The 72,089-nt window shown below is 46.7% G+C and overlaps 2 protein-coding genes and 1 non-coding gene across 3 annotated transcripts in view; 1 reads left to right on the forward strand and 2 right to left on the reverse strand.

Moving 5' to 3' along the window:
• The first annotated feature begins 47,885 nt into the window (after window positions 1–47,885).
• LOC119460027 (G-protein coupled receptor 83) lies at window positions 47,886–50,643 on the forward strand. Its single transcript, XM_037721392.2, has 2 exons — window positions 47,886–48,196; window positions 49,230–50,643. Exon 2 carries the CDS (start codon window positions 49,301–49,303, stop codon window positions 50,462–50,464), a length of 1,164 nt encoding a protein of 387 aa, XP_037577320.1. The 5' UTR covers window positions 47,886–48,196; window positions 49,230–49,300; the 3' UTR covers window positions 50,465–50,643.
• Window positions 50,644–58,242: 7,599 nt separating this feature from the next.
• Window positions 58,243–72,089, reverse strand: part of LOC125945002 (uncharacterized) — a 16,676-nt gene continuing 2,829 nt past the window's right edge. Inside the window, exons 2-3 of the mRNA XM_049666524.1 lie at window positions 59,914–60,153; window positions 58,243–58,713 (exon numbers count right to left, since the gene is read on the reverse strand). Coding sequence (XP_049522481.1) covers window positions 58,381–58,713; window positions 59,914–60,153 — 573 coding nt within the window. The 3' untranslated portion in view covers window positions 58,243–58,380. The remainder of the gene's footprint in view (window positions 58,714–59,913; window positions 60,154–72,089) is intronic.
• Window positions 63,603–63,675, reverse strand: Trnap-cgg (transfer RNA proline (anticodon CGG)). Its single transcript has one exon. It is a non-coding gene; the product is annotated as a tRNA-Pro (tRNA).

Here is a 72,089-nt window from a genome sequence, read left to right on the forward strand (position 1 = left end):
TAGATATGTTCGCAGGCGGTCAACCGCTCGCCGGAAGCGGCGAATGAAGCCTATCAGCGCGGACCAATCAGGGCGCGGTCGCGTCCGACATCCTGCCGCCGCATTTGACTCGGCTAGCCAGCCAAAGAACCTAGAGAGAACATGGCGACAAAAGGTGCGCGCATCGCGTATACAATGATCGATTAATCACAGCGGCCCAGGCACGACCAATATGGTTCATTTGCAGAATAATGGGTCAGGTGCAGATAAAAAAATGTCACAGTTTCGCCCTAAGGGCGAAGCAATGAATGCGATAGCAACACAGCAATGTCATACGAAGTAAGGTGAGTGGCTTTGGTAGCAATATGAATTGTAGTAAACATGAGCTGATTAAGTAAGCAGGTGTGCTGCGGCGTAAGTAGACCGACATAAAGAGAGACTCGATGACCACGAGAAGGCGCGTGTGAAACGGTGGTGTTGATGAGAAGCGCTGCCCGTGGGCAGCGCGTGCGAAGGGACACACCTGTAGTGCTGCACTGCCGATCCGGGCAGCATTGCATGTGTAGCGTGCGTTGGAAAATGTGGCCCGAGTATTACTAACTGAATGAATAAGCGTGGTGTCAGCGCGCACAAACAAACACGAACAGATCACACTGAATGACTGCAGACAACGACTGTCAAAACGCTGGCAGCAAGCGCATATACGCCGCAGCGGGCGAAGGTACGTGCGGTCTATCGCTTCAACGGAAACTGAGCGGCGAATGCACAGCGCATAAAGGTCAGAGCCGTGTGGAGATAAGAGACGGTGCGGGGCGAGCGACGAACGCGGTTGTTGGCAGAGTAAAAATGCGCCCCCCCCCCCCCCCCCAGCTTCCTCCGGCGCTCGCTTCCCGCTTCCTTGCTTGCGCGTGGGAGATTGAGTGCGTGGTGAAATTTCATCCACGACAAAGTACAAAATATGTTAATTGTCATGGCTAGGCGGCGTATGCCACCGCCCGATTTAAAGGATTCAGCCTCATCCATCCATCGATCCATTCATCCATCCATCCGATAAAGTCAGTCATGACAATGATTTGTCCATTCCCTGTCTATATAGGGGAATGGCAACGCAGCGCTGCGGCATGGCTGTTTACCGCAGGTGCTTCACGGAGGCGGCTATTAAGGCCGCCGCTTTACCAACTGAAACGACACTCTAGCCATAGAGACAGGAGCAACGGCTGTCGCTGCAAAATGGTTGTGTGGTATTCTAGGGTCCGTAGTGACGCAGCACAGTGAAAATGCACCAGTTTATCTGCGTGCGCGAAGCCTCCGCGACGCATTGCGAAGAACAGCGTGCTGCCCAGCGACACAATTAATAGCTTGTCATCGCTTGCCCAGTGAAGGTGCCTCCGTGCGCAACGTACGCAGTATTTGAGCGTGTTGTGCCTATCAATGTGCTTGCAGATTGCCTCTGCCGCTGAGCTAACAGCGATCGCAGATGGATATCGTAACGACAGCGCAGCAGTCGCCTTTTGGCGGGTGAGGGCTCTTGTGTGCAGTTAGGGAATTAGACTTCGAACGCAGGAAGGTGTTGCAACTGTTTAGTGTACCGTGCTTGTGATGAAGAAATGACATCGCACTTGGTCTAGAAAAGTGAGCGTTTCTCGACGCTGACCGTGTCTGCGACACTGCGGCTCCGATACACCACCGATGACAGAGCAGCTATCTCAAACGACAGCTGTGATACGTTGTCGTTGGAAAACACTACGCACTACTCAGAATCGTCGTCCACCACGGCGCATTGACGTCTTGCAAGTAGCCACAGTGGCGTGCCGATAATTATTTGCTGTGCGCTACGTCGCCACAATGCAGACAATGAACCTTGTTGTGGGTAAAGCCCCTATATATAAAAAGTAGCGCCATCCACTTCCCTTCTCCTCCGTTCCACTATCGCGCCGCGATATCGACAGTGGCGCCGCCTGCGTCTGGCCTGCCGTGGCAGACGACAGCTAACGCGCTACCAGAGGAAATCCGAGGAAAACTTCGATCGCGCCCTGCGGAAAAGTTTTTGAGGCGCGATTTTGCTTCGCCAGTCAGTAACTGGTCTTAATAATGCCGTTTTGGAAGTAGCAACGCGACGATGCGACACGGCGCAAATATCAAGTGTGCAGCAAGCGTTTGCGCACGCCGGATGGTAAAAAAAAAAAAAAAAAAAAAAAAAGCCTTTTGCCCTCGCCTTGTCGGTTGCGGCAATTTAAGGCGCAGCAGCATGCTATCACAACGAAGTTCTTGTCCCTAACACGTTTGATCCGTTTGTGCGTACAGCAGTTTCGTCGCACAGGCCCGAGAATGGCAGTCGGAGCGCGCTGGAAAGAAAAAAATATACAAAAGCGCTACGCGTGCTTCCACGTGACATGGATTGGCCAATGGGGGAGCGGAGGAGGCTGGGGCGACCGGAGGCGGCGAGGAGGAAACGCCGGGGTGAGCGCGGTGGCGGCAAGATCTAAGAATGGCGCTACTTTTTATATATAGGGGCTTTAGTTGTGGGGCCATCAGAGCTTAAGCAGATATAAGCCAGCGAAAGTCGTCGCTCTTTTTTTTTTTTTTAATAGTGGTGCTCAGTACATCTCCGATGACAGTGCGTTATGCGTGTTTTATTTCGGCGGTTAAGGTTGTTGATGGCCTCTCAGTTCCGGACCACGTCGCTGTTCCCGAAAAATAAGTTGGGCATGGCCCAATCGTGGTGGGCGCGCGCACAAGAGTTACATATGCCTCGCGTGGGGCGTGACCTATGGTTTTGATTGACAGGCGAACTCGTGCCAAACTCGTACATCGCGAAACCCTCCTCGAGTTGAACTTGCGAACATGACGGCGGCAGCAGCAGCCTGCGTCATCACGTCCAGCGGTAGCAAGCGTCAATATGACCGTCTGGACCCGTTCACCTACATGACCAACATAGAGTTTCAGCGTCGTTTTTGCCTTTCTAAAACGTCAGTGCTGGCTGTGTGACGAGTTAGGCGAAGGCCCTCGTCTGCGGAGACAGCATGGCGGCAAATTATGCTTTCCGAGCACAGACTGGTGTGACTAGGCTGCGGAGGAAAAGTTCGTGCGATCGCTTCGGCTCTCTCCGGTCGGAGCACGCCATCGCCGACTGGCGGAACTACCCCCGTGAGGTCACGAGGAACGAGCTGCGTGCGCGACCTCCTCTCGGTGGCCACGGTAAGATAGCACAAATTGACGAGTGCCTTCTTCGCGGCGAGCAATATACAATCGTGGCCGCCTAATGACGGGCGACAACGTTCCGCCGAGCCGCCAAAATTACGGCGGTGTTAAAGATGGTGGCCCATGGGTCTTCGACATGGTCTGCGCGACCAGAGGGGTGCTGCGACTTTTCAGGGTCGACCGACGAAAGGGGGCGACGCTAGGCGCCATAATTGCAGCTAATGTTCAACCGTGGACCATTATTCATGGTGACGAATTGGCCGCATACAACTGTATCCCAAATTTAGTGGATGCTAGCGGGGCTATGCCTCAATCTGCATTGGGCGACAGTCAACAACAGCGTGAACTTTGTGGACCCCATCACGGGAGTTCACACGCAAAAAAATAGAAAGTTATTGTCAAAAAGTGAAGCGCCACCTCGTCAGCGGTGTGTACATTGTAACTGCATTGATGCTGGAGTCCCACCTGGGATGAATGTGGTGGCAGTCAACGGCCACGTGCGCTGCAAAGACCCATTCTTGCGTTTGTTAGAAGCCACGGATCGCTCGGGCTGCGCAGTATAAAGGCTCTTTCCTGCGGTTGTTAGAAGCCATCGCTCGGCGCTAGCCAGTATGAAGGTGCATCACAAAGTAAAAGAAAATAAAGCGTAGTTTTCTGACCCTTGCATGAGGGTTTTCCGGCATTCCTGAGTGCTTACACGGTAAGCGCGCGGCAAACCATTTCTGCGCTAGCCGACGCTCACTTCGTCTCGCAGCCTTACTTTAGCGCGAGAAACGAGCGATCTGTTGAAAGCCCAGTGCGAAAACCAATCGCACACCAATCTGTGCTCGGAAATGCTTGCGCAAGCACGTAGCAAGTCGCGCCAATCCAATCCAGAGGAAAAAAGAGGAGGGCGAGCGTCCCCTCGTGGTTTAACGCTAAACGTATTAAACTACAAATTAGTCGAATACACAGTCAGTGTCCATCTTTCAAACTTTAAAATGCTTATAACCCACGTTAATGTGACTAATATTATTGTACTAAATGTATTTAATTTATAACTTGGTGGTGTCGGTGGATTGACAAACAAGTGAAAGAAGGCACGACCATGTATGATCAAGTGAGCCCCAGTTTGTCGACTGCCCATATGGCAACGCCCAAGGGATGATACCCACCCACAGTGAAACTAGATAAACCAATGAAACTGGATGCGTGCCGACGGACAAACTTTGTCTTCTTACCATTAGTTCTTTCATCTTGGGGCGTCGCCATAGCTAGTGAAGATCCCGAGTTTCGCCAAAATCGGCGCATCCTGCATAGTACCCCTGAACTCATTAAGACGTTCAGCGTCCGTACTTGCGAAAGGCTGATCTTCTAAAATGTTCACTTCATGCTGCGACCAACAGCATCTCATACTTCTAGCAGGCATATTTTAATGAAGACATTCTTCGTAAACAGTTTGGAAGATCTAGCTACGAGCTGGAAATAGCTAAACTTGTTCTCACTATGTCGTCGCTCATCTGGGATGCTATCTGGAAGAACCGTTGCTGTTTTTCAAGGGTTGATTTGAAGCCCTGCTGAGCTTTGCACACAGCAGGGCTCCGCGGGCCGCGTGTTGGAGACCCCTAATCTAGTGGGTGGTTTGATGATTTTTATCAATCCCCAGAATCTTCGGGGCACAGAGGGTTTGGTCAACTACCATGGCGGAAAATTTAAGTCCGGGCGTGGTGACTGACATAGAGGGGATATAGTGGATTGATGATGAGAGCGCACATTGAGTCGCCCTGCATTATTTCTGTTTGATCAGAAAGGTCTAAACGCAATGTTGTACCTTGTTTTGTACGACAAATATGCCGTAGTTTTTTTTTTTTTTTTGCAAAGCTGTGAGAGACAGTGTACATAATTTATCAAAGAAAAATTTACATTGGACCTTTCTTTAGTCTTTACAAAAATGTATTTACGCTATGCAGGACAGAGGGAGACATTTAAAGAAAGAAATGCTGATAAGTTGGCCGGATGATATGAGTCTCTATCCTCCTATACCACACACAAGTACAAGTAGGACGGAGCTAAACAGTGAAACAAAGGCATGAAGATTTCGGTTATATGTACAGATAGCCTGCGTTAGATGTGTGCCGAGATGTGCAGGTGACTGTATGTAGAGAAAACCTATGTCAATGTAAATATGTACAGTTGGTCGCTATCCAAGGCAATGCATGGATGATGGAAGCGCTATGCTGTGACCTCCACCCTCCCCACCCCCTTCCCCTTGAATTTCTTTTATTAACTTGATTTCAGCGGCGATTTTCAATTCGCCTGCATCTATAAACACAAACAAGCTGTATGCCGCACTAATATTGAATCGCGAAACATTGCAGGCTGATGTACAATCGCCGATTTATGTACTTATTTCGACTCAACAGTAAGTTGGTGCTAGTTAAATTGACGGATATCAGTCAAAGGGCATTGCTTAAACCTTACGAGGGACCTGCTTTTTCTTAAATAAAAAAAGCGCAACAAGATTATCAAAAATTATACCTTATAAAAATCACAGAATTCAAATAAAGAGCAGAACATTGACTGTGGCAATAAACAACACAGTACTCCGCATCAAAACGGAAAGAGCATACACGAACAGGGCATACACCGTTGAGCCTTAGTGCCTCTCGTGTTGCTGCTAATTCAGCTGAAGCTGAACATGTGCTGCGTACAATCCTGAAGCGTTGGCTTAAGTCACATATGCTTAGTCACTTATATGCACTTATTTTTCTAGCAAAAAAGCTAGGTGTGCAGGAGCCACAATTGTTGAGCCATTTATAAAGGCAGGTCATATGGGACCAAATTTCTCACATATAAAATAACATTAGTTGTTTGAGGCCTTCATCTGGTGTGCTTGCCTTGTTCCCCATTCTTTGAATAGATTACATCATGTGTGAGGAAGGCGCCGGAGTATTCAGAAGGACTAGATTTGTGCATATTGCAGAAAAATAGTTCCCATTTACAATTGCAATTATTTCTTTCAAAAATGTAATTACAGCCAGACGAAAGTAATTGGATAATTACCAGAAAGTAATTGATTGCTTTGATGTTGCTTTCCACCCTACTTAACATGGCACAAATACAGTAAATAGAACGAGCTGGACTGGTGTTTTCAATGCATGTTCTGCAGACCTTTGAGCGTTGTTTATTTTCACTAATAATCGGGTTTCAAAATTTTTCTTCGGTAGTTTCTTGTTTTATTGTGAAGAAATCTACAGCGACACTGAATAACTGCTTGACGTGCACGCTGGAGAGGAGGGCTGTGTTGTATAGTAGAAACACTCTGCTCAGAAGACAGGATCTGCAAATACAGCAGAATGGTGATTTGAGACGAAATGTATCGATTCTCATAACTCTACTACATGCAAAGAGACATGATATATTGAACACCATTTTGTGGTCACACCCAAAATGCCCAGATGAAAGGGACGCTGTCCTCGAGAACCTGCATAAGGAAGACCTCCGCATGCGTGCCTGCAACACCTTGTGTTTCCAGAAAGGCCAGTTATAGCCCGCAAAGAAGCTTCAAGTCTTCTTGCATTCCTAAGAGAGGCTGGTTTGATGGGCATGTGGTAAACATACTGCAGTAACATCATAGGAGACGCTCAGGTGGAGCAAGTTCCAGTCTCGATGGCCAGGCTTAACCCGTCTGTTGATACAACCTACTACGTGCACCACAAGAGCGCGGTTACTTAATGCCGCAACGTTCGTGGTATGGGTTCGCTATGGAGCGCAGCCCTTTGTTGTATAGTTGGGGCTAGGGGAAGGCGCTCCCGATAGGGCCATCGAAATACTGAAAAGTCGTCCACAGGTTAATCCTTGGCATCAACGTTCCGAAGTGGCCATCGCTATCGAGCCATAGAAGCACCGTTTCAATTTGTCGGCCAACATCTGGTGGACGTCTTCCTGGCACCCTTCACTCGTTAGTAATTTAGTCTTAAACGACTAACTGTAACGGATGCCAGCAAACATTCCCATTCCTTGAAAAGGTGCTGAAATCTAATGTAATTTAATATGAAGCGGTATATTATTCGGCCCCAAAAATATAGTTCGTGTATTACAACAGCAGAAATAGGTGCATATGAGTAACGTGTATATGAAACAGAAAGAAACGTAACTTTAACGGCGAAGAACTTCTGTCGATACCAGAGAAGTCATAGACTGCAGTAAGCGAAGAAGAATTCAGCAGCAGTTCTTGCCGCCTATATGAAGGCCTCTTAAAAGCGCTTCCATGAAAAAGAAGAGAAAGAGAGATATAAAAATATTACAGGAAAAAGCACAGAGAGCCTTCCAAGAGAGTTTACAGTAGCGCGATTAAAAGAGAGGACAGAAGTTCACCAGCCCTTCCCCTGTCGAGAAAATGGAGGTGAGCGAAGCTTGTCGTGTGTGTATTTGACCTTCGTGGTGCTTTTCTTTCTTCCTTTCTTTCTCTACTTCTCTCTCTCTCTCCCTCTCTCTTTCTTTTTTGTCCCTGGTATGTGGCATTGAGACTCGACCCTTTCTGCACTATCGCCAGGATCGGCCCACTTTTCATCGTGACACCACCACCACCACCACCACCACCACCACCACCACCACCACCACCCCCGCTGAAACTTGTGAGCCTACTAAGCTTCGCTTAAAGAAGACACACAGGGACACACACACATAGCGCCGTGTGTGTCCCTGCGTGTCTTCTTTTGTCCTGTCTTTTAATCGCACTTCCGTAAACCATCCACGATGAGTTACCAACAAGCCCACATTGCAACCCTGGTGAACTTCTAAGAGAGGTGTGCAAATATGCAAGCCTGCCATGTTCAGGTGACCGAGACGTAGCTGCAGGACGCTGAGTGTGAGAATGAGGTGACCCATGTACTGCATGTTTTCATCCCTTAAGATTCTGTAGTTCTCGCAAAATTGAAATACTCAAAGCTGAAAAATGTAACTGGCTACATGTAATTGGTGACTGAAAAAAGCAATTACATTACAGTGAGCGTTACTCATGAAAAGGGTAAACGTTAAATTACAAAATTACGAAAAAATGTAATTCATTACAAGTAATTAATTACTTGTGATTCGTTACGCACAAGTCTGAGTAGGATCGCAACCAGGACGTTATTACTTGCAGGTCGTGCCTCTGTAATTTCTGAGGAGTTAGGTAACTTATGTTCAGCCCCTATAGACAGTTTCATGATAGCGATAGCAGCAGCGAGCGTGCCGCCCCCAAGAAACTTCCGGTCACGTGCCTTATCAGTCTGCTCTGTTTTCACGCATGGTTGCTTCTTTGCCTGTTACATTTAGCAGCTACGTCAGTGAGCAAAACCGGAAGCCGTGCAGGGCCTATGTTTGTAATCAGTGAAAAGGTCTACATTTAGTGCGATGTATCAATGAAATCTTGTTTGCACAAGTTCTTCCAAATTTTTTCCTATTTCTAAGCTTCGTCATTATTCGACTGTCTGGCTGTACGTGCAGCAGACTACATAACTATATAAGCGAGGCAATAAGCGTAACAACCACGAGAAAAGAGTATACGAGCGCTTTTGGATATTTCCAAGACGTAAGTCGCCGAGGGGATCTTTTGCATAAAAGTGAAACACGGCAGTTTTTGTTCTCTTACTTTTCCTCGAGAAATTGCTAGTGCGGTATTCCGTCTTTGCGGCTGAGTCTCATGTATCATGATGTGAGCGCGACCTTTTCGAAAAACTGGAGCAATCAGCTAACAAATTAAGAAAATGTCACTACCCATTATTACGTGTATACTAGATGACAGTATAGCCGATCATTTTCTAAGGTCATTCCTTTTTGTAAAGTTCTTACGATGAAAATATCATCATCATCATCATCAGCAGCAGCAGCAGCAGCAGCAGCAGCAGCAGCAGCAGCAGCAGCAGCAGCAGCAGCAGCAGCAGCAGCAGCAGCAGCAGCAGCATCCTCATCGCATATCGCACCAAAATGTCCGTCCTCAAACGTAGCGCCTTGCCTTGCCTTCCGCGAGAAATCACTTAATGCGTTTTGGCGAACAAGCATTTGGCTCCATTCTTGGTGCGTTTCTGTCGCTCGTCAGTCTGAGGTTTACGATCCCAAGGTCCTCCGCGTATATATGCCTAGGCCTGCCATCAACGCTTGTCCGCAGTCAGGCTGGCTGTAGTGTCGACGTCGTGTTGGTCTTACGCGTCTAATCGAACATGGCACGAAGGAAATTACGAGTGCGCTTGACATGAACGAGAACTGACACGCAAGTAATTACTCCTTTGGGTTGCTGCCCCTTTTGCGTTAACTTGGTAGACAGTATATATAAAAGGTACGAGATGGCAGACACGTGAAACGACATCGCCCGGCGGAGGAAGACAAGCACTCTAATCAATGCTTTCAGAGCGATTTGAGTGTGTCGTAGCGTAAACGGAAAGCTTCGACTATACGTCGCCCTACCTGCAAATCGGAACACCGGCAGCAAGCGGTTATACCGTGTTCTGATACGTACTGCGCTTATTAATAAGCATTTCTCTGTGCGCGTCCATACGAATCCAGCGCAATATTATGTCTAGAAGTACATAAATAAAATTTAACTGCATTATTGAACTGTAGAATTAATAGTATAGTCGAGAGATAAATTTCCGATAAGTTAATGTTCTTTAGAAAAAGGTAAATGAAAGGGTAAGAAAACTCAACTTTCCCGCCGGAGGGAGCTGAGTGGTGATTTTGATTAAAGTCCCTATATAAGAAAAGTACCGCCATCCTTTGATAAACGCCGCTTCTCTCTCTCCTGTATCTCCGATTGGACGATGATAGCGCGCGATTTTCACTTCTTTATGTTTTCTTTTCTTCCGCCTCAGAGCCATGTTGAAAGTCCTCTGCGCAGCCGCAGTCGCCGGCGGCGGCGGCGGCGGCGCGCGCCCGGCCTGAAAGCTTCAACGTAGACTTTCTAGGTGCGCCACCGTCGACTTGGCTTTCGCAAGCAAAAAGTAAAGAAAAAAGCAAGCGCTTTAGGAGAGGAGGCGGTGGAGGAAAGAGTAGATGGCGATACTTTTCTTATGTACGGACTTTAATTTTGTATGCCGATGCTACCTGCTCGATTCTATGTCACTCTTATCATCCACCGTTCACGGTCAGCTGATTCCATTGATAACGCCGGCTGAGCGTCGCTCCGACTACTGACGAAGCGCGGAAAGCGCGAGAAGAAATAACATCAGAAAAGGTATCCCTACAAAATCGAGGCCCTTCGCATGACGCGTTGCGAGGCTCTACCAATTAATTGAACGGGGGACGGAGAAACAGCTGCCGCTACACGGCTGCCGCCGTAGCTCAACTGAGCCACGGCGACAGCTGTTTTCCCATTCAATTTATGAGTTATTTATGAGCGCGATGGATAACCTAGCCCTAAGTCATCTATGGAGAGGGCAACTCGCCAATAAACCCTCGTATGCTACTTCAGGGCCTCAACGCTGACAGATTCTGGACCATCGGCATAATGTAATGAACGAGAATGATCGACAAGAATTAAGGGATTACTGTGTGTGAATGTGTGATATAAAGTGAGTGACGGCATGTTTTCGAAAGACAGAAATATGCATACCATTAGGCGTGCCTATTCAACGACGCGTAGCGTTCCTTCATGATCGGTGAGGAACGCTAACACATTGGACTTCACTATGTAGGCTCTTGCCGCAGGTTGTGTGTATATGAGAGCAGTTCACCGCCGTTTATCGAGTAGATGCAGACCCAAGCTAATGAAGGGTAAAAATATGACACCATTCGCATGAACGTAGGACGAAGCTACAAATGGTTTCTAGCTTCGTCCTTGGATTGCAGCTTCAGCTACTCTCAGATGACGGACAATTCTTTTCTTTCATGAATCTTTCTCCATCTTGCGAATTTCCGTCGAGTTTATTTGCCTTATTCAGTGCTAAGATCCGTGGTTACAATTCCTGTGAACCATGTGGCTTGAAGTACGTTAAGAATAAGTCACCGCAGATGACAAGCTCTAAGATTTCTGGCCATACGAGAGCGAAATGGACACATACATTCATTCACGTCACTTTCCATGAGCCAGGTGATGCATGTATACCCGCGCCACGAACAGTCCCGCGTGGTCCACCTACCAGGGTAAAAATGTCAAGACTTACCCTAGGTAATAGTGAGTGGACCGTTCCCCGAGGCAGTGATGCCGGAGGTTGACTCGATCGCGAAATGACAGAATAAAATGAAATAGAATAGAATAGAATAGAATAGAATAGAATTTATTTTATAGTGGCTGCCAACACTTATAGCGGCCTACGCGACAGCACACTGCGTCGAACGCATACAATTTCGTGCACGTCAGAAAAAACAAGGCAAAAGCAAGGAAGCAATCTTATTGCACTGATTAGCGTCACGTTCGACGATGCACTTTTCTGCTTGCTGTTGATGCACCTATAACTGGGTGTCGCGCGAAAAAAATAAAGCACAGCTGACTTATTTCAACCGAGACAGGCGTCGGCCCCCAGCTGCGTAGTTTAGCCAAGGGGCACGTTTGCTGCCAGCTCTGGAATAAGAAAATTTCTGCGACACGGAAAATTGATGTTGTGTTTGCATAAGCACGACACCCAAGCCTTTTCAGGAAGCAAAGATTGACTCGATCACCTAGAAACAAACTCTCTCATACAAGAGAAGAAAGCTTGTTATCCCCGAGTAGAAACAAAAATAAAATCAAACTGAGAAGAACCCACCCGATGCAGCAGCATTGGAGGTAATTTAGAGAGCATGTAAACATTGACATATTCCTAGAAAGGTAATTCGCGATCAAAGGAAACAGGCCGAACTGACTGGCATATTTCCCATGGAGCGCAAGAATTTCCAAGAAAACTTGTTTAAACAACCCCGCTAACTTTGTTTTCTTTTTTTTCTGACCTTAATAACATTTGAAAAACGACAGAAAAGGGAGGGAAAAAAGCTGAAAAAGGAGCATGAGATTTTTTGTCGATGTAGTGCCAAAGTCCTTGTCCATATTGCCGGAGAATTTCTGTGCTTGCGCCATGCACCGCGTATACAAAGTTTACCCTCGTATTTAGGTCACGTAGTGAAATGAAGACCCTTTGTAACTGCCATCAAGTTCGCAGCCCATACCTTGGCTAACAACAGCATCAGCAAAAAAGTAATAAAAATAAAGTAAAATAAAATTTCTTCTAGCACAGCTCCGCAACGTGGAATTGCTTCAATACACTGCGTTGGTCGAACACGCGCACGTAGCCTTGCCACTTCATTTCAAACGGCATGCCAAAGTTTCGAAGCACCATTGGTCTCCAAACATTTGCTCTTGATGGTAATTCGGAAAAGTTTTTTGAAGGCGGGCCCAGGTTTAATCATAAAATGCTCGGCGTCTGTATCATTGCCCGCACGCGTACCCTTTCTCATGTATGTCATATATGGGTGATTCTACGCCAACTGTACCAACCTTGGCGCTCGGACATGTGCGATTTCTGTGCGACATGTGCGATTGCTCGCGTATACGACGAAAAGTAATCTCATTAAATATTTTTATTGCGATAGCAATTATATGGACACTCAAAAGCAGATTTCTGCCGTCGGCGTCGCCGTCGCCGTCGCCGTGAGGTTCCGTATGACGTCATTTGGAGAAGAAATCGTCGCCGCGCGCCGAACGCTGTATGTGCGAGTGAAAGGGCGCGAGGGGCGCGTCTTTCACGGGGAGTGAACGCACGGCGGAGAACAAACGCGCGTTCTGCGCCGTGCTCACTTAAGGGCTGCAGAAGTAGGCGTCTCTGTTCTCCTTCACAATCACCATGTATGTAGAGCAAACGCGCCTTCTTCCGACGAGCGAGAGGCCGTGGGCGAGGGGGAGGGAAGGGAGGCGACGTTTAGCTGCGGCACGCAGTGCCTATTTATATCAGCAACAGTCACCAACGCCGCACGCATTTTGAGCGAACGCGGGCAAAACGCCGATGGCGTCGACAACAGTTCTGCGTGTTGCCGATGCTGCTGCATGTCCAAGTTTATACAGCTGATAAAGCTCATATCATTACTCCGTATAGCTCTCTACAAGTTTGCTATCGCAATTGATGCTTCGCCTTTCAGGCGAAACTGCGACAACTTTTTTTTTTTTTTCGAAAAACGTATTTCACCGGCTCATGCACCAGTGGAACATTCTTGTAAGGCACGTAAGTATGCACCGTAATAGGCGGTGCCAAAAACTGTGTTCCATTATTGCTAAATCAAGACTTACTTTTTTGAGGAGGCTGAAGACGTAGGCGTCACACATAAAATTGCATCCGTCGATTATTAGCCATTCCTCTATTTTTTATAAACCGCAAGAATTTTCAGATTGGTCCATATTTGGGGATATATATTTTTAATGGCTTCGTACAAAAACAAACATTTATGCGAAAATTTTTTTTCAAGCGGATGTAGTGCGCAATAGTGTGCACAGGCGACGATAAATATACGAAAAACTGACTTTTGGCCTATGTGTTGCCACCAGCTGAACACTCAGGTTGGCTTGGTATAATTACGCTAAATAAAGCTTCTGGTGGCGAATTGTATTACTTCTAAACTGAGAAAGTGTTAACAAATTACTTTTCGTTCGATGGAAAAAAAAAGTTTGCATTTGTCTCCACCACTCTCGAAATCTGCGTCTGTTTCGTCCTCGCCGCAAAGCATCTTGGCGGTAAATATAAAATGTATGGACGCGAGCCTTCATGTGGCAATAAAGGGGTGCATATAAGAAGCCTGCATTGATTCTAAGTTGTTTTCTTCACCACTGGGTGAAAAAAGGTGTTTTATTCTCCACTGGGTCCACGCCAAATGTCCCAGACGAGTTGGTCGACTATCTCAGAGTTTCTTGTAAAAAATAATGGCTGCTAACTACCTTTGTCAGAGTCACTTACTTGCTTATTTTCCCTAAAATTACGTTGTCACGTGATTTTTGTTTCTTGAGTCATGATTTTTTATTGATGAAATGGCCGTTTTTTGGTAACACCTTTTATGGCTCATACCTTCATGCCTTACAAGAAAGTTTCCAGCGAATCTTTTCTTTTTCGGGCAAAAAATTTCATGAAATTACTTTTCGTGTTATCTGCAAGCGCCTAAAATTTTAGAAAGAAATCGCAGATTGTCGATCGCCAAGGTTGGTACAGTTGGCGTGGAGTAACCTATGTACGAACATTGTCCCTTGCGCACGCTTAATCCCACTGCCACGTACGCTTGCACTGAGATACTAGCGGTGGCATGAACACATGAACACAGTTTACTTTCCCCCACCGTGCCTTCTCTGCAGCCGAGAGTCCTGCGTGTCGCCTCCTGCCATACCCGCGAACTCTCCCGAATTTCTCGTAATGTTTACGAATTTGGGCTCGATCTACGATTCTGCAAGTGCTGCGTCAAGTTTTACGAAAAATAAGGTGTCGAAAAATGGGGAAGCAGGAAGTGACGAGCGCAGCAAAGCATGCCGCGAGGTGTCCGCAGCGTCAATGACAGCCACGATCGCACTTCAATAAGCGGCGTCTAAATGCGGCATTCGGGGTTCGAATGCCGAAGAACGAAAAGGTTCCCTTTCGTATAGAAACGGTCAATAATTTGTATTTTTCTGCCATCTCGGGGCCGCATTTCGTAACGACGCATTTCTTTTTTTTTTTTTTTTTTTTTTTTTTGCATTCGGCCACTAGCTCGCATAAAGCAGCGCCCCGGTTATCGCCGGGATCGGCCAGTCAACGGGGTCTATTATAATCGGATGTATGGTGGGACTATAGTTGGTATTTCGATATTGGAATAAACTAGTGCGCAGAAACCATGAGACACGAAGGTGTATGCCTGTAAAGGATGCATGATACTAAAGGAGTAGAATCAAAGGAAAAGAATCCGTAGAAAACGTGGCCCTGGTTCGTTGCCACAATTCGCTGAGGCGTGTCATTGCGACTCGTTATATTATGCTGCTACCACCTTTACTCATACCCGCCGCGGTCGCTCAGTCAGATAATGCGTAGCGCTGCTGAGTACGAGATGGCGGGATCGAATTCTGGCCGCGGCGGCCGCATTTCGATGGAGGCGAAATGCAAGAACGCCCGTGTGCTTGCGTTGCAGAGCACGTTAAAGAACCCCAGGTGGTCAAAATTAATCCGGAGCACTTCACTACGGCGTACCTCATAATCAGAACTGGCTTTGGCACGCAAAACCCCAGAAAGAAGAAGAACCTTTACTCATAATCCAGGCTCTTGATCACAAAAGCGCTGTGCAGGACGAAGTCCGTATTAACGGAGCCATCATTGGTGTGGCTCTCGTTAAAAACTACGCAAACTACTGGTAATAGTCCTTAAAATACCAATACTGTGCTTCAATAACGAAACACATTTCCGTCATCGGATGAAGAAAAAAAAGCATGCTGCTGAACACCCGTTTGCCGTCAGCGGTGCATTTTGCTCAGTCAGGTGACTAAAAACAGCAGAGTACGGAGTTCCGGACCGTGCCCATTGAGCCATTGCCGGCTGCAGTGTTGAAGAAGCACTCACTCAGCATTGAAGCGTGCAGGGCAGCGACGAATGTGCTCGACTGGACCTGCGCTGCTGAAACGAAGATCTCCCCGACATCTTGATGAAGAATTCCGAGCTGTCTTGCCCTCCTTTGGAGCCAATTGTCACAATGCATTTCGTGTTCCGCTCTGTGCCTTCCTCAGACTTCTTGCCTGTCTGTGCGTGTGCAGACAACTGCTAGCGCACCTATAGGACTTTCTGCGGTTCTTTATTTCTTTTACTCGCATTGGCCCCTTTTTATATCTTAATTTTCGGACGCGACATTACTTCTTTCTCAGTGTTCTCGTACTTTATTCTTCACGTCTCTCGCTTTTTTTTTTTTTTTCTGGTAGAAGCAATATTGTCGTCATCTGTCGTCAAGCTAAAGTTCATTTCTCCTGACTTGAGTGGGAAGTTCATTGGACGTTCGCTTCCTTTCATTGTAGTGACGGTGAACAACCACTGTGGCACAACGCAAGTCGCGAAACTAACTGTTCATTGGGCGAACCTGTACCTTGCAAAACAAGTAGCACAATGATAGCGGCGAGCACACTCGTCGATCGTCGAAATCTGCGAGTCAAGCGCGTCGGTTTTTCTACATGACTCGTCAAAGGTTCCCGTGTTCTCACTGGCGCTCGCATACCTTCCAGAAAGTACAACACTATTCGCGCCACCCATACAATCTGATTACACAAGGTTCGGCGAAAACATGGACAACAGATACAATCAACGATAAGATTCGAGTAAATTCTCAATCATGCAAGCGTGTCTTGCGCTGAGCGATAATCTTAGGTTGTTAGAGGGTGAAATGCGGTCAAGCAAAACTTAATTTAATTATGGGGTTTTACGTGCCAAAACCACGATCTGATTATGAGGCACGCCGTAGTGGGGACTCCGGAAATTTTGACCACCTGGGGTTCTTTAACGTGCACCGAAATCTAAGTACACGGGTGTTTTCGCATTTCGCCCCCATCTAAATGCCGACACACACACACACACACACACACACACACACACACACACACACACACACACACACACACACACACACACACACACACACACACACACACACACACACACACACACACACCACACACACACACACACACCACACACACACACACACACACCACACACACACACACACACACACACACACACACACACACACACACACACACACACACACACACGCACACACACACGCACACACACACACACACCACACGCACACGCACACCACACACACACACACACACGCACACGCACACACACACACACACAGTTCTTAGGGTAAAGAGCCGGTGCCTGCCAATGATGATGCCGGGCATATTACTAGCTAAGGCGGCAGGCCAATCGCAACCAGCTTTTACGAACGAAAAGCTTTGTGAATTTGGCCCTAGATATGTGAGGCTCATTACAATTATAAATTGGTTGCAGTTGCAATAAAAAATGAAGTGGAGTGAATGGTTTAGTTCTCTCGGTCATGGCTAAATGGAGCCAAAGCGAATGTCCGCCTTTAGTAAATGCGTAAGCGCTTAGTTGTTGTGCAGTCAACACGTCACTACACGACGCAATATTTTAAGAGCATTCACCAAATTACACGACCTGTGCGCACACATGACTATAAAAGCACTTGAGAATCCGGCAACTGTGAGAGAGCTTGGAGTATCTCGCGCGCTAAGCGTGCATCCTGAAATCGATACTTGCATCATTTTGCACTTGAGTGTGGAGATTATTAAGCGCGCCTCTTACCTTCAAGCTGAGCACTCGGAACACTTCAGCTTTTTCGGAGATTTCCCGCTATCAAAACTTTTGTGAGCAGACGTAGCACCGTTTCACGCGCGCCGCACTGCGGCACTATACGCGGCACTATATGCGGAAGCATTATATGGCTCATGAGGCTGAAAATCCGGCGTTGTCGGCGTTGGCGTGACCATTGATGGTCCAAAAAGTCAAGTGAGCCCAAGTAAGCCAATCAAGGCAGTTGATGACGTCAATTAATGCAAAGGTAATTAAGGCAGGTTTAATTAATGGTTCATTACGACACTCGAACCCACGATCATTCGTGGGAGTCGAACCGACGATCCTTGTGTTAATTAAGGCGAAGTTAATTAAGACGCAGTTAATTAAGGCACTCTAGATCAAACAGCTTCATCGGCAGGTTCGTTGCCCATTACACCACAGTGGCTAGGGAGCCAATGAAAGACGGCGTGCAGGAACCAATCCCGCTGTCAAGAACAGATGCAGCTTCGAGTGTTTGCAAACGATGCCACACAATCGTTGTGGAACACACCTAGCTCGCAGTACACACGTCTGCATTGACTGAACCCCTGTATTCGACTTCGACCTCTACCTGGACTATCCTGACCCGAAACAACGGTACTTTGCCGGTCCAGGCTTGGTGTCACATTTACGAAGTGGTTTGCTTTCCGCATCGGATGGGAGGATAGTGCTGCGTGTGACCACTGCGGCGACGAGGAAACTATTGAACACGTACTTTGTCATTGTCCCCGATACATGCGCACACAGGCAGTCACTCTCCACCGCGCAGGCGCGTCTTGACGACCGGCGGCTTTCGGAGTAGACAGTCCTGGAACGCCGGCCTATACAGTCGTCACACAAGTCAGTCAAGGCACTCTTGAAGTTTTTGCGTTTGACCGGACTGTCTGACAGACTATAGTTCTCACGCACGTTTCCAACCTCCTCTACTTGAAAAAAAATTTTTTTTTCGTGACTGCTTTTTCTCTTTGCTGTTCTTTCCATCTTTTATTTCCCCTTCCCCTGCCCCCGGTGCAGGGTAGCAAACCAGAATCTTTTCGGTTTATCCTCTCTGCCTTTCCCACCCCGTTTCTCTCTTTCTCTCTCTCAATGAGCTCTAACCCACGACCTTTGGTGTTAATTAAGGCACAGTTAATTGTGGTAGAGTTAATTAAGGAACGTATTTACTCAAGATAGAGTTCATTACGGCATTCCAACCTACGACCGTTGGTGTTAAGTTGAAGTTAATTAGGGCACAGTTAATTAAAATATAGTTAATTAAGGCTGTCGAACCCACGACCTTTGGTTGGAGTCGAACCTTCGACCTTTGGATGGATGGTAAACGTTTATTCCATGAAGGGGATTGAAGGGTGCGTGGGTGGGGCCCTCAGTCCAGGGCTCCACTGGCCTTAGCGGCTCGCCGGGCTTGGTGGTCGCAATACTTTCGCATTCATTCACGTAGAGATAACTAAGTGCCCCTTGAATTTTTTATTATAGTTAGTCTACACCGATAATAAATGCAAAAAAGAAGAAACGCACCGATAACAAACCGAAAACAATTTGGCTGAAAAAAAAATAAGAAAAAGCCAAAAAATTGGAAAAGCCCTCGATGCACAGCCGTGTGAACTCGCTGTCGAGGAGCACCAATGATGGTTCGTTTCCTTCTTTCGGGTGACAGGCACAAACCAAGCGCTAGCCTCCAGCCGAGATCGCCTCCCGTAGATAAGCTGGCATGAGCTGGCGCTGCGGCAGGCGCACCATGGTATGTCACATGTCCCGCACGTTCCCACGTGAGATAACATTGAAGGAGTACTGATTTGATATTTTTTGACTATTCATTTCTTGCGTTAAATGAAACTTATAGACCTCTAAAACCTAGCAAAATTAACGGCAAGCCTCAGAGCGCTGTTAATCATTTATTATATAATAGCTTTTCTGCGGGCAGTTCCGATTTCGTTTCCCAGGAGGACACTGTGTCCTGAGGTCGCGACGTAGTATGTGGGAGCAGGACAGAGGACAGTGCGACGTTTTGGCACTCGTTCTGCTCGCCCCGGCTCGCTCGGTCGTCCGCTATGCTGCTACATCGGCCCTCGCAATGAGTAGCAGCATACGAGGCGACCAAGCGAGCCAGAGCGACTGTCAAAACGTCGCAATGTGCTGCTCCCACGTGACCACTTACTGTGTCCTGACGTCACGACACATTATCTTCATGAGAAACGAAACCGAAACTGCTTGTAGAAACGCTGTTATACCGTGTGTCCGAGCTAACGTTAGTCAAGCTGTTGAACGATAAAAAAGGTTTAGGAAAAGCGGTGCGCAGGCGGTTTATAGTGCGATTATAAACCCTACAGTGTTCGTACATCAGAGATGTGACGACCGAACAACCTAGGCCTTACGATCGTATCTTGCACCATTTTCTTATTTTAATTTTTTCGCTGAACAGCTTGATTAACGTTAGCGTTAGATGGGACACCCTATATTAAGATATTTACGGCGCTCCCAGCCTTGTCACTATTTTACTAGGGTTTAGAGCTCTAGGACCTTCATTTAGAACAAAAAAACATTATAGTCGAAAATATCTTGTCAGTACCCATTCAAAGGAGTGGTTATGCGCACTCCCGACACTCTAGCTTTCGGTTTCGCGCTGACTATGAGCTCGTTCATGAGGTTGTTCAAGCTCGCCATTGACTACAAACCTCCATTGGTGGAATAACGCTGACAAATAAAAAGTTCGTTAGCGAATCTTAGTTAATTGGGCTGCTATACGATCCGACAAGGAGCTTTCTTTTGTCCGCCCTTGTTGCGAATCTTGTCCTGCAAAATGTATTGCTGTTTTTGCAATACCCTATTTTTAATAATTAGACACAGTCGTCGTTGAAACACCCGGTATACATAGTATACATGCAAAGTAAGAAACACATAACGTTTTGCTTGCTTGGTTCAAATCATGGGCACACCGCAAGAGAGCCACTCAGGAAAGCCGCTCTCAGCCGCTCGCTGGCTTAGGCACGCGCCAGGTAACAGTGCGAGTCCACACAGTTTAAGAACACGGCACTACGTGCTGCCGCGTTTTGTGCGCGGATTTGAGAGATCAGCGCGACCGTCCAGGGGCTACGAGTGGCGCCCCCTGTGATAGCCTCAAACTATTTGGGACGTGACGCGCACAAAGTGGGACAGCCGTCGCTCGCCGTCGATCAACGACGGAACTGTGTTCAAGCTGCAAGTACGACACCGGGTTGCACGCCTCGCCCTTGCAGAGCAGTGTGCGATGTGCTGAGACAGCACGCGTCTTACCGTATGAACGTCCTCCTCCCTCCGGATTCGTCATAGGAGCAGCACTGTTGACAATCCAACATCTCAAAAGGTGGCCGTGAGTGTAATTACCAAAGGTGACAGGCTTCGCGCGCTTAGTGCGCAGTCTTGGGATGACACTTGAGGCTCACCGATGAGGCTGCTCAGTGGATACGATGCGCTGTGGCGTGGATGCGAGTATGGCTTAGAAAGCTGTGCATTTTGAGGGTGGTTGGTGTATGCAGATCTCTTTGGCATTGAGGGCGCAACTACATAATATGTTGCGTCGCGAACTTTTTTTTTTTTTTTTTTTGGGGGGGGGGGGGGGAAGAAATTTAGTGTTTGGCCCGAAGGCGAAGCATTGAAAGCGAAAGCAAGGTTAGCGTTGCACACGAACTTGTCGCATGGTGTTTTAACGATACTGGGAGGGCGACATGGCGTGATGCAGCACGCGAGACAACTGCTGCTGTACGCAGGATGAACATCGCCCTGACAGATACCAGGTGTCTCACAACGCTTTCTGTGTGTGGATTTTTTTTCTTTTCTTTTCGTAATCTTTTTCTATAATCTATCGCATCCATTTCCCCCTCCCTCGCTATAGGGTAGCCAACCGGAGATATTCTCTGGCTAACCTCCCTGTCTTCCCTTTGCCTTTCTCTCTCTCTCTATGTCTCAGTGTATCGGACGCGTGTAGTGATTATATCAGCGTGGATGCGCATCTGTGATGCGCAGTATGTACAGCGCTCTGAATCATGTCTCTATAAGCCATGCTCTCAATAAACCTATGTTCATTTCCTGCACTGGCTATGCTGCTGTAAGCGTCGTCTCCCTTGGCACGTTACACTCACAACGCTGGGGCGATGAGGAACGCCGGCAGTGGAGTTATAGACGTCGCATCACGACGATGCACGAGATGAGACCGAAGGAAAATCGTCGGCGTTTGCCAGCGCCCAATGAAAGGATTAGGTAGACTTAGCTTGTCGTTTACTACCCGCTCCACTCAGACCAGTGTATCGACCACGGTGTGGTATGTACTACACAGCTCCTTAACAGGGACACTAATGTGTGCGCGCAAAACGTTCATGCCAGCAGCGGAAGCCACAACGCTGTCCTGGCTCCGGCAGAGCCGATTGAGTGGATCGAGGTGGTGCATATTTTCGCAGTCAAACGCACGCGTCTCTGGAGGCCTTCTACATACTCTACGCGCGTGCCGCGCATGCGCCGTCGATACAAGGACAGCACGACGGCGCGAACGCGCCTCGAGTGTCCGGATATAATGCTTATGGCAATAAAATTCAAGCACATTCGTCGACCAAAGTTGTGCGCTCCGGCAAGCGTCAGCGCATTTCCCCGTAGGCGTCGAGGTCTCGAGACAGCTTTATGTTCATGCGCTGCCAAACGTGCCAGCTCTGCCGCAGCGGTGAGTTGTAGGACACGCGTAGTAGAACAGTAAGATTTCCAAAATCAAACCCAAAGAAGGCCTCGCCTTCCAGTCAACTGGATCTATGAGCCTGGCGTCACTGGGTGAGAAACACATTGAGGGCAAAGAACCATAACAGCCGCTTACTACAGGGAAACAATTCACTGAGGACCGAACAAGCACCTGCCTTCGAGAAAAAAAAAAAAAGACAAAAGCACTGAGCGCGGTGCGCCGCTACCTAACGACGCAGTAAGGCTAAGCAGAGAAATGCACCTGCGCGAATGGACTACAGACTCAAGCCCCGGGTACAACGAGCTAGGAGAAAGAGCACAACCTAACGCGATAGCAAAATTTGCGCCCGGAAAATGGACTGACTCGGAAACAAGGTTCGCGCAGCTGTGAGCAGCTCAAACACCGGATACCGCTGCCTTCTTTGAGCCTCGTATGCGCCTAGAAGAACGATGCTGCACCACGGTTCAAGCTCTCGCGGATAGATGTTCGGCGTTCATGCCGGAAAAGGCCCCAGCTGCCCCCTCACAGCGCGTGATTGACCCATCGAGCAAAACCACCCTGCGCATGCTCCCGCCGCTCAATGTTCGCAGGGAGCCCGATGAGGATGCGGGGCTTTCATTGCATTCCAGGAGCTCCTGATCTCAACCACCAATATAGTGCATGGGAGCGGAAAACACAGACCGCGCAGCACCGTGCCCGCGCCGGCTGAGCACTCAAGGCAGCAATCAGTAAAGCGGTAAAGAATATTTGGAGACACGTGGTCGTCTGTTCTCTTGATAAAAACTTGTGCAATACCAACGCACATGTCGGAATATATCTGAAGCGAAGTTTTAGGGAAGAAATTAATCTAATGTTACACAACTAACGGTGGTGCGTACAACTGCGTTTACTTTCATCCTATGCAGCGTGTAAAGTAATAATAATAATAATAATAATAATAATAATAATAATAATAATAATAATAATAATAATAATAATAATAATCAATCAATCAACGCGAGCGGACCGTCGCTCTGACCAGCGACAAGAAGCGATAAGCGCGAAAAGGCATTAGCACCGGAAAGGCATCGCTACAAAATACCGGCCCTGGCTCCGGCAGAGCCGATGGAGTGGATCGAGGCGGTGCATATACTTGGCTTCGTCGTCTTTGCAGTCTCTGGAGGCCTTCTATATACTCCACGCGCGGGCCGCACATGCACCGTCGATACAAGGATAGCACGACGGCGCGAACGCGCCTCGAGTGTCCGTATATAATGCTTATCGCAATAAAATTCAAGCGCATTCGTCGACCACAGTTGTGCGCTCCGGCGTTTACTGCGTTTACTTTCATCCTATGCAGCGTGTAAAGTAATAATAATAATAATAATAATAATAATAATAATAATAATAATAATAATAATAATAATAATAATAATAATAATAATAATAATAATAATAATAATAATCAATTTTATTAACGTTCCCAGGAAGATCGAACCTGGTGGTCTTGGTACTGGCGTACATGAGAAATGGTATAACACGCATACACAGATATATGTACATCAGCAAACAGGAACAAAACTCACACATATATACCATACAAATGCGGTTTACAATATGTAACATATATAACATAACACAACACAACACAGCACAGCACAACACAACACAACACAACATAGCACAACAGAGCATTACACAATAAAATATAACGCATAACACAGAGAAAAATAACATTGGCTGAGATTTCTGGAAGTCTGTACTCCAAGCACACGGTACCCGTGGCACATGGAACAAGGCGGACACATACAAACCAACAAACAAGAACAAAGAGCATACACATGCCATGTGTACACCGACGGTCCACCACTCAAGGTACTAAAAGAACACCGTCATTTCTGGAAACAGGTCATCAAATGAATTCGAGTGCAATCCGGAAAGTGGGCAAATGTCCGTGGAACATGCCAATTTTGAGCGAGTGTTCGTTGCAGGCCTGCAGAATACTGCATGGCCAAGGGATTATTTGAGGCGCCGGAAGTAGATCCATGAAAAGGTCTAGACATCCTAGTTATTTTTCGCGGAATTCTTGTACTAAGGCTATCCAATATTTCTGCCCAATCAATGAGGTCATTTAAGAGCTTGAATAAGAACGTTAAGTCAGCTTTGGTGCGTCTGTAGTCCAGGTCTTCTAGACCGAGCGAGGGCTGAGAGCGAGGCTCTTGTTCACGGCCGCCGACCTGCCTCGAACTCCTCCGTTTCCCTTCTTCTCGTTCATATTCCTCATTCATATTATTGGAGAGGTTAGCTAGCGAGGGGTGAAAGGATTGAAGGACAGGTGCTGTCAGATGAGCAGTAGACTGGAGGTTCGTGGATGAATTTTGACCAGCTGCTGTTATTTTACGTGCACTCAATGCTCGACACACGAGTGTCTTTGCATTCTGCTCCCGTCGAAATACCATCGCCGCGGCCGGGAATCCAGCCCGCGACCTCGCGCTCAGCGACTGGACATTCTAGAAAAGGTATCCATCAATCTTGCAAAATGTTTCCGCTATAGTCCTTTCAATGGCATTGTCTTCATCTATGCTTGTGATAATGCAAGTTGCAGGGCCGAATTGGCAAAGCTTTTCGTCCGTATACGCTGTTTGGCGTCGGTTGCCGGTCTTCGCTAATAATATGCAGTGTTGTACGGAACGGCGTTCCTGGAACAAGTTCCTTTTGGGAGTAACGGAGGAACGCCACCGTTCCGTGAAGAGTCAGAACTGTAACAGTATCTCGTTAGGTTTATGAAGGAACGGCAGAGGGAACGGCGTTTCTTCTGTAAACGTTCCACAGCATTGAACAGACGCACGCTCGTACGCAGCACATCATGCAGGGCGGATGGGCGACCGCGTGAGGCGCAAAAAACTACCGCTTGCCTGTCACCTGACTATCGTGCATTTTCTTTCGTGAATTCTCCGTCATATTTTTTTCTTTATGACTAGGCTTCAAGATTGCCACGTGATGCTTCCTCCTGTAGTTTCTTTCCTCTATGCCGGCCTGTCGAACACTAACATCGAGATGTAACTCTTGCCGAGTTCAAACGAATATGTTTGCGGGACATTTATTTTTCCACTCATACCGCAATATTGAATCGGCATTCAAATAAAGGCCTATGTATTGTTTCTTTCGATGCGGTTTCTTGTGCAAGAAATTTAATTATATTTTCTTAAGACCCCTTGTACATACATTGCACATTGACTTTAACTTTTCTTTGAAATTCACTCAGAAGTGATACGCAAAATATTCACTCGGGGTATGAAGTACGGTGCATGTGTAGCTGTAAAGAAGTGATTTACTCATATTCTTGTCATCCGCTTTCGAGAAATTTGACAATAATTTGGTCTAGACCACTGTGTCGTCCCAGACGGCCGAAAGCAACCTCGAGGCGTGTTTCGAAGTCACCAAGATTGCGTGAAAATACCGGACGCGACAGCAACATGGCAATGTACTACATGTAATTCCATCTTCATCTCAGCGTTTAAACAATCAAATGCAGTTTTGACCATATCTAACCTGAGGAGATTATGGAGATAGTCATTTTTTAATTTACGTACATGGAGACGGAGCTCGTGATATCTATCCGTGGTATTCAAATTTTAAAAATTGCTTTTCAAGTTCATGACATAACAGTATACAATAAAAACCACCTTGTAGAGCGATTATGCCCCGTTGTTCTTTTCGGGTCTCAGGAGGATATTGGTGCATGTGATTAACTTTCTATTTGCAGATATGAAGCGCAGTATCCTGACTGCGCATTTGAAGTCCGAAGTGGAAAGTGCCATATGTGTTGCACTTGTAATAGACGAGCACCAAAGTTGCAGGTAGACATGTCTGGAGTATGTCTGGTGCTCCCCGAAAAAGTTCATCTAGGAGCGTTTCTTTGGATTCTTTTTTCTCCAGATAATCTGCCGCCGGCGATGTTCAAATTCGTATAGTATACGTAGTACGATGTGAGTTTTAAATTGCTCACTTTATTTCGCCTCAGGATTAAGCGACACTATATTTTAATTTTTTAATCAAATGTAACGGTAAAGTAACGACACGTTCCAATGTTTGAAGTGTAACTGGAACGCGTTCCTTTCGCATTAAAGGAACCTGTAACGGGAACTCGTTCCAAGATTGGGAAGGAACGAGAAACGAGTTTTCGTTCCGGTTTTAGAGGAACGTGTACAACACTGATAATATGTGCACCATCACGATCCGTTGATATCTGCCACGAACAGGTGCATAGCTTCAGAACTTGTTTTTAAATACTGGCCCTGGTTAACTAAGCTTTTGACAAGGTGGAACGCCCAAACTAACTTGCTTTGACCACGCGTTCTGCAGATGTTTCTAACAGTCAATATAGTTAAACATTTGGCGAGTCTTCAGTGAACATTTGTGGGAACTGAAGCCCCGGCCAGAAGACACCGCAGCCACGGATACACCATTCCTCATCGTATTCCTCTAACCACGATGCTGCTGCAATTCTCTGCTGGCTTGGCTCACGGCTCGAGTCCCCATATCTTAAAAAAAAGGTTTGCAGATTGATATTTAAAAGTTTGCAGCAAAAACAAGCCGTTGTAGCTCTTTAAGCACGTCTTTCTTGTCACGCTATTGTTAGCAAACTCTCTTACCGCAAACTGCGAAGGAGATCGCGTGCCTTGGTGATGCAGTGCAACGGCATACTTTGAGGGATAGCTTCTTCTTCTTACCTTTTTCAATTTCTCTCGGCAATTATCCCGTATGTGAGCAATGTTCAGTGAAGTTTTTGACGGCTTTGGAAAGCGAGCGCGAGGACTTGGGCGTAGTTTGTAGGCGCTATTTATTGCTTCATCGTAAAAAAAGGATAAGGAAAAAGAAAGCGCCAAGTAAACGCTGTTCGGTGGGCATCTTTCTGTCCGTGCCTCCTGCTTCATTTTGCTCTGTCGTGTTTCCGCCAGGTGCACTGCGCATCGCTACCATTATTAGAAGGCAAGCCTTACGCAATGCTCTGCGCCCTTGAGAATGTCATTTATGAACGTAAATTCTATTTTTTTAAATTTACGAACTTTGGTTTGTGTCCAGCTGGTATTCGCTGCAAGACGACCGTAGGCGGTTTGCTAGAGAGGACGTGAATCCGGGGATTTTCACCCACGCTTACAGTATATATATATATATATATATATATATATATATATATATATATATGTGTGTGTGTGTGTGTGTGTGTGTGTGTGTGTGTGTGTGTGTGTGTGTGTGTGTGTGTGTGTGTGTGTGTGTGTGTGTGTGTGTGTGTGTGTGTGTGTGTGTGTGTGTGTGTGTGTGTGTGTGTGTGTGTGTGTGTGTGTGTGTGTGTGTGTGTGTGTGTGTGTGTGTGTGTGTGTGTGTGTGTGTGTGTGTGTGTGTGTGTGTGTGTGTGTGTGTGTGTGTGTGTGTGTGTGTGTGTGTGTGTGTGTGTGTGTGTGTGTGTAAAGCAAACATAATGTTGCTAACAGGCGCACTGGTACCCCTCTTCGCGCTTCTATACAAGCTGTGGTTATGGGAGGACCCAGCATGTCGATGAATACAAACACGAGTGTTAGGGAGATTCCCCCTTAACTGTGGCCTTGGCATAACGTACAGCATCATTACGTTCCTAGCCACCGAAGGGTTCGAGCTAGACATTTTAAGAACAGAAGCAGCACAGGTTAATCACAGTGTCACCAACAAAAGTAACCGAGCTATTATCTAAAGCTGCCAATGTACGTGTGGAACTAAAAACGCCCAACTGTAAGTCGGCGGTAAGGCGAGCTATGAGCAACATAGTCACCCATAAACAACCCTTCCTACCGCCAACCCCCTACTTTCAGAGAAAAACAACAACCACTTATTCCATTTTTATACCGGTGCGCGAAAAGAAAGAATATAACAAATCTGATTATGAAGTTTATCTATAGCTTAACGTATTCACATATCGAAAAACAAGACGTGTGTCGTTATAGGGATGCGCGAATAATAATAGAATATGTTTAATTTATTTATTTTATGTATATATACTACAAACCCAAAAGGAATTTTAGCAGGGTGGGTTAATACAATCAAGAGTTTTACAAACAATTGGCAGTAAGAGAAAACAAATAAAAAAACTGTTAAAACGTATACATGAGCAAAGCCAGGATGTAACAAGGAATCATAACTACAAATTCTACAAACAGAGCCATGCAGTGAACAACACTAAATCCCGACGCAGGAAATCGTTAGATGCGCGAGGCAAAACGTTTCGAAAGATGGCTGTAAAACAACGCCATTTTTCACTTTGTTCCACTCCCTTACTGTCCTTGGAAAAAACGAGTACCTAAAGCAGTTGCGTGTTTGTTCAAAAGGGTACTATGGTTACATCATGGCGTTGTCTTGTGGCTTAATCGGACGATAAAGATATAAAATCAGCAAGATCTACTTTACAGCGCCCGTTAATCATCTGCTATAAAAGCTTAAGACGAGAAACTCAATTTCTTTCAATTAGAGAAGGTAATTAAGTCTGCTTTCGCTATGAGAGCGTTTCCTGATGTTCGCCCAAAATTATTATAGACGAAACGGGCTGCCCCCTTTTGTACGCTTTCAATCTCACTCTCATTGGTTGTTGTGAACGGATCCCAATGTATGACAGCATAGTCGACTAAAGGTATTACAAAAGGTATTACAAGTAAACGAACCCTGGAAGTGGAATGCCTGAGGGGCCTTCTAAGAAAGAAAAGTTTTGTATTAACACGGCTTACGACGTAATCAATGTGCTTATTCAAAAAAATAATAATTCCAACAAATAATCCAGAGCCCTAGGTACTTATAATGCTGTACTTCGAAGAGGAAATTATTGTTTGAAAAGTACTAAAATTTTAAATTACTACTTTTTGTGTGTAATTATCATGAATACAGGTTTGTCGAAGTTGATGGGCATTTGAGAAGCGTCAATCCAAGCGGTTACCTTTTGAAATGCACTATTTAACAACACTTGGTCATCTGAGTTTTTCACTTGAGAATACATAACGCAATCAACTACATGCAATTTGATTGCACCGATCCCTGGGGGACGCGAAAATCTACGGAAACCTTTTCAGAGCATTGTCCCCCAAATTTTGCAACAACTTGCTGTCGGTAAGTTAGGTAGGCTAGCTGTAATCTAATTTGTTATCTGTGCGTTTTTAAGCATCTGGTCTACCTTAAAAGTAACCTTTTTTTTTACGTGGCACTTTGTCAAATGCCTTCGAATAATGCATGAATATTGCATCTGTTTGGACACCATTGTTTTATTGCGAATAAAAAGTGGTGGATGGTTTCAACTAGTTATGTACATGTGGAATAGCCCTTCTTAAATCCATGCGGAGACCCGGACAAGCCCTATAAATATCCAAAAAGTTGGAGATAAGATTATGAACTGTATGCTCAAGAATTTTACAAAGTGTTGAAGTTAGCGATATTGCCCGGTAATTAATAATTGAGTCCTTCTTTCCTTTTTTGGGAAGTTGTTTTACTCTGCCTGTCCTCCAGTCAAGCGGCACTTGCCCTTATTGCAATGATTTTGAAAACAAAACATGTTGCAGCGAATAAGAGAGACGCTAGTGGGTTCAGCGCAACTGGATCAAAACGCTGGTGGGTCGAGCGCTCTTGCTCGGACACGGCTCTCGTGCTTGGAAGCTGTGACTGCCCTGACCGTTGACGTTGCGCTGCTTCGAGCTCTGCCAAATAAACAACTTTAGAATATGAATATTCACACATCATTGAGCATATGTCTTGAGAAAAGTGTTCGGTATTTGATCAGGGCCACAGGATTTTTTATGTCAATTTTAGAAGTATGTTTAAAATTCCTTGCTCACTCACAGCATCAGGTATCGGTGGTAAGGTTGACACAAAACTCAGCAGCATATCATTGTCGCTCGTACAGAAAGACTTGAAATGCTGATTAAAAGCATTGGCCATCTTTGTGCCATCAGATATCTCAGTATACCGTTAACAACCAGAACATCAGTATCTGTGAAGCCGGGGAAATCATTCGGCAAATATTTGTGGGGCTAGGTGCGCGTGTGTAATGGTGACACCGCGCTGACATATCTTGATTTCGCCAGCCGAGAGGGGAAGGGGAAAAAGTTATCATCTTTACCAATGCCTCCGCCCCGTTATCAGACTAAATGCCGCACGCAACATCCGCGTCACATCAGGAAGGAGATTTGCGGCGATCCCAACTCTCTTGCATGCGTAATCATGCGAACGACAATTAAAATTTGGAGTCGGATATCTCGGAGCACAGACACGCTAGAAGAAGTCTTCCAACTGATACTGTGTAGAAACACGACGACTGCCTCTAACTTTTCAATACAAACATACCCATTTACTGCAGTCAACAAAACGTTAAATATTCAATGTTAGTTAATTGGGCGTACCTACCAGTGCCTAATTTTAAGAAAACCATAAAGCTTAATTTTGAACACCCTGCATTCTCGATGAAAGCGTATACGGCGTGTCAAATTTAAAGCACATCTACTGACGGACGGACCGCCCGTAATTCGGTTCAAGAAAATAATTTACAAGCTGTACTGAAAATTCCTCAAGTTAATTCTAATACAACTCTTCAGGCTCTCTATCTGAAAGACCTTGGTGTATGCATGGAGATGACTGGTTCATGCAATGAGTACGACCCGAAGTCTCGGATGCACTTTTCTCCTGCTAATTCTTGGCTTTATGTGCTCGCCCCGGCTTATTCTGTGCAGTGCCTCAGAAAGCGGAGACTCAAGTAATGATCCAAAACGAGAGGAAGCATTATCAAGTACAGTACCTAACTACTATTACGCACACGGTCGGGTTGTTAATTTGACTTGTCCGCAGCTTTCTTGCTTCAGAGGTGACGTCAAAGAAAATTTTCTTTTCAATGAAGACTTGCGCGTAACGCAGGGGAAGAAAAAAAAGACACAGTGGTGCGGCTCGGAAGTCATCGTTGTCGCGCGCAATGCCAACCGTGTCTTCACCCGCTCTGCTCGCTGTTGCCCGAAATCTTCATGAGCATAGAGGAATTACTCCTGCATAATACGGAACAACTTTCGCAATACAGCGTGCACTACAGGAGTAGCACAAGAACATCTGCAAGTAATGCTAATCGCATTCTCGTCTAAACAAGGTTGCGGAAGAGCCATCCGTAGTGTTTTTTCTTTTTTCGGAAGCCGTACACAACAACAGCAAGCCGCTTACGTCCGGCACCTCGAGCTTCAATGAACTACTCTGGCGAATCGGCAACTGCAGCATTGCTTCGCGTGGCATTATTCTTGTCGCGTCTTCTGCTGAAATCTGAAAATGAATATTCAGTGGGGACTGTACTGTTATCCTCGAAGTAGAGAGAGAGAGAGAGAGAGGGAAGGAAGGAAATGCAGTCAGGTTAACTAGACCAGACTGGTTAGCTACCCTACACGCGCAGAAAACAGGAGCTCAGAATATTCATGCGCACTATAGACAAGGCGCAGCGTGTCCCCAGTTGTACAGCTTGCTTTTGATTGCAGTAATCTTGCACTTCTTACAACACGCCTACCCCCTTTTTTTTCCGCGTTGAAATACCCCTGATGCTTAAGTTATTTGCGTTGATTTACCAAGGGCGGGATATAGTAATTATTTTGCTATCACAAACGCATAAATCTAACACCTTTTCGCTTTCAATCTTGGATCAGACCGATATTTTCGCATGCCGGTGTGTTTAGCGGCTGATTGATTTGCTCTGCATACGCCCCCGGCATCCGGGCCTCGTTTCCTCAATCAACAGCGTTGAAGCCATTGGGGCCGACTCCCTCGGGTGGAATCAAGCGTCGCTGAACAGGCCATCGTTCGCGAGCCGGCGGATTAGAGGGCCAATTGCCCATGGTGTTCGAGCGCAGGCGTCAGTAATCCCTTATTTCCCCCCTTCACTTTCCAGGGAGCCTAGGAAATCACACGGCACACTGTGTACTGCTTGGACCAGTTGCTGCTAGGAACGCGTTGGCTGTTAAACGAGCCAATGTACTGGTGTTTTTCTTTTTTTTTTTTTTTTTTCGCCGGATTATTCTGCACTCTAAAGTTCTGTAGGTGGGCGGCATTCTTGTAAGCTGGCACAAATGACCCAACGTTCCTGGAGCGGAACCTAAAGTCCAGTCGAGCTCACTAAACCAAGCGGAGTCTTCTTGAAGCCCTCCACAGCTTTCTTGTTTAATCCGCCATGTTGAAAATAGGACACGCAATACGGAGAACGACATCACTGGTGATCCCCTACCGCACAGAAAAATAAAAAATAAAGGAAAAGAAATAAAACAAGAAGACTTTGTACGCCTATCACAGGTGTTCCTCGCACGTTCATGTGTTCAGATACCTCCTGAATTGAATAACCTAATCCCCATATTATTACGAATATCTTCATAAAATATAAGGCTGCCCCAGTGTGATCCTAGGCGAGATCCAGAGTAGATGTCAAGTATGCCCTACCCATGTCCGGACTCTGCTTGTGTTTGCAAATTAAGTCGAAATTTCAGTTTTCTTTCTTGTTTTTCTGTCGTCTTTCAGTTTTATTCTAGTAATTTAATCTGTAGCGACGCATATTAGCGCTGTAGCATTAGTATAGGCTGATTTTAATTAATTATAGCACAATGAATCGTCCTTTAAGAGTTTGCAAAGAAGGAAAATTAGGAGGCTCCCCTGGGAGGTTTTCAGTTAGCGGCATCCTTCCATATTATTCAGGAGTAGCAAAATGCGTGACGGCATGCACTAAAAATCTGCCGTGACGGGGGAACAGTGTGCAGACAGAAAGTGGTAGGAGAAAGAGCAGGGTGGGGAGACACGTGCGAAGGAGTCACAGAGCCTCGCGTCAGTCTTTTATGCCCAGGAACGTAACAAAGACGACTGAAGAACGAGCATTCTGAAATAGATTGAAATATGCTAATAGTGTGGCTTAGAGGTCTGTTCCAGGTAGTGGTAGATAATTTGGGGATTTCCACGCCGCTGACAAGCTATAGTCTGCTGATTATATATATGTATATATATATATATATATATATATATATATATATATATATATATATATATATAACTGAAGGTAGAAGTATCTATGGCTGTCACAAGGTTATAACTGAAACGTTGATGTACTGCTTAAAAAAACAAAAAAAAAAAAACTTTATTGCGTCGGAGAGGACCGACACAAAGGCCGGTCTCCCTTGTCAAGTCCTCAGAAAGGTCGGTCCCAGGCTGAAATTTCGATGTAATATACAATTGTAGTTTAAGAAGTGTATCAACCTTTCAATTATATATATATAGGGTGTTTCAGCGAACACTTACAAAAATTCTTAAAGGTTGCCTGTGGCAGATAGCACAATTCTAGTTCATGAGCTGGCAAGAGGCGGACATTACTTGCACAATAAATTGCAATGCATAATCGACTAATTAACGAAAATTCACTAATCAAGTTTTTAACTAATTACCTGAAGGCCCATATTGTAATTTACAAATTGTAGCCGTGGAGTTCGCAAGGCGGATCCACTTGGAGCGAATTCTCGGGATGACACCAGCTTCGATATGTTAATTCCCGAACTTTGCGGAGAAATGCATTGACGTTCCACTTAGTTCCTTAACAAAACGTCGCTCTATGCATTGAAGCACAAAATTAACTGGAACGCCAATGCATTTCTCCGCAAAGTTCGGGAATTAATATCTCGAAACTGCTGTCATCCTGGGTATTAATTCTAAGTGGATAGCCCAATTCACTAGAATTGGGCTATCTGCCATAGGCAGCCTTAAATAAATTTTGAAAGTGTTTACTGAAACACCCTGTATATATAGCATAGGGTAAATTATCTGCACTACACTGAATTTTAAAAAAAAAAGAAACAAGAAAAAAACTAGGGGGTTTGACATGCCACGACCAAGATCTGATTATGAGGCACGCCGTGGTGGGCGACTCCGGAATAATTTGGACCACCTGGGGTTCTTTAACGTGCACCTAAATCTAAGTACACGGGTGTTTTCGCATTTCGCCTCATCGAAATGCGGCAGCCGTGGCCGGGATTTGATCCCGCGACCTCGTGCTTAGCAGCCCAACACTGAACTGATGTGGTATACAATTTTTTTTTTTTTTTTTTTTTTACACATGCGAGCTTGTAAAGTGAAAGTAACATGGCCTGTCCGTTGGTTTTCTGTGCAGCTTAGGCGTCAGTTTGTTGTTAGACAAGGAAACTGCAACGTCCAGAAGGTCAATAGTGAAGCGAGAATATCCGTGTAAAAGATAAATAGATGGCTATGCGGCATTGAAATCGTCGGTAAAGGACAAAGTCTCGACTCTACCACGAGGTCAGATTAGATAATCTATAAACCACGTGTGCCAGTAAATTCATTCCCCAGAACAGGCATAAACATGCCTTCATTTTATTAGGACCAATGCGAGTGCCCATCGATCTGCCGCTTAATTGAAGATAATGCACACCATCAAATTCAAAGTTGTTCAGTTCGCGTTCATGCTGTATTGTTCGGTCGTATTTGCTCCTTCGCGCTTTCCTAACCAGGAATCTGCATCAACTAGCTAAGTTTGCCATTTTGGTCTTCTGAATGACGCACGAGTTGCGCCAAGTAATCCTTGGAAGGCTAACAAAGCCAGAAGCGATGTCTAAGGGCCCAAAATGCGTGAGTAAGCGCTCGTGCATATTGCGCATCTCTTCAGCGCCTTTCACGGCCTGTAGATGTCGAATATTCTTTGTGAATCATTTCACGCGAATACTACTTCTGCAAGGAAGTTGGCTTTTCCCCACCAAGATCATTATAGTAGCAAAGACACTTCCAAGATTTGTAAAGGAAGGAAAGTAAACAGTAGTGTCGCGAATTTGGACAGCCGCATTTGATAACGATGAAATTATTATTAATATTATTTGTTTTTGTTCTTTTTTTCATTCCCGGCGGTAATGGAGACGCGGCGGTTTTCGAGCAAATAACAGAAGGAAAAAGAATGACATGAATCGCCACAGCACACGGCCGATAGTTCAAACTAGATCTAGCTACTTTACAGCGAACATTTTTGCTTGCCGAACTCGGTGCCTCTCATGTCATGCACCCGCCGTGGTGCTTTGGAAGCACAAGGTAGTGAGATCAAATCCCGGCCGCGGCGGCCGCATTTCGATCGAGGCGAAATGCAAAAACGCCCGTGTACCGTGCATTGTGTGCTCGTTAAAGAACCCCAGGTGGTCGAAATTATTCCGGAGTTCCCCATTACAGCGTGCGTCATAATCATATCGTGGTTTTGGCACGTAAAACCCCAGAATTTAATTCTATTTTTTTGTCACAGCCTCGATAGATAGATAGATAGATAGATAGATAGATAGATAGATAGATAGATAGATAGATAGATAGATAGATAGATAGATAGATAGATAGATAGATAGATAGATAGATAGATAGATAGATAGATAGATAGATAGATAGATAGATAGATAGATAGATAGATAGATAGATAGATAGATAGATAGATAGATAGATAGATAGATAGATAGATAGATAGATAGATAGATAGATAGATAGATAGATAGATAGATAGATAGATAGATAGATAGATAGATAGATAGATAGATAGATAGATAGATAGATAAACTTTAACTTTAATGCAAATATAGCTTTGTCTTGCCCCAATGGGGCATCGCTAATGGTCGGGGCCCCTAGACCAGGGCTCCGCTGGCTCCACTTGCCATCTTCTCTGCTCTCTGAATCAGCTTGAGCTGGTCGTCGAGGGCCGAGCTGGACAGCAGTGCCTCCCATTGCTCCCTCGTGGTGTTAGTGTCATGGTGTTCTATGTTGTGTAGCGTGCACTCCCACATAATGTGGTATAGGGTTGGTGTGGCCACACACCACGGGCGTTCGTCCCAGTAGGCTGTGGGGTGCATGCGATGTAATATGGGTAGGTTCGTGTAAGTGCCTGTCTGGAGCCTACGCCAGGCAGCAGCATCCTCCGTCTTTAGTATTCGATGGGGTGGGGGATATCGCAAGCGACTCCCTCTGTGGTAGTTCAGGATTGCTGAATACTCGGGGTCAACTGGGTCAGGGTCATCTGCAGTCGGCGTGATGAGTGCTCGGTTGTGTGCAAATTCTCATTAAAATTTGCGCAGATTTCCACAAACCTTATCGACATGTGTAGCTACCAAAATAAAATATGGGCCGGGATAATATAACGATTCTATTCCAATTCTTTTCCTGCTTCACCAGTGTTCCTAGTGGCGATCCACTTACGTTGTCCGCAGAATTATCAGGTCGTGAGAGGCAGATAATAAGTAAGGAATAGAATAGAGAGAAAGAAACACCTTCATTATAGTGCCCGTTTTAAACTATAACCAGCTAAACTTGGTAATTTTACATAATCTACCTGTAACTATAGCTACTACAGAAAAATCAAGCTATTTTATAGCTACTTCTACAACTTGGCATCTTTTTACTTGGATTAAGCTGCTTGTTATGCTGCTATGCAACCAAGCATCGTTCAAGCAGATAGCGCAACACGTGTGTCGCAAACTGCATCAGCGAGTAAGACAGCACCTGCGACGCCGATATCAGTGGTCCTGAATGAACTTAAATGAAATCTAAAAAACGAGCAGCGTACATATTGACGAGATATGGACATCTCGGTGACATTCTTTCCACGACAAACTAAGTAAGAAAAGTAAAGGAATGCCGAGCGCGCCGCTCAATTTCCTTTATGCTCAAGTATTTACGAATGTCGGAGCATTCCTGGTCTTGAACATTATGATCTTTAACCATGATTTACGTCCGCGCAGCACAGTGTATGGTTCGTGTTGTATGCATTTTGGCCTTTTAACTGCCACTTGTTCGTCCATGTTTCTCTGTGTTGTTCAACTTTAACTGTATTTACTGTATACATGTTCTGTAGTCTTCTGGGCACGTTCACAAAAAGGCACACGTTTGAATTTAATTTGATTGATTCCTATATAGCAGTCGCGGAAATAAAAGATTGGGCTTAGATTATCAAAATCGTTCGTACACGCTGAGACTGTTGGTAAGGACAGCGCTGGCTAAATCGCGATAAAGAAGAAAAAAGAAGGCACCGACAAAATGCAAACAATTCCAGAGAGCGAAATCACCTCCGTCGTAAGCACTAAAGTGCAACGTCACATTAATTGATAGGGCGGAGGAAGCACTTTCCGTGAAACTACGTCCCTCTGCAGAGGCCGAACTTGCAATTTTTTTCTTCCGCAAGAACTGTATCACTGGCTTGCATAATTTGCTATTGGGTGGCTCCTGTTCTTGAAAGAGGCGATTGGCTCGGAAAATATGGGCACCAGATCATCTGAATATGTGAGGGGCTATTTAGTTCAGCTGTTTGTTGTGAATGTTGCTGTCCTGAGTTGCATTGCCCTTCTGCTTCTACTACTAAAGGACAACTTTCACAAAGCGGCGACAGAGGAACAGATTCTACTGGTTTTATGGAGCTAGGTATGCTGATATTCTTATGATAGAAATGTTTTATGATACCTCTCGTATTGCGTCTCGTACGCCCAATAAAATGCGTAATGCTTATGCCAGAGTCCAGAGCAAAACGAAATGCGCAAAGGCAACGTCGTTAAAGTATACTAAACTCTTCGTTTCTTTTAGCTATACCTGCTATAGAATTTATTTTTCATAGATTTTGTTTCATAGCTTCATCTGGGGACGATTCTGGCCACGTTTATTTTATTTTTATTTCATTTCTGTCTGGCGGCACTAGTGTACCTGTAGGTGAACTCACTCAGTGCCTCTCGCTGAGAGTCCACTGCAACCCACGAGGCCTCAAAAGATAGGCTAACATGAACGTAAGACGACCACACGCACACTCCTAAACCAACAAACGGAGCAAAACGGCTCCACGAGGAAAGCGACTTAGGCGAGCGTGGGCGTGCGCCTGCAGCCGACCAACTAGTCGGTTATTGCAGCCACTTGAAAGAAAAATGAAAATGAGACTCGTGAACAAAGACTAAGATCAAAGAATTCGGCCAGAATTTCCAATGTTTTTAGTACAGAATGATGATCAGGTTCAGTTGTCAATGCTTAGACTCAGAATTTCGGTTGGCTCATAACCGAGAGAGAAGATAAATTTAATATCTTGATAGCAAAAGGGACATGGCCGGCAAAGTACAGGAACACGACAGAGCACCGATCAGATGTCTACTTCAACTCATTCCTCTCCAAGTGCGCTTTCCTTCGGAAACAGCAGAACGGAACCATGCAAGCCCACCGCGGAGTTGGAATTTTAAGAAGGGCAAGCTCTTCGTCAGTGCCCGTTCGAGTGATCTTGTTTTTGTGAAGCTCGCTCTTTTCTTACTTCGCCATCCAATATCATCGCAGCTTCTTCGATTTCGTCATTTCTGAATTCCGCCCTTCTATATGCCAGGATAAATGATTTCATAGCGCTTCGCACAGAGGCACGAAGGGAGATGGTAATATCCTCAGCACCAGCACAACTGAGGAGCGCAATACTACGACAGTAGAAAAGGTGAGCAAATGTCAAAATCGGAACCTTTACAGCGACGGACCAAATGGACCAATTTCTTTTTTTTTTTTTTTTTTTTTTTGTAAACCGGCCTCTAGGCATATTGAACCAAGTTAAGCAACCTGGGGCGCTATAACGTAAAAGGATTCCAAACTCCTGACGTCAAATTTACGTAACCACCGACGCAAGCGGCAAGCATCTGGCTGTGACCCGCAGCATTGTCTGAACAACCCAATCAAACACTCTCCTCGTTTATAGGAGGTCACCTTTGTTCGCTTTCAAAACCAATAACATTGTCTACACTCAGCGGTTTTTCTTATCTAATTGGCTGACAAGAGGCGAGGGGAACGCTCTAGTGGAGAGGGTTTCGATGGGGACCGAGCCAGCACAGTGAAAATAGATAACCGCATGAAAAGGGTGGTGCCGGCTTCTCCGATTGGTCCGCTTCGCCTTACTTAGCTTGCGGTGGCTGGTCGAAAATCGCGGCGGCGTGCAACGGAAGGATAAGAATGCCACTAAAACGGATCCTCAGCAAGGAAGAGTTGGCAGAGCGATGTCGCATGCATGCCGAAAGGGCTCGATAACGTTTTACTGCCATGCAAAAAGGTTTATCATGCGCAAATAAATACATGCTCACCGGCAGGTGCGTGTAGCGAGGGCCCGAGCGATCGGCGGGCAGCCATCTTCTATTCCTTTCGGAACGGGGCAGTCTGTGGCTATTCAGAAAAAAATTTCAGTTTTGTTCGGCATATCAATGCATTTTTTTTTCGCGTACACGTCACTTTGACGTGGTGAGTTTTCCGCGGTTTTGTGAGGTCGCGTGACAGACAGGCGAAGTGGGCGTTGCCAGAAAACATTGGACCAATAGCAGAGGGCTAATGGTGAAAATGCGTCGAATCAGGAATGATTATTCTTCTTTTGTGCGGTTTAATCATGCATAAGCAGTGTGTACACGTTATATCAGATGGGGAGCTATCGCGGTTTTCGTGACGTCGCGTGACAGACAGGCGAAGTTGGGAGTGGCCCGAAAATGTTTTGACCAATCGTGGAGGCTGATTGCAGAAATTGTAATCAAAACAATTTGGAATCATTTTACGTTATAGTGCCCCTGATAACGTTAAATGATCAAGTGCGCCGAAAATCAGGCTCCTGCGAATGGTGACCTTATTCCGCATTCGTGCATGCTTTGCACAAGTTATTTGCCCTGGCCATTATGTCATCCGACCATTTCTAAGGGGTTGAATATAGTACCAGCTTCCATTTTGGTTGCGTAAGCGCCATCTACTTCTTTGACTAATTTCCTTGCTTCTAGATCATTTAAGCTTCACGCAAATAGTTCACGCACAGGGAAGTTATAGGTTGGACGCATACTAACGAACAGTATGCATAAAAACAAATTAGGGGCAGCTTCACACTAGTGGTGCGAAGACTGGGCAAACAGCGAAGCTGGCGACCCCGCCTATAGCTTTATTTCGGTATAGCCAAGTACTTGCGAGGTTATGCTTCGAGACTCGGCCGCGTTTTCCGCAAGATCACCCCGGAATAATCGACAGCCCAAGGAGCAACGAACACTCGGTCATTAATGTATCTGGACGCTTCTGGACGCTCAAACGCTTGTTCTCGGTTTCGCGGGCTCGTAACTCCGGATCTTCTGCGAATCACCGACGTTTCGCCGCTACTTCGGCGGCGCGATACTCAGGATCGGACGGAAGACGTCTAACTCGCTCTCGAGTAGCGGCGCGGCGGCTTTCGCGCCGCGCTTCCCCTCCTTCGGGAGTGACGCTCTTCTTCGGCCGTCGCATCTTCGCGGCGATGTGCCCGGTGCGGAGACGGCGGGTTTTTTGTGTCACCACGGCGGCGACGCGGAGCTATATAGCCCGTGGGTCGGCGCAGTGACGTCACGGCTTAGCTCCGCCTCTGTGCAGCCGCGGCAATCACTCCGCACGGCGCGGTGACGTCATGGGTCGGCAAAGCTAAGGCAAAGCGATGCGGCGCGCGCAATTACGTCACGGCTCACGCAGCTGTGGCGAGGCTCGGCGCGGTCGGCGCAACTGGGGCGAAGCGTTGCTAGGCGACGCATGGCGACGTCATCGTCAGGCGGAGGTATTGCGGCGTACACTCGACGGACCATCCTCGAGCTTAAACAGCTTCGCTAGTTCACAGGGATATGTGCCATTGCGCTTGAACCCTTTCCGCACTACCACCAGGATCGGCCCACATTTCAGCGTTACACCTGACGACAAACGCCCAGGTTAAACAGCTTCGCTGTTAAAAAAATTAGCGCCTAAACTTTTACACAAATATAATTCTTGCAGTGCGTCTTTCACTCGCATAAAACATGTGTGCGCTTCAAGATGTGGCAAAGATGAGAATATGCTAGTATTACTGCCAGAGATGGTGTCATCTTAAATAACGCTATCGACACTAAAATAATCTGCAGGTTCCTGGTGAAGTTTTCACTTTTGCCGGAAAGTTCACGTTCCACAATTTACACATGACACCAATCATCGTGACAAGGGGGAGGGCCTAATTGCGCAGCTTTCTTCTTGCTTCCTTTCTTTTTTCACATGTGTGTTCAGGAGGTTTGGCCTTAAGTCAGAGTGAATAAACGTGACTAAGGGCAACAGAGAGAAGTGGAGTGGCCGAGGCACTCAAGTCTCCACAGCAACACCTCTATAACAGAACAGACTTAGGGCAACGAAATAATTCCATATTTTGTGCCTTTTAGCACGCTACGCACAGAACATATTCTGGATCTAATCGCACAAGGCCCTGTCAAGAGATCAAACGCGCTTCAAATGTTTCCGAAATACACATCGCATTTTGGGGCACGCAGATAACACTGAGTACTTTTTATAAAGCGAAGCTTGATTTGTCTCTTTTTCTCTTGTTTGAGCAGTTTACAATGCGGGATCAGTCGAGGTCGTGACGGAGCAGGTTGTAGCGTTTATTCGTTTGCTGGAGTGTAATACATCAGTCGTCGTGCTTTTGTCGCTGAGCCGTCACCTTGCCGTCATCGAGGTACTTCACGCGGACACGTGGCACCATCTGGTAGAGTTTGCTGTTGAACTAGTTGGTACATGATGCTAAGGACAAAAACAGCGCAAGAAACGGGACAAAGAAGGAAAACAAATTCCTGCGCTGTTTTTGTTTTTACCATTTGGTAACACTTGGAGTGTTTTTGACTCTATGCGTGAGCTATTGAGGTCCCATAGAACACGCCACAATGCTGCAGCGGCTTTCGGTTCCTGCGACGTGCTCAGCGCACCGTGCACTCACGTCAGGGGTAAGAGGGTGGGGGGGGGGGGGAGGGGGTGTAGCACTGAGGTAAAGTGCTGATAATCGAGGATTGCGGTTAGCATTTCGCCTGGAAACGCGTAGCGCAACAGCGTCGACACGCAGCGAAGGCTGCCTTGGAACGCAAGTGCACACCTGCTCGTTAAGCCAAGCGAAGACAGCAGCGTTTACAGCTGCAAAAACGTTATTTGAGAAACATTTCATGCAGGACGAGCTGGATTCGGCGCGTAGTGTGTGCGATATAGACTCTACTTTCGGTCGGCCGAATGTCTCTGGTGTTGGAGTGCAGCACATTTACGTTCAGCGAAGCGTTTCCCGGTGAAAACGCGCTCTTCTTCGTCGTGTGCTCTACTTGCAAAATTGTCTCTAAACAACAGCATTCGGCGCAAGCATTAACCAAACTTTCGCTTAAGCAAACTCCCACAGTGCGTGGGATCAGTCCGTTTTTTTGACTGACTGCCCATGGATTCTGCAAGGCGAAGGCCGAGGAATTATTTCGTTCTTTTATCTTGCGGACGACTAAGTGTAAAGGTTCGGGACTCATGGTCAACGGTAACATTATTACAAGTGCGCTTGCATGGGTAGCTAGAGTTTGCTTCCTTGCCAGAACGACGACCACAGGCGTCATTCTCCAACGTGCAGTACACATTCATCCTGCCTCCCTACCGCAGGGTTTCACACCCTCGGCATGTTCACCGTCAGCCTTGTGGTGTTTACGACAACTTGAAGTACGCCTTTCCGTCCCACGAATAAGAAAGAAGACGGATCTGCCTATACCTTTGCCTTGAAGTAAGCAACTCGGGATTGTTTGCGTACTATACTTTGACCGAGTTCGCATATACACGGGTGGTTTTTCCACTCAGACCAGCTCCACCGGTGCAGTGGTTATCCCATCACGATCAATCAGCATCAGATACAGGATACTTAAGTGAGCGCACTATTTCTTTTTTTTTAGGCGGACCACTCTGGCGCTTTTGTTTCTGGCACTGTGCACATGTGAATATGTGTACCTCTGCTTTGCAAACATGATAAAACAGGAAGCTGCTGGCTCCGCCTCAAGGCGCAATGATCACCTTTCGATTCAGACAAGGGGGAAAAAAGAAAAGAAAAGGTAAATCAAGACCAATAAATAAATAATAAATAAATAAATAAACTAGAAGTTTCAGAAATGCCTTACAAAAAAGCTATACAGCACACATGAAACAATTTACTCACCACTGAATTATTTGTCTTCGACCTCAAAATCCGTATGCGGTTGACTTCTGGTTCACGCAGGTACGACTAAAGAGGGCAAGAACGCCACACCAATTCGGACAATAATACGAATGATTCGGTAACGTAACACAGGCCATTTGTATTTGCATGTGCCGTTGCAGACACGTTCTCGCCGTTTCCCGATTATAATTCCTTCGCCCCCCGTCTCTCCAGGTTCTCTTTCTTCTCGGCTCAAGCGTCTGGCTGTTTTCCGCACGACGCTACGGTTTGTAAGCCTTTCGGCTTCTGTATACGCGCTGTCACTTGAGCCGATGAGAGGAATACAAGCGAGCTGTTCGGAGTCCGTACAGTTTCTTGACGTCGTTCCTTTGTTCACCCCGGGAATTGTCCGTTTCTGCTTACGCTCGGGGATCGTGTGCCCGCCGACTCGACCTCTTTTCTTTTTTTTTAAACCTCTTCCGTTTCCTTCCGCCGCACAAGCGCCGCTGGAACAGCGACATGTTATACACAGGCACCGCTCCATATCGGAAGCCTGCTGCCGTGAAGTGCACTTTGTACATGGCGTTAACAGATTTGCGAGGTGCACCTCGCTTCGACGACGCCACTCGCCGGGAGTGGTATGTTTGCGTGTGCGCGACGCTACAAGTCCCATGCAGCGCTGGGTCTTGAGATTCGGGGCTATAGGAGCTCATCTGTTCTTGTGTTGTGGCAGCTATAGCATGCAGTCAACCGTAAAGGAGCGCAACAACAACAATAGCGACGACGATGACGACGCGTTCTCAAACGTTATATTGCAAGGAAGGAAGGAGGGGGAACTGGGAGAGGTCCAACATCCTTCTGCCTGCCAAATATATTAAACTAAGCCTGGATTTCGCAATAACAAAAACGAGGTATGCGAAGAATGCGAGGACGGAATGAGCCCCGGCTCCGCTTTTATTATGTATTTTTCAGTGCTCATTTTGCCCACCTCTACCATTCGGCGTTGGAACATCTGAATGACTGAAGGCAGCAGCCTGGAGACGGGGGGAGCATCAGTCATCAAAGATCAACCACGAAGGTTACACTGCCGCCTGACCCAACATTAAATTTTAAAGAACGTCTTTTCACAGTCGAACAGTCGAATTCTGAATTAACATGCAGCTAGAAAATATTCAATAACATGCATAAGGCGTTCAAAACACGTAAAAATATGGCAGCAATGTACTATGGCGGACACCGCCATCCAATCCAGAGATCCAGAGACACTGGCTGCTATGCGCGAAAGATCTGCCTGCTTTGTTTGGTCTGCTGTAAGAAAGAAACGACGTCTGTGCAATCGCGCTGATTTAAAGAGAAAAAAAATCACATTGCAAAGTTCGAGTTCATTCCTGGTCACTGAGGGAGAAGCGCAAACTCTAGTGTCTTTCATTCGCGATAAACCAACGACGCCATGGTCATGTACGAGCAGGCGGGGAATGACGACATCTGAAACGTTTGCACATGAGCCAAGTAAAGTCTAGAGGCCAGTCTTCCTACACAAAATGCTGCTGACCTCTTAACTTCGCTGACATTCAATTCTATTGTTTTTAGAGTTCTGTGAGAACACATACTGTTTTCTTTTCTTTTTTTCTCTCTCTCTCTCTTCTTACAGCTCAAGCCTTGCACGAACTGCGTTCCACAGGAAGCAAGAGCTCAAGAGCTCAACGAACAGCAGATGCCGGCATCTCAAACTTCATCATGAGGCGTGGGCTACGCCGTCTTTTGCTGTATGTTCTGAATCATTCACCTTTGTCTTTCTCGGCGGAAATTGAAGACAGGCTTTACGATTAGTGTGTGTGGGCCGAATTATTTTTCTTTAACTGGGGCTGAACGGAATGCTGCTATTTACACAATATCCTCTTTAAATTTGAAGAGAGGCACTTCATACAGAACTATACAGGACTGCATATCGAAAACTTGAACTGAGACCTGTGTTCAGACCTACAATCCATTTAGTACGCGGAGGGCTCTTTGTACCAGTGGGTGTCATTCGGTTAGCAGCATGGACAGACGGCAAGTGAAGTCTCTGTTGCGGCGTTCTTACTTTTATTAGTTTCGTTATCATTTTTATTTATTTATTTATTTATTTATTTATTTATTTATTTATTTATTTATTTATTTATTTATTTATTTATTTATTTATTTATTTATTTATTATACTTTCTTTTGCTTTATGACATAGAGGAATTAAGTATATAGCCTAAGTGCTCTACCTCAATTTCTCCACAGTAACCCATGTATAACAGTGCCGAACAGAGTCAACGCGTATAACGTATTTCAGATATAGTACGTCAGCTTCTGTGTCTTTCTTTTTGTCGGTTTACGTCAGACGGTATAGCACGGACTCCTTAAAAGTGAGAGTTACATTGCATAGAGCAGTGAAATGCATAGAGCTGTGTACGGTGCCGTTCCTCAGCGCTGCTAAGAAGCATTTATACTCAAAAGCTCTCCTCGCGGCGTCTGAACTTGTTGACACGTGCTTACTATTTGTACGTCCTCACTGCCACTTGTCCCAGCCTGTATGACCACTTGTGATGAAGTGAACGATGAACGCTTCATTGCGAGTTTGTCCGTGCATACTGCAACGTTAACTCCTCCTTCCCCGGTGCAGGGTAGCCAACCTGGCTCAGCCTGATTAAGCTCCCTGCCTTTCACTAATCACTTCTCTCTCCCTCTCCTTCCCACTGCCATAGCCATCGCTGACATCGGGTTAAAGATTATGGGGTTTTACGTGCCAAAACCACGATCTGATTATGAGGCACGTCGTAGTGGGGGACTCTGGAAATTTGGACCACCTGGGGTTCTTTAACGTGCACCTACATCGGGTTGAGAGTTTCTGTTGGTAATGGCATAAGGACACGGGAGGCAGCTTGGCTGTATTGGGTCGATTCGTTTAATGAATTGCCATCGAACGGGCGAAAAACGTTTGCTCTCAGAAGCGCGCGTGGAGCTTTCACCGCGAAAAACTAACCTGAGAATGCGGCTGGAAGCAATGTACCGAGGTTATCAGAGAATGTACAGCAGAGTGGACGCATACTGCTTGACATATATAGCACATTTAGGCCAACAAAGTATTATACTATAAGTGTCATTTGAAAGGCTCTTTATAAGCACCGTCAGTGGAATCGTTGATGCAGCAGCCTCATCAGCCGCACAAGTACGCCAAGACGGCTCTCCGCCGTCTCAGATGTCAGCCATTAAAACGTCGCGGAGATCTCTCCGGATTTCTCACTTTAATATTTAGAATATTCGTTGTGGTTATCAACCATCTTCTTATTTTGCAGTGTGCGCTACGCAACCGTAGATTCACCAGCTTGCAGCACAAATCCGGCATGCATCTTCACAATGGATGGCCGTTAGTAAAAAAGTATCTCTTCCCGGGTTATCCACGAATTTGTGCTATGCCACCTCGCTTATTCAGCGGCTATGCACAACTGGCTCGTGTCGGAGCGCAACAAGATCAATGCCCTAATCAGAAGAGTATTCAAGCTTGCCCTTGGCCTTCCCGTCCGAACGCACACAGAAGACCTCCTCAAGTTGGGCATCCACAACACGTTCGAAGAAATTGTTGAAGCCCAAGAGTTTTCTCAGTTTGTCAGACTGTCCAGCACCCCAGCGGACCGAGCCATACTTGGCATGCTGGGACGTAACCCCACGGTCGTCGGTCCCGACGCTGTGAAGCTGCCCAACGACATAAGATCCAAGATTTTGATACACCGGATGCCACGCAATATGCATCCGACCTACAACGAAGTACGAAAACGAGCCAGGGGCAAAGCTCTGCTTGCCAGTGCCCGCTTGGACAAGGATCGAACATGCTTCGTAGACGCTGCTTCGTACGCTCAAGAAGAAGCCTTCTCCTCAGTGGTCATCGACTGTGATTCGAAAATTATCAGCTGCGCTACCATCCGCACTTCTAGTTCCAGCGTTGCAGAACAGGTTGTCATTGCTCTTGCATTGACGGACGGTGTACATGACACGATTTATTCAGACTCCAAGACCGCTATCAGGGCCTTTCAGATGGGAATGGTGGCTCCCCAGGCCCTACGTATCATTCAAAATGCTAAAGGCCTCAAACATCACTCATTGGCCTGGTTCCCTGCGCACCTTGGAAACATTGAGGGTACCTCGCTCAACCCCAACGAGGAGGCACACTCGGCTGCACGAGGTATGACTGACCGTGCGCCGGGTAATGCGTCCTCTCCTGGGCGATCCGAGCCTCTCTGCTCGTACAACGAGATCTGCTAACACAATTACGTCTCAAGAAGACTCCTGCCTCTGCCGCACTTCTCGCTGTGCAGGGCCCAGGCAGTCACTCTCAGACTTCTACAAACAAGCACTTACCCGAGCCCTGCGGCACTGCACACAATGTACCCCGAACGATTCCCGAGCCCGGACTGCCCCCTGTGTGGTGGTTATGCGGACTTCGAGCATGTCCTGTGGGGCTGCGCCTCTGCCGGTCCCCCTTTCACCCAAGAGGAAATGATGACGCTTATTAAGGCCCAGGATCAGACCTCTCAAATCCTGGCAGTTCAGAGGGCCCGCGAGAGGGCCGTCAGGTATGACCTGATGGTCCCCGAATGGGCCTAGCCAGGTGACATCGAGTTTACTCGCGTCTATTGTGGACCGAATAAAGTTCACTCACTCACTCTTCCCGGGCGGGCGGGAATAATGTAACGATTCCATTCCAGTTGATTCCTTTGAGCGTTTCGTTAGAGTTTTGAGTGGCGCCCTACATATCCGTTATCATTACTATCGGTCACTGCTGTGTTTCTAATGTGAGGACAGAATAAAATCGGGTGAGGAGTACTGTTATATCACGCCGGGCCCTAAATCAGGAGCTTTCGGCTCACGGTCGTTTAATAAGCCTTGATATCACATATCAATATCTATGTTCGATTTTTTTGTTCTCTTTCATTTCTGTGCTAATCTTTGAACCTTTCGTTGCAGGCCCCTTGGTGGGCAACGTGCTCCGAGTGCGGCGTTGCTGCAGGCGGCGGCTCGGAAATGGTAACAAGAGCTGGCTTCTAACCGGTAACTTTCAGAGCTCAAGCTTGTCATGGTACATTGTGGCTTCACCGCGACGGTGTGTATTCTTCTTTATGAATTATCTGCACAGAAGATTCACCAGAAGATGCAGGCACCTCAGTCCAACACCGTGACCTTGCTGCAGCAGGCTGAATGAAGCTCCTCAGACCCATCGAAAGGGCGTAACACAAGCTACTCCCATTTTGTCGTCTTAATAGGCAGAATTAAGACACCAAATCTAAGAAAAGTTGTTGAGGGCTTGTATGGACAAGGTAGCTTCTGCACTAGAGTGGTTGAAAACAACAGGGGCCGGCATCCTTACAACAGAAATAATATCAGCGAAGGCACCTCGTAAGGCATTCCGGTGAAGCTGGAAGTCCAAATTACACGCGCGTGCACGAAAATTATATCCCTCAAAGCTTTTTGGTCCGTATTCACAAAAAGTGTTCTTACGACAGCATTGTTCAAAAGAGAAAATTCCAGCCACTCATGACACTGGACATATTCGCGAAGGCGACCGGCCAGTGACAAAGAAAACCTACTGAACGAAAAGAATCGTAAATTCGGTCTTTGAAACTGTAAGATTTGGACTTGTGAGTACGGCACCTTAAGAAATGAACAACGCAAGCTCAGACGAAGGCTAAATACAGGACGCACACAGATCATTGCTGTGTGAGTCCTATTCTTGTCGTTCATCCCAGCATTGCATTGTTCATTTCTCAAGATACAAAGCTGTCGGAGAACATTTCCAGCTATAAAGCATTTCCAGCTGTAAGAAGGGCCTCTGCAAATCATTGCTTAAATAGGGATTGGAGGTCGAATTTTCGTTCGTAAAGACTGTTCGTCCTTGGCCGGTTGCCTATTCCAATGACATGCTGGCTACCAAGGTTGGCCGACGTCATTTCTTATAAACCACTCTGGCGTGCGGACTGCTTCGTGAAGGAAGGCCAAGATTAGCGTACGTTTTGCTTACGCAGACACTTGAATGTGGCGCTATTTCTTTTGGCGCGCTCCACACATCGCTCGTGCACCTCTGCAGGCGTATCCTCCTGATTCGACTGGAATACCGAGCTGGAGTTGCCCGCTGAGGACGGACCTGGAGCCAGCGACATGGACGGCTTCGCCAACGGCACGTGGTCATCGCCCGAGGATCTGTGCGGTGACGCGGAGCAGAAGGCCAACCTGAGCGCGCTGTGCTCGCTGCTGCGCAACCTGTCTCTCGAGGCGCGACCGCTGCTGCGGCAGCCGCGCGACCTGCTCGTTATCCTGCTCTACGGACTCGTCGTGCTCGTGTCGGTGTTTGGTAACGCGCTCGTGTGCCACGTGGTGTTCTACTCGCGCAAGATGCGCACCAAAACAAATGTACTCATCGCCAACCTCGCCGTGTCCGACCTTCTCATGACCACGCTGACAATCCCGCTGAGCGCGGCACGGTTCCTGCTCGACAACTGGCCATTCGGCGAGGCACTATGCTACCTCGCTCCATTTCTGCAAGTGACGTTCGTGTACGTGTCGACGCTCAGTATGGCGTGGATTGCGTGCGACCGCTACAGCGTCATCGTTTACCCGCTGCGCCTGAGGCGCCTCTGCCCGAGCCACCGGGCCATCGCGTGCATCTGGACGCTGGCTGGCGCACTGTCGTTGCCGCACGCCGTCTTCAATCGGGTCGTGTCACTGTTCACTTACCGACCGCTGGTGCGCTGCCAGGTGCAGTATCCGCCACCGCCAGCAGAGTTCCGCAAGTGGCTCACTCTGGCCACCTTCCTCACTCAGTACGTGTTGCCGCTTACGCTCACCGCCCTCATGTACAGCCGCGTGAGCTACGCGTTGTGGTCGCGCAAAGCGCTGGGCGCGCTCACGCGCGAGCAGCAGGCCTGGCACACACGCTCCAAGCGCAAGTCGCTCAAGATGCTCGTGCTGGTAGTGTTGTGCTTCGCCGTCTGCTGGCTGCCGCTGAACGTGTATCACCTCGTGGCCCACTTCCGTGCCGATGACGGGCCCGACCGGCACAACTCGAGCCTCTTCATCTTCTTCCACTGGCTTGCCATGAGCAGCGTCTGCTACAATCCATTCATCTACTGCTGGCTCAACGAGAAGTTCCGCCAGGGTGCGCTGGCCTGCCTCACTTGCATGTTGCATTGCACGCACCGCAGGCCGCTACATCAGTCGCTCATGAAGCCAGCATCCCTGGCTAGCCGAGGTCAATCGACCAAGCGCAGCTCGACTATGCGAAGCACATCCATGGGCTCCACCAACAAGACTACTTCGGTATGACTGAGCGTACTGGCGGGCCCCGTCTCGTATACTGTATTGGGGAGGCGGTTTTGCTGTCAGAAGATGGTAGCGAGCGGTCAGCGAAAGCAAGTCGTGTCTTAGCAGACGCAGCAAACCGGCAGCGGTTTTTACGCGATTCAAAAGTGTTCTTATTGCACTGGAGAAAAGTATATAAAACACATGTTTGGAAGCGATATTTTGAGTATTGTTTGAATTTTGCGATCGGAAATATTGTTTGAGTACAGAATGAATGTATAGGGGGACGGATGGTGAGAAGTTGACATATTCAACAACTTTGTCATGGTAATGTCAGCTTTGAGAGAACTGGCGAGCACGGATGCCGAAGATGATCAAACCATGGAGCACACGTTTGATGTGGTATTTATATTGTCACCCAGCTAGTACAGCTAGAATAGTTCACCAGCAACAGATAGGCAAAAAACACGTCAGCCTTTAATAATGGCTGGACCTCGGAGATCGCGCGCGCAACCACGAACTTCGTCGTTCTCGCCTCAAGGGGCCAGTGTCACCACGTGCCAACTTATTTCGCGTCAATATTAGTTCATGTGATTCTAAAAGCCCTAAATAGCAACGACGATGGTCTATGATATGTCCGCTTCACTGTCTTGCGCAGAGAGGGGGAGGTTATCAACATTGAAGTACGAACGCTGCACGAAGGTAAGAGAGAGTAACACCCATGGAAAAATTATGACGCCTATAGCGTTCGCAACTAGTCTCACAGTCTACTTGCTGCTGTCAACGAGTGCACTACAAACAACGTCTGCTATGATGGAAGAATTAGGCGGAACCTCCTTGAACGGGAACTGTCCAACATATGCGTAGCATTATGCGGCGGTCGGCGAGGTGGGGATAGCCAGAAATTAGGGCCATTTCGTTCAGTTTACTTTTTTTTCGCCACCACGTGGCGTATCGACATTAAAGTTTGAAAGTTTATTTAGGATAAATAAGGTATACAATTACAAAGTACACACTTTTGGGACCCAACAAATTTGTTAAAGGGTCCCTGCCGATTGTTATTAAGGAAAAGAACACTTCTATGGCAGCTGCTCTTTTATACTGCGAAATCTCATGAAACAAAAGTAGCTGAAGTAAGTAAAACAAGAAAATACAGTACTAGAGAAAATTTCACACAAAGGTTATAAATTTTTCTAACAATTCTCTTCCTTACACCATCAAAAAACATCTGCAGAAGAAACGGAAAAGTGAGGATGTGCTACGCATTGTCAATAAGTGGGTGCTTTAATATTTTAAGAAATGTATGCAATGTGCTTAAAGTGGTTAGGTTACTATCAAGCCTATTCCAAACTAAGGTGCCTATGAACCGCAATGTAGAGCGAGCGTAATTAGTATTTACCTTAGGCAGTAAAAAACGACAGCGCGATGTGTTTCCAACATTACGAAGTGAGGGGTGAAACGAGACTGTTTTCAAGGCTAGTTTTATAGCGATAGCAATTATATGGACACTCCAAGCGCATTTTTGCCGTCGCCGTCATCGTCGCCGTCGTCGTCGTCGTCGTGAGGTTCCGTTTAAAGTCCAACGGCGATAAAACCGACGTTGCGCGCCGCACGCTGTGTGTGCGAGTGAAAGCGTGCGAGGGTGAGCCGCCAACCGCAGCCTAATCTCACGCACGCGAGAGAGGAAGGCGGCCGGAAGCACGCGGACTTCGTTCAATCGCGGTGCACAGGGAGGAGGCGACGGAGATGGTAGGGGTGGGGGGTAGAGCACTGCACGGGCCGATTGTTTCAGCCCGGGCCCGTTTTAACGTTGGGCTGCCCGCCCGAGCCCGACAAAAAGATTTATGGCGAGACCCGTGCCCGGCCCGGGCCCGGAAATAATCTCGTCTTATCCTTATCTACTTTGCCTTTGTAGATGAGGTTTATCTTGCTTTCACGCCATTCAACGGGAATTTTCTTTGTTATAATCACTTGGTTCAATGGCATTGGTCAGCAGTGCCTTGCTGTTTGGACCGAGGTTTTTGATTAGCTGTATTGGGATTTCATCGGGTCCTGCTGCCGTGTTATTAGGGACATTTTCTGCTGCCTTTTTCAAATAAAAGTTTTCTGTGCTAAATTTTGATCTCTCAGGCCTCTCTGTTGTTGCTTGATCTGTTGTATTAACTACGCCTTTTCTCGTGCCGAAGTTATCCCTAATAACGTCTGTGATGTACCGCAGCGCATCGTCTCCTTCTAGATGTTACCGTCTTCATCCCTTATAGCCGTTTGTGAGTTTTTTAGTTAGAGCTCCTAGTGCTTTTATATGGTTCCAGAATCTTTTTGGGGCCGCTTTGTCTCTTTAGTGAATGTTATGCACTCAACGTTCACTTGCGCATTTCATTTTCTCTTGCATGAGCTCACTCGCCACCCTTTTCTTTCCTCGGTATGTGTTCCATCTAAAGAGCACCTCTTCTTCGTGTAATCCCAACTTTTTTGCTTCTCAGTGAGCCCTAGATGCCTCTTTAGGCTCTTCTATAGCTTGCTTTATTTTCTTATACCACCACTTAAGATTCAAGATTCAAGATTCATTTTATTTCTCCAAGAGAAAAAGGCCCGGGACAAAAAGCTGCCTTGAAGCAGCTTGACGGGGTCCAGGGCCCATTTACAAAATGGCAGCAGTGAAGCGGAAAAATACAATTTCACATATATCATGAATCAAGGAACCGTACATAATACAGAATTACAATTAAACTAAATGCAAGACAAAAGCAAAATTCAAATATACAATGCACTGATAGTAAAAAAATTAAAGAAAACAGTGGTATAGCAGAAACAATGTTTAAAACATGATTGCAATTCCACACTACGATATAGCACATCATGTTCAAACAAAATACATAGCAGTATTTTCCCTTGATACCGTGGCAAAAAATATAAAAAGAATCTCTAATTTGGGTTTGAGCCCACCACATGCTCAAAAAATTGCTGAACAAATGTTTTTTTGCTTAGGTTCATATTTTCTATGTACCATTTGTTTGTGTTTAGGGTGTTCGGAACCACGAAATGCAACATTGATGAAATTGACACTGATGAAAAGCCCGAGAGCCGAGAGGGTGTCAGAAGAATCACCGGGGCCCCGTCATTCGTTGCGCAGAAGGAGCGGTTTAAAATGTACCACTGTCATGGGGCTGAAACTACATCAGCGAGAAAGGCCGCTGTGTAAATGGCCGGTTATGAGAGCACAAACAAAACGTTACGCGTTACAAAGTCTGGCACCTGTCAACGCATTGCAATGACAATGATCACTTGTCAGCTTTTTTTTTTTTTTTTTTTTTTTTTTTTTTCAAAGGGCGCAGCCTAATCAGCTCCGACGAATTTACGCGAGCAATTATAGCTGCAGAAGCGAAAATCAGCGAAGGTTCCAAGTAAGTCACAACACCACGAGTATTGTTGTCAGAAAAATAAGTTTGCTTCTAAAATTCAGCAGTAAGATAGAAAGGGTGCGTCACGTGGCTGTACGATGATGTTCTAGCAGCCATCGTACGGCGGTACGATGGCTGCTACGATGGCCGTACGATGTTTTGAAGCCATTCGCCTTCAAACCACGAAGATGCTACGCGCTGTGGCACCAGTGATGAACCAGCAAGAAGAAACTGCTCACCTCGACAAGAGACACGCAGCAGATATCGGCGACGAACGTGCACCGCAACCGTCAGCCCAGGCAGCGGAGACGCAGGGTCACCAACCACAACATCCGGTCACCGAAAAGAGGCGTGGTCGCCAGGTCCGGTTACCGAACACGAAAACAGGCGAAAGAGCCAAAGATATATTTATTTGAAAAAGAAAATGAAGTCTCCGGTGGTTGGTTTGAACACGGCATAATAGCCCGATGCTCTAATCATTAGGCCCCAATCACCTTTTCTTCTTCTTTTTTTTTTTTTTTTTTGTTTGCCAGAACGTTTATTGCAAGTAGAAAAACATGCGCGCTTAAAGTGTACTTACAAAGTGGCCAAAACAGCCAAATCCGCTTCTACATGCACAAAACAAATGATTCACAGGACAATTATTAAAGCAAACGGTTCTTCAAACGGGAGGTAAACACATACACTTCATCATTAGTGAATGAAGGTCCGGTGGAAAGTCACTTTGATCCCAAATGTCGTTATGTTGTAAAATCGCATGCACACTTTCCACGGGCCACCGGCAGTTAGATTTTTGAGATTATTTGCGCGTTGGTTATAAATATGAGAGCGTACCAGTTTCTCCTATTCTTCCCTCGTGACAGCTAGCGGTTTCAAATGTTGTGTAAGACGGCAGCGCCTTTTGGAACGGCCCACATTCTCCAGCCCTCTCCTTGTAACAGTTGCATTGAGGCGCCCCCCGTGTCAGCCCAGGTCGTAACTGAACGTGTTGTAGCTTTTCTTGTGTGACGTACAAAAAAAAAAAAAAAAAGATCTCATGTCATTACTGCCCCACTATCCTCGTCACCGTCGTCTCGCTGCTATAGACACTGTCGTCTTTATGTGGTTATGACTTACAAAAAAAAAAAAAAAAAAAAACGGACCCTGCTGTTCCTGTTGTTATGCGTTCGTAAGTTGTATATGTGTTCTAATTGCGAGCTGTTTATCTGGTTTTGATGGCGCTGAAAACTACATCAACTGATTTATTTTTCTCCAAATAAATTTACCTTGAATAAAAAAAATACTGCTTGACCGCCGTATCCACCTAAATGAACGCCCAAACTGCTACGAGTCTCTTAAACGAGAAGATGCCGTCGCGTGGCGACAACTACAAACCAATTCATTCCCCTGTCTCTTTTACCTTCACCCATTCCACCCCACACAATATCGCTCATACTGTGGAGCAAAGCCCCCAGTATATCTATATCATTGCAGCTGGGAGTGTTCACACTGCTCACACCCTCCGGGCTACTCTCCTATTCCTTCACCTTAAAGGGAAACTGAGACATCGACCAAAATTTAGCAATTTGCTACAATGGACACCCAGCCGGGTTCCTCGAAAGAAAGCCTCGCAGTTGAAGAAAAATTCGTCCTGGTCCGGGACTCTTTTTTTTTTTTTTTTTTCTTCAACTGCGAGGCTTTCTTTCGAGGAACCCGGTTGGGTTTCCATTGTAGCAAATTGCTACATTTGGGTGGATGTCTCAGTTACCCTTTAATTACTTATCTCCACCTAGCGGATTTCCGCTGAACTATTACGTCATTCCTTCACCTTCATCCTGGGAGACTGCGCTCACCAGCTTAGACCCGCAAGAACAGCGATGGCTGATCCAGCGGGCACGCGGGGTGGCGCAAGCCAATGGGGCCCTGAACTAAGGGCTCCACCCTATGAGGAAGTCGCCTAACCTCATTAACAATAAATGTTTTCTCTCTCTCTCTCACTCTCTCTCCCTCTCTCTAAAAACGTTGCATAGAGCCGGTTTCATAAAGTCAGCTTTGCCGCAGTGCAATAATGTCACGCGGTCAAGCACACACAATGTATTGCGGTGAAGCATACTAAGAGTTGCACGGCACCACTGTCACGGTAATAATATATCTGTTGCTTAATTATTAAGATTAGTCTCTAGAAAGGTTTAAAAAACGCAGAAACCTCTGTAGGGCAACAAACACAAATATATTCACGCTCGAATGAAAATGGTGGAACGGGAATCATTCAGTGAGTACATTGAGATGAAATGCGTGGATCGAGGCGGGAAAAAAGTATGCAGTTTCTGAGTTAAGTTATGAATAGCATTGACGCTGAATAAAAACCCTAGAACGCATGGGCCAGGTCACTGACCCGATTTGCTAAAGAATAAAAAGAAAAAAAGGAATTGGTGGTAGTTGGTGATAGTGCTGGTAATAATGACTGGATTCTCTGTGACGTCGGATTTATGCAAATACCACTAGGCTTCACGTTATCGCCCTCAAATCTCTTCTCCGGTCATCTAGAACGCTATCCACAAGTCCATTCAAGCGTCCCCGGACAGCTGTGCAACTTCCTATCATGGTATTCTTTCGCTTTTTCTGCTGTGAGATCACATTCGTGACCTATTATTTCCTGCTTTATTTGTTTCCTGGTGCGTTAAGGTATCATATTATGAGTGGTCCATCACCCTTGTGGGCTTGTGCCTCGCGCTCAAGCCACAACAGCTGCTCCAAACTGTCTACACCTGTGCCCTCGTGCAAGAGCGCCAGTTTCTTTTTTCTCCCGGACGGGATGGTGGCGCCAGCCAGCGTCACTTCTTGCAGTCACTGAGGGGCGCGCTCGCCCTTAGTGGTGCACTGTGGGCATCGCGAGTGCGCTTGCTCTTCCGTCCGTGGTACTCCTGATTTCCTGTCTATTTTTCTTATACATAGCTGTCATGATCTCCTTTCCTCCATACGCGCTGCAGGGCGAAAAAATGTCAGCCCCGTGTCGTAATGACAACAATTAAAAAAAATCAAATGTCGAGCAGATTAGGACACAGCTTCAATTCAATGAACTCCCTCCCCTCCTCCTCCTCCAATCCGCTCACCCTCCCCACTTGTCTCCTATGTCGTCATTGTCGGGCCAATTAACTCACTTCTCGGTACATCATGAGTGGTCATGAGCAGTTTTTGAACAGTCAGTGGTCTGAGACGTTAACTGTAATAATATTCTGGAAAATATGAGGGTGGCTTGGTTGTGCAATTCTGAGCCAATACTAAACTACACAGACATACATTTTCATTTAAATATTAGCTTACGGAGCATGTAATTTATTATTGACCCCCTTTTACAAATAAAGAGTCCTTGCGCAGCTTTAGGTTGTTACGTACGCTATTGTGTGCGTGAGAAAAGAATGGCAGTTTTGCCCGAAGTGCGAAACATTGAGAGCTATAGCAATGTTTCGCGTTGTGCTTAACTTCCTCAGACGGTGTTGTAAGAATTATACATCGGGGAAAAAATAGCGCGAGATAAACACGGACAAGGGAGGAACACAGGACAAGCGCCGCTTGTGATCATCGGAAGAACACAGGACATCGCTTTCTCTGTGTTCTTCACTTGTCCGTGTTTATTTCGCGCTGTTTTTCACCGATGGATTCGTACCAACTTGTTCGCATTCATAACCTTTTAAAAATTAATATGCGGCGGCGACAGGCTGGCTCGACACAGAACGCGAGGCAACTGCTGCTGCGCCGCAGAAACAGCGCCTAGCTAACAGCTATTAGGCGTCTTACTATTAGGCGTCTTAAAACGCTTAAAGCAGTGTGACAGCAGCGCCGCCATTGTCGTTGCGGGCGTCGCATCTCGATTACAGTACCTCGATGGCGCACGAGATGACACCAAAAGATAACCGTTGGCGTTCGTACATTTTGTAGTTAGCACAAATGAAGTGCCTAATCCGCTCAAACCACAGTGTGCACTGCCGTGTGGTACGCACGCAGACCCTCAGCGAGAACGCTGCCCTGGCAGGGGGCGTCCACTTAGCTTCATCGTACTTGCTGCCAAACGCACTGCGCGTCTCTGGCGTCAATGTGACCACTATCGTGAACTAGACTATATCCTAGTTCACAATAATGGACACCTTCTAACCCTCCACGCGTCACAGCACGGCGGCGGCGGCGGCGGCGGCGGCATAGATGCGTGTAGAATGTCTACATAGTTGCTATCGCAATAAAAGAAGAAAAGAAAACGATGCACGGTATCCGTAAAGTCATTTAAAAAACACTGCAATATCGTGAAACACTTGACCTTTTGCTGTTTGACGTCCATTTTCTTCTGAGCGCCGACGAAAGGTGCGTTATAATTATGTATATACGTATATATAGTGTGAGCATTTATGCAGGCATCATCTTCCAGTCCTTCTGACACGGCGTTCAGTGTATCGACACAGACGAGCTGGAACACACAGATATCTTCAATCGCTCCGCAGGGTTGCCCACTTCCTCCCGACTTGGCACTTTGTGCGCATATCCTGCAGTGTCGCCGCTGAATTAGCCTTAAAATATACAAGCGCTGCCCATTTCAGTAGTGAGTCGTCCCTTGTGGTCCTCGGCCTTACTTGTGCCCATGCTGCTGTCTTCACAAGGAGTATCCACAATTGTAGCTGCATGCTCCTGGCTGTCGTAGGTTCCACGAACAAACTCCTCATACTTATCCTCTGGCAGGATGTTGAGCTGCATTAGCACATTCACGAGGCACTGGCACAGCTCGTCTTCCTCTGTGGGAAGGTTGAGGTAGCCCTTGCTCGCCCCGGACGGATCAGTGCTGATGAGGACCCAGCGCAGCATCTCCATGCGCTCACGGCTCGGCTGGAGGAAGACGCGCCTGACCTCCTCGTCGTCGCCGCGTAGCTCCAGTGCGTCCAGCAACAGCGACACGTTGCGGCACTTGGCGAGTGCGGGCATGTCTCCAGATCCGCTGGCCATGACTTCGGCAAACGCTTTGTCCGAGAGGGACAGGGCGACCCACGCGACTTGGCAGATGGGGCGCCAATACGGATCAGTGCTGATAAGGACCCAGCGCATCATCTCCATGCGCTCACGGCTCGGCTGGAGGAAGACGCGCCTGACCTCCTCGTCGTCGCCGCGTAGCTCCAGTGCGTCCAGCAACAGCGACACGTTGCGGCACTTGGCGAGTTCGGGCATGTCTCCAGATCCGCTGGCCATGACTTCGGCAAACGCTTTGTCCGAGAGGGACAGGGTGACCCACGCGACTTGGCAGATGGGGCGCCAATACGGATCAGTGCTGATGAGGACCCAGCGCAGCATCTCCATGCGCTCACGGCCCGGCTGGAGGAAGACGCGCCTGACCTCCTCGTCGTCGCCGCGTAGCTCCAGTGCGTCCAGCAACAGCGACACGTTGCGGCACTTGGCGAGTTCGGGCATGTCTCCAGATCCACTGGCCATGACTTCGGCAAACGCTTTGTCCGAGAGGGACAGGGTGACCCACGCGACTTGGCAGATGGGGCGCCAATACGGATCAGTGCTGATGAGGACCCAGCGCAGCATCTCCATGCGCTCACGGCCCGGCTGGAGGAAGACGCGCCTGACCTCCTCGTCGTCGCCGCGTAGCTCCAGTGCGTACAGCAACAGCGACACGTTGCGGCACTTGGCGAGTTCGGGCATGTCTCCAGATCCGCTGGCCATGACTTCGGCAAACGCTTTGTCCGAGAGGGACAGGGCGACCCACGCGACTTGGCAGATGGGGCGCCAATACGGATCAGTGCTGATGAGGACCCAGCGCAGCATCTCCATGCGCTCACGGCTCGGCTGGAGGAAGACGCGCCTGACCTCCTCGTCGTCGCCGCGTAGCTCCAGTGCGTCCAGCAACAGCGACACGTTGCGGCACTTGGCGAGTTCGGGCATGTCTCCAGATCCGCTGGCCATGACTTCGGCAAACGCTTTGTCCGAGAGGGACAGGGCGACCCACGCGACTTGGCAGATGGGGCGCCAATACGGATCAGTGCTGATGAGGACCCAGCGCAGCATCTCCATGTGCTCACGGCTCGGCTGGAGGAAGATGCGCCTGACCTCCTCGTCGTCGCCGCGCAGCTCCAGTGCGTCCAGCAACAGCGACACGTTGCGGCACTTGGCGAGTTCGGGCATGTCTCCAGATCCGCTGGCCATGACTTCGGCAAACGCTTTGTCCGAGAGGGACAGGGCGACCCACGCGACTTGGCAGATGGGGCGCCAATACGGATCAGTGCTGATGAGGACCCAGCGCAGCATCTCCATGCGCTCACGGCTCGGCTGGAGGAAGACGCGCCTGACCTCCTCGTCGTCGCCGCGTAGCTCCAGTGCGTCCAGCAACAGCGACACGTTGCGGCACTTGGCGAGTTCGGGCATGTCTCCAGATCCGCTGGCCATGACTTCGGCAAACGCTTTGTCCGAGAGGGACAGGGCGACCCACGCGACTTGGCAGATGGGGCGATGGAACCTCTATGGATGGAACGACACAATCGCGGAGTTCATGATGATGATCCTTTATCATGGCTCGCACCCACTGAAGTGGATAGGCCAAGAGTCGGGCGGCAGTAGGTAGCTAAAAAAAAAAATTCATTTTGGCAATGAGAAACGCAAAGTAAAAGAAGGCAAAAACAAAAACAAAGAAAATTCGGTATAGCTAGAATAGTGTGCCAACGAGCTGTCAGACTAACTGAAGGGTGGAAAATGAGGTTACTATCAAGGTCAGAAGAAATACAATGTTACTAACAAATTTGGAGAAACAAATTTCAGTGAAATGAGTACTGATCTGATAGGTAGAATAAAGTTACAATAATTAACAGGGTAATCGTCTTGTTTCAGTTAAAAATACAAACACTGCGCAACAAACGTCGCTGTGACAATAGTGTTCGAACGGGTCTCTTGCGCGAGCGAGGTTGCACGCGCCCACTGTGCACCATGCTCATGAAGAAACTAGTGTTTAGTTTGTTGTTGTTGTTGTTGTTGTTGTTGTTGTTGTTGTTGTTGTTGTTGTTGTTGTTGTTGTTGTTGTTGTTGTTGTTGTTGTTGTTGTTGTTGTTGTTGTTGTTGTTGTTGTTGTTGTTGTTGTTGTTGTTGTTGAGGGGCATTGGCCACACTGGATGAATTGAAACATACACCCAACAACGTACAACGTATAACTTAAGAGAAGGCTCTCCGCCGGCTGCCGTGGCACCGCGCAGCTTCGCTAACATTCACTGCAAAAGTGAAATACGGGGTCTACAATATTACCGACCGCTCTTTAAAAGGACACTAAAAAGGAATACTATGGTTATTTATAGTGTTAGTTACGCTTCTGCAACAGCAAATGGACCAATCTTGCCGTAATAACTAATACCGGTGGCTAAGGATGGTCTGCGATGCCGTTGTGAAGTTTCCCGTATCAGCTCGCCGTGATGTCATGGATTTCGACAGCGTTTACTCGGCCCTGGTTACTAGTTTATCGGTAGAGAAGGAGTACATTAAACTCCAAAGTAACGAAAGGCTCAACCTATAGCAGGCTTCGAGAGCCTTTACCGGTCACAATAAAATGACCTCAATACGAAATTCAATACATCGAAATTCGTGACGTCATACTGACATACATAGCCCTAATGGTATGAGCGAGAAAAAAAAGTTTGACTTTATTTTCACCACTAGCGATTGATCCTTTGAAAGACATGAATAAAAATAGAGAGTATAGAACGAATATTCTACCGCTCTGTAGACTAATCTAGTGTCGCTCATCCTTGTCCCTTTAAGGCTCCCACCAATAAACACGGCTTATACTCAGTTCTTGCAAAGTTTCACCTCGACACGCCTTCTGACGCTGTAAAAAGAACAGTTGCATGAAGGAGCACGTTACAACTCTGCAGTCACAACAGTGTTGCCAACTGCGAACTAGCCACGCCTTTTTTTTTTTTTTTTTTTTTTAAGCGGATTGACACACATGCGCAGTAAACCGGTGATGATCTCTATGGTGAGATCAGAAACAGCAAAAAATTGGAAGGCGATGCAACCTGCAGTTGAAGTCGATCAAAACCTCTTCCTGAGCGAGTTGGGGGTGATAATGGGGCGTAGTCACTGCTCACAGCATTCTATCGCGTCACTGAGTAACTAATTGACTAATTAACAAAATATCAATAATAATATTTTAATTGGTTATTTTGTGTCGCATATTGCAATTTACGAACTTGTAGGTGGTGAGTGCATAAGGCGTAACCGCTTGGAACCAATTCTCAGGATGACATTGGTTTCGTCAAAGTCAAATTCACGGTAAAAATGCACTGTTGTTCCACCTACATTTTAACAAACCGCCGTTTGATGCATTGATGCAAAAAACTAACTGCAACGTCAGTGTATTTCGTCGCACACTTTGGGAGTGAATGTCTCGAAACTGGCGTCAGCTTGAGCGTTCGTTCCAAGTGGCGCCTTCCGGCTACAAATTCGTAAGTTGCATTATTTAGTTAAAACTTAATTAGTGATAGTTTCTTAATTAGTTGATTGTGTATTTGGATGTAATGCAGGGGCGGATCCAGGTTTTTTCTGAGGGGGGGGTCAGGTTCTGTCAATGATGATGATGATAGTAGCCTTTCATATTTACCGAAATTCACCGTTTCTACTCACGATAAACCCGCGTTTTATACGGCTAGAGCAACACCTGTAGCCTGCCGTGGTGGCTCAGTCAGTTCAGGCGTTGCGCTGCTGAGCACGAGATCGCGGGATCGAATCCCGGCCGCGGCGGCCGCATTTCGATGGAGGCGAAATGCAAAAACGCCCGTGTGCTTGCGTTGTAGTGCACGTTAAAGAACCACAGGTGGTCAAAAGTAATCCAGAGCCTTTTACTACGGCGTGCCTCCTAACCAGAACTGGTTTTGGCGCGTAAAACCCCAGAAAGAGGAAGAAGACCTGTAGCGAAGCCAGGTATCGGTTTCTCCGAGCTTATGGGACGAGGACGTTACTCAATACAGCCATGTGCTTGGCGGCTGTGCCTGATAATACAGGGTGTTCAAAACTAAGCTTTATGCTTTTCTTAAAGTTAGGCACTGGGAGGCACGCGAAGACCACCTGTGCAAATAAGTTATGTGGCCAGGGAGGCACAAAGTGAGTTGATAATTATCGCTGTGAGCAGCCCTATTAACTAAAATTGAACAATGATTTTGTGTCGACTGCAGTAAGTGGGTATGTTTGTATTGAAAACTTAGAGGCAGTCGTGTTTCCAAACAGTATTAGTCGGAAGAATTATTCTGGCGTCGTTCTAATTATTCAAGAATTATTTCAATTGTCGTACTGCGCAGAGTTATCGAGTCGACGCGAGAGCGGTTTATGCTTTGCGTTGCTGTGGAAGGGAGGCATTTTGAACATTTTTAGGGAATTAATTGACATCTTGATGGGTGAAGTGTTGTCATGAGATTTGTGCATGACAACACCAAACTTAAAGCGGCAGTATGAAATATTCGTTAGCATAGCTGAAAAGTTTTCTGCTGTTGATGGTGCTGTTGCTGGTCTTGATTTCAATAAAACTGGTTTGACCTGGGTGTTTGACCTCAACCCGAAGGTGCCCCCACCTCAATAGGTGCTTGGGGCGCCACATGGGAAATGACCGCCATGGGAGCGGCCCAGACACCACTTGATTTCCGTGCTCACGTTGGTTTCGACGGGAATTCAGGGCGCAGGCTCCTTTCCCAAGCGTATCACCCCTGAAGGAAGCCGAACGCCAGCCCGGGGTACGCTTGCACCCTTTTGAACCAGTGGGTGCCCGGCGGCGGTGGGAATCGAACCCACAGCCTCCCGCAGCCGAGGCGGGCGTTCTACCACTAGGCCACGGCTGCCGTACTTGGGAATCAGCAGTCACTTTACTTGCGTAGTTCAGGCAAGGACCATGCCCGGTCGTCTATCACCTTTACGCACGCTCACTGCCCTCTGGCTTCTCCGCTCGCGCCATTATCTCGGCATGGCAGCTGCCGCCATCTTTACAGGCTTTGCGGTCGCGTGTTCCGACAGCGGTAACAGGTTCCTCGATGTTCTTTGTTTTTCTTTTCGCCAGCCGTGATAGGAAGGGGGACATTTATTATCTTTGCCAATGCCTCCGCCCCTTTTTCAGACTAAACGCCGCACGCAACAGACGCGTCACATCAGGGAGGAGCTTTTAAAATTTGGAGTTGGATATCTCGGAGCACAGACATGCTAGAAGAATTCCTCCAAGTGAAACTGTGTAGAAACACGACTGCCTCTAACTTTTGAATACAAGCATACACACTTACTGCAGTCAATAAAAAGTTAATTATTAAATTTTAGTTAATTCGCTGCTGACAGCGATAATTATCATCTCACTTTGTGTCCCCCTGGCCACATAGCTTACTTGCGCAGGTTGTCTTCACGTGCCTCCCAGTGCCTAATTTTAAGAAAACCATAAAGCTTAACTTTGAACACCCGGTATATCAAGCCTGTATTGTTTCTTAAAATAAAATTTGGCATGATCTGTTGCAGGTTCGTTATAAATGCGTAAGTACGGGTCCGTGTTTGGAGTAGTGTTTGGACACCTTGATTTCCTTAAGGAGATTCTTTGTGTTCGGCTGAGACACCTTCGTTTGCGTTGGAGCTCCAACGCGGCAACCACTACGCTGGTTGTTTACGATATGCGAATCACCGCGTATGAAGACTCACGACGCCACCTAAAGAAGAACGATGTGGCGTAGTAGCCAAGAGCGCGAGCCAGCGTCTTCATGTTTTGTTTCCCACGCGACGTCATCCTTTTACACAAGGCGCACATCTGCTCCCGTTTCTCTAACCACGCGACGCCATCCTAGACCCGCGCGCTGGCGTTGGCCGCTGACGTCACGCTCCCCCACTTCGCAGCCGCTGCTCGAGGCTTTGCCCCGCTCCGCGAGAATGCCCACTCAGATAAACGGATCCGGCGGCTTTGACGCTCCTATGCTTAATGTACGACAATAAAACTGCGAAGTTACAATGAAAAACTTGTAGCGTACGAATGGTACTGTGCTCGTACTGGATATTGTCAACGTGTAACTGTGATCACAATGAGTGCTACAGTTAAAAAAAGTTGCCTATGCGTAGTTCTTAGTTTAGCTGTTGTTATTATTTATATCTGAACACTTCAGCAAGAGATCTCTTTCATTAAGCAGGTTGATCGCGGAACCGATGACAGCCAATGAGGCAACCGATGACACCCCAAGGGGGAATAAGTTGATCAGGCGCGCGAAGGCGCTCGCGCGGACATCGCCGTGCTTGGCAAAAGGGACGTCCTCTTGTTCATTCGACGCCACCGACGAAACGAGTAAGGCACGGCCGGCGCCAGGAGATCCAAGGTGTTCATGAGAAAAAATAACTATGGCAACTTCGCGACACCGCACCCCTACGGAATACAATTAAGCTTGTGAGCGAGCTATAGCTTTACTTCTACATGGCTGATATCACTGGTGCTCGCGAAAAATACTTTTGAAGAATGCTGGTGGCCATATTTTTTGCGACAGGGCCATCCCCCTGTCAGCGAGGGGGTGATCATGCAGAAATCTGAGGGGGGGGGGGGGGGGGGGTCAGGACATCCGGACATCCCCCCTGGATCCGCGCCTGTAATGTGTAATTAATGTCCGCGTCTACGAGGGGCCCAGCTCAAGAAATAGAATTGTGCTATCTGACACAGGCAATGTTTGTAAAAAAATGCTTTATAATTTTTTTTTTTTTTTTTAACATGCTTGGTATAGTTGTCTTACATTCAGGCCTGCATGGTCAGATTGGAAATCTGATATCCTCTCAAAAGCGCGGGTAGGTATAGAGGGTGACTGGGCTCCAAGTGGAAAGGCAGCATCGTGAAAATAGGATATAAATTTAAGAAAAAATTCAGAGCCCTTCCACTACTGTGAAGATGGAAGCCAGCAAAGCTGTGACTATGGTGGGTCTGCTGTAATGAATATTGCTATAGTGAATTTATATATTATCATTATTCACTATATTGAGCGTCTTCGGCATGGTCGTCAAAGAGCAGCGACACCGGTGTCTTGTTTTCGCTCGGCGCGATGGCCAAGTAGTGCGTTTGCTGCGCCAACTCCGCCCGCGACGCCAACGAGATCTCTCCCACAACATAGCCCAAATGATACGTCGAGTGACGTATAGAAAGGCGGGAATGCGAGAAATCGATACCCTAAGGCTCGTACAGGCCTTAGTGATTAGTCGAATCACATATGGCTTGCCCTACCAAATCCTGAACAGGGAAGAGGAGAGGCAGGCCAACACGATAATTCGAACAGCTTTCAAGGCGGCTCTGGGCCTGCCTAAATCTACCTCCACGGAGCGCATGCTAGCTTTGGGAGTACACAATACTTTCGACGAACTGAGGCAGGCCACTCTGATGCGACAGAGGGAGCGCCTCAGCTTCACAAAAACTGGTAGGACAATATTGGCACGACTTAATATCCCAGCATACCCGATTTATCTCACCGAAGAGGCCGTACCTCTCCCTCCTTCGGTGAGATCCAAAATTACAGTAGCTCCAATTCCCAAGAATATGCATCCCGAGTACAACAAGGAAAGGCGCAAAGCACGCGCACAACATATTCAATCGATGTACTCCAATAACGCTAGGTACAATACGTACTACACGGACGCAGCTGCGTATGCAGAGGCTACCGGGCAGCGCTACCAAAGGAGGTACGCCCTGGCAGTCGTGAACGCGATCAGCCAGCAGCAAATTACCGCGTCGACCACGGCGGGCTCCCCCACCTCAGCCGAAATGTTAGCAGTGGCGATCGCGCTCGCTCACGCGGAGCGTTCGGAAAGGGACTCAGTCGTGGTCACTGACTCCCGGGAGACATGTTGCATGTTTCTTAAGGGGCACGTGACTGCGGCTAGCCTCGCGATAATCCCCAAATCGTTCAACCACTGCCATCGCCTACTCTGGTGCCCGGGACATTCGGGGGTACAGGGGAACGAACAGGCTAACGCTTTAGCTCGAGCGTCTACTAACCGAGCGATGGCGTCCTCTTCGAACCCCAACCCCTCACACTATCCCTCACAAAATCCCATCAATTTAAATGCAAAAGACATCCTTGCTCATCAGCGCGGAGTCCGCAGAAAATACCCGCCGCCTCACCCACAACTTAGCGGGGAAGAGGCCGCCGATTGGCGCAAAATACAGACCGGGGTATTCCCCCATCTAAAACTGCTAAATGCCATGTATCCCACCCGCTATAGGGCCACATGCCCTTGGTGCGGTGGCATACCTACACTAATACATGTGACCTGGGAGTGTAGTAAGCACCCTCATAGGCCCACTAATAATATCTCAATGGAGCAGTGGGAGGCACAGCTCGCCCGTTCCGACTTGGCAGGACAAAAGTCCTTAATTAGCCAGGTCAGGCAGGCGGCAGAGGCCAGTGGGGCCCTGGACTGAGGGGCTCCGACCACCGCTATACTTCAAATATTTTCCAGCCAAATAAAGTTTCTATATATATATAAGTTTCTCCCGCTCCTGCTCTCGGCGGCTCATACTCACATAACCAACGCGGGTATGAGCCACACTCGATTTATTTCTTACCATCGTTCTTTCTTTCTTTCTTTCTTTCTTTCTTTCTTTCTTTCTTTCTTTCTTTCTTTCTTTCTTTATTTATTTATTTATTTATTTATTTATTTATTTATTTATTTCCTTCTTTTTTTTCTTTCTTGTCCCTGGCCCATACCCGCATACCCGCATATCTAATACGGGTATGTGCCACACGTTATTTTATTATCGTTAATCGTGACGTAACTGACGAGTATGTAATGTTATTGATGTCATGACCTATCAGTCATGTTAGGCATACATTCGTACCCTTCCATGCCAATTTTGGTATATACCAAGTGAACGAGACGCCACACGATTGTTGCCTACTTCCGGTGTACACGGACGCGATCTCCTGGAACCTTGCCCTTAACAGCTTCGCTGTAAAAAATAGTAATAACACGAAAAAGGATACTTTACTCAAATGATGGATACGAGCCAGTGCACATAAACGAATACTTAATATTTTGAACACATGTCCGCATTAATGAATAAATAGTTAAAGGCAGTGAAATCTGTCCTTCCAAGGACAGTAACGTTCAGTGGAACAAGTATTTCCCAAGTACGAAAAAGTGGTTGACCAGCACCCCAAGTTTGTAAGGTAGCTGCCGACTTTGCTGGGCTCAAAGGGGGAAGTCTAGCAACACGTGTGGGTGAGCCACACACTTGTACAGAATAATTTGTAGCTCGAAACCACGAATTGACTACTCAGATTTGCTGCCACTGTTATTTCTGTCCGTCGGCGACATTCCAGTGAAGAAAATATTCACAAAAGCTTATCGAGACATGTTACAATCAAATGCGTGCGGGAAGCTTTATGGTGAAGTCAGGAGACAAAATTTTAGTCTGACTTGACAAACCTGTCCTGCGGAAGCCCGAACTTTAAATTGTCTTCCACTCGACTGTACAGCACGAAAGTACAAAGAAAGCTTAACACGAGTTTCTCAGAAAAAAATTGCTAGCATCGAACACAGGATTTGTTTTTCCGGGGTGGTCGCTCTACCATCTAAGCTAACCAGGCGGCAAGGCCGAGTTAACCGAAGCAACGAAGCACAGGACACAGAATTCGGCAAAATATAGTTCTGGGCGGAAGCACGCAAAGTGGAGGAAGGCTCACGAAATGGAAAATTATAATCCACCCGACTGTATAGCACGAAGCTGCAAATGAAGATTCGTGTTGTCGATGGATTCGGCGTCGTTCTGCAATCTGCTAGTCTGTTAACCTTCTTCACTTCAATCCTTCAAATCACTTCTGGGGCCACTGGCGTGGGCGTGTAATCAAGCGGCACTTTTATTATTTCACACACTACAAGTAAAGTGCGAAGAAAGAAAACGTAGCGTGCTGAGAACGACTGAATCAGATGTTTTAGGATGCAATAACAGCTTACCCACCGCCACTCGTCATCATCATCATCATCATCATCATCATCATCATCAGACTATATTTTATGTCCACTGCAGGACGAAGGCCTGTCCCTGCGATCTCCATGCAATTACCCCTGTCTTGTGCTAGCGTATTCCAACTTGCGCCTGCAAATTTCCTAACTTCATCATCCCATCTGGTTTTCTGCCGACCTCGACTGCGCTTCCCTTCTCTTGGTATCCATTCTGTAACCCTAATGGTCCACCGGTTATCCATCCTATGCATTACATGGCCTGCCCAGCTCCATTTCTTGCGCTTAATGTCAACTAGAATATCGGCTATCCCCGTTTGTTCTCTGAACCACAGCGCTCTCTTCCTGTCTCTTAACGTTAGTCCTAAGATGTTTCGTTCCATAGCTCTTTGTGCAGTCCTTAACTGGTTCTCTAGCTTCTTTGTTAACCTCCAAGTTTCTGCCCCATATGTTAGCAGCGGTAGAATGCAATGATTGTACACTTTTCTTTTCAACGATGGTGGTAAGCTCCCAGTCAGGATTTGGCAATGCCTGCCGTATGCACTCCAACCCAATTTTATTCTTCTGTAAATTTCTTTCTCGTGATCAGGGTCCCCTGTCATTACTTTCCCACTATCCTAGTCACCGTCGTGTCGCTGCTATAGACACTGTCGTCTTTATGTGGTTATGTCTTACAAAAAAAAAAACGGGCCCTGCTGTTCCTGTTGTTATGCGTTCGTAAGTTGTATATGTGTTCTAATTGCGCGCGGTTTATCTAGTTTTGATGGCGCTGAAAACTATATCAACTGATTTATTTTTCTCCAAATAAACTTACCTTGCATAAAAAAATACTGCTTGACCACCGTATCCACCTATATGAACGCCCAAACTGCAACGAGTCTCTTAAACGAGAAGATGCCATCGCGTGGCGACAACTACAAACCAATTCATTCACCTGTCTCTTTTACCTTCACCCATTCTACCCCATACAATATCCCTCGTACTGTGGAGCAAAGCCCACAGTATATCATTGCAGCTGGGAGTGTTCACACTGCTCACACCCTCCGGGCTACTCTCCTATTCCTTCACCTTCATCCAGGGAGACTGCGCTGACCAGCTTAGTAGACCCGCAAGAGCAGCGATGGCTGATCCAGCGGGCACGCTTGGTGGCGCGAGCCAATGGGGCCCTGAACTAAGGGCTCCACCCTATGAGGAAGGCGCCCCACCTCATTAACAATAAATGTTTTCTCTCTCTCTTTCTCTCTCTCTCTCTCTCTCTCTCTCTCTCAAAAAAAAAAAAAAACGTTCCATAGAGCCGGTTTCATAAAGTCAGCTTTGCCGCAGTGTAGTAATGTCACGCGGTCAAGCACACACATTGTATTACGGTGAAGCATACTAAGAGTTGCACGGCACCACTGTCACGGTAATAATATATGTGTTGCTTAATTATTAAGATTAGTCTCTATAAAGGTTTAAAAAACGCAGAAACCTCTGTAGGGCAACAAACACAAATATATTCACGCCCGAATGAAAATGGTGGAACGGGAATCATTCAGTGAGTACATTGAGATTCACAAGTTCCACAAGGCAGCGTACTTGGACCTTTACTCTTTCTAATCTATATTAATGATTTGCCCAGTTGCGTGTTATCCAAAATCAGACTATTTGCAGATGATTGTGTACTTTATCGATGTGTAACAAGTAACACTGATAATCACTTACTACAAACTGACCTGGAGGCAATAAGTGCATGGTGTTCTAATTGGTTAATGCCATTAAATGTTTCCAAAACTAAACTCTTGTCTTTCACCAATAGGCCACGAATTCCAACCACCTACTCTCTTGATAACAACGCTGTGGAACTCGCCACAACTTACAAGTACCTTGGCATCAATCTTCAGTCAAACTTATCATGGAATAATCATATTAATCTTACCCTTGCCTCTTCTAACCGTACTCTCGGACTTATTAAACTTAACTTAAAAGAAGCCCCAATGCATGTTAAAAAACTAGCGTACACAACATCAATCCGTCCTAAACTAGAATACGCGTCTGCCATTTGGGATCCCGAACAAACTTATATCATCAGTAACATCGAAGCCTTGCAAAACCGTGCTGCGCGTTTCATTTTTTCAGATTATTCACGTTACACCAGCGTCACCTCGTTAAAGAATAAAGCTGAGTTGGACACCTTAGCACTTCGCCGTAAAATTTCTCGCCTATCACTTTTCCATAAGCTTTATCATCATCCATCACTTCATGATGATTTCTTTCAGTCACCACAAGTTATCTTTCCACGTCGTGACCATCAATACAAAGTCAAACGCATTAACTGCCAGTCATTCCATTATGCATATTCATTCTTACCGCGCACAATAATTGAGTGGAACGCCTTACCATCAGACATTGCCACGGAACCTGACTTGACTAAGTTTCAAGATTTAATTCGCTCACGACTTGTCAACTAATCTTATTATTATTATCTTGGGACTTTTACAGTGTTTTCGATGTTTGTTGCTGTTTTGCTTTTCATTGCAGTTGCCTTATGTTCTCCTAATATGTACTAATGTTTTTCTCTGAAATAATTGTGACTCATTTTTTATATTACCTTTGTATCACTCTATTATTATTTTTGTTATATTGTCTTGTTCTTTAATATGATGTATAATCTATGACCAGTGCCTGTGACCCCCCATGTAATAGGGTATTTTGAATAAATAAATAAATAAATAAATAAATAAAAATGCGTGGATCGAGTCGGGAAAAAAGTATGCAATTTCTGAGTTAAGTTATGAATAGCATTGACGCTGAATAAAAACCGTAGAACGCATGGGCCAGGTCACTGACCCGATTTGCTAAAGAATAAAAAGAAAAAAAGGAATTGGTGGTAGTTGGTGATGGTGCTGGTAATAATGACTGGATTCTCTGTGACGTCGGATTTATGCAAATACCACTAGGCTTCACGTTATCGCCCTCAAATCTCTTCTCCGGTCATCTAGAACGCTATCCACAAGTCCATTCAAGCGTCCCCGGACAGCTGTGCAACTTCCTATCATGGTATTCTTTCGCTTTTTCTGCTGTGAGATCACATTCGTGACCTATTATTTCCTGCTTTATTTGTTTCCTGGTGCGTTAAGGTATCATATTATGAGTGGTCCATCACCCTTGTGGGCTTGTGCCTCGCGCTCAAGCCACAACAGCTGCTCCAAACTGTCTACACCTGTGCCCTCGTGCAAGAGCGCCAGTTTCTTTTTTCTCCCGGACGGGATGGTGGCGCCAGCCAGCGTCACTTCTTGCAGTCACTGAGGGGCGCGCTC

This window comes from Dermacentor silvarum, chromosome 1 (assembly GCF_013339745.2).
Source record: "Dermacentor silvarum isolate Dsil-2018 chromosome 1, BIME_Dsil_1.4, whole genome shotgun sequence".
NCBI classification, from domain to species: domain Eukaryota; kingdom Metazoa; phylum Arthropoda; class Arachnida; order Ixodida; family Ixodidae; genus Dermacentor; species Dermacentor silvarum.

Bases quoted from the DNA above. Each gene is read 5' to 3' on its own strand.
- LOC119460027 (XM_037721392.2), top strand. From the start codon at position 49,301: ATGGACGGCTTCGCCAACGGCACGTGGTCATCGCCCGAGGATCTGTGC.